Source organism: Natrix helvetica, assembly GCF_964273705.1.
Source record: "Natrix helvetica genome assembly, chromosome: 6".
Taxonomy (NCBI): Eukaryota; Metazoa; Chordata; class Lepidosauria; order Squamata; family Natricidae; genus Natrix; species Natrix helvetica.
Genome location: NC_138553.1, coordinates 34,148,176 through 34,209,123, shown reverse-complemented (window position 1 = coordinate 34,209,123; position 60,948 = coordinate 34,148,176). Strand labels below are relative to the sequence as shown.

The 60,948-nt window shown below is 40.6% G+C and overlaps 3 protein-coding genes across 3 annotated transcripts; all 3 read left to right on the top strand.

The window, feature by feature from the left end:
* Positions 1–1,872: 1,872 nt before the first annotated feature.
* LOC309394935 (pentraxin fusion protein-like) lies at positions 1,873–8,035 on the top strand (the record flags this gene model as incomplete). Its single annotated transcript, XM_081958654.1, has 4 exons — positions 1,873–2,009; positions 4,681–4,835; positions 5,526–5,573; positions 7,431–8,035. 4 exons carry the CDS (start codon positions 1,873–1,875, stop codon positions 8,033–8,035), a joined length of 945 nt encoding a protein of 314 aa, XP_081814780.1.
* Positions 8,036–9,570: 1,535 nt separating this feature from the next.
* Positions 9,571–12,038, top strand: APOLD1 (apolipoprotein L domain containing 1). Its single transcript, XM_081956809.1, has 2 exons — positions 9,571–9,666; positions 11,342–12,038. The coding sequence occupies exons 1-2, from the start codon at positions 9,664–9,666 to the stop codon at positions 12,035–12,037; spliced, it is 699 nt and encodes a 232-aa protein (XP_081812935.1). The 5' UTR covers positions 9,571–9,663; the 3' UTR covers position 12,038.
* A 6,129-nt stretch (positions 12,039–18,167) lies between these two features.
* Positions 18,168–36,492, top strand: DDX47 (DEAD-box helicase 47). The gene is made up of 12 exons (XM_081958365.1): positions 18,168–18,431; positions 28,654–28,747; positions 29,148–29,336; positions 29,860–29,931; positions 30,725–30,843; positions 31,277–31,348; positions 31,454–31,570; positions 31,687–31,833; positions 32,091–32,228; positions 33,119–33,189; positions 33,874–34,003; positions 34,459–36,492. Exons 1-12 carry the CDS (start codon positions 18,366–18,368, stop codon positions 34,597–34,599), a joined length of 1,356 nt encoding a protein of 451 aa, XP_081814491.1. The 5' UTR covers positions 18,168–18,365; the 3' UTR covers positions 34,600–36,492.
* Positions 36,493–60,948: the final 24,456 nt, after the last annotated feature.

The following is a 60,948-nucleotide window of genomic DNA, read 5'->3' as shown; positions in this document are numbered from 1 at the left end:
TAATTTATCTTTTTTTAAAATTTCTTTGGGTAATCATTCTCAAAGAAAAAAATCTCACCAGATGGACTCACTTTCACTGCCTTCTTTCTGGAGCCGTCTCTGACTTTGTCAGCCTGGGGCTGTCTGTTTACCGCCGGCTTGGAGAGCTTCCCTTGGGTCAATCAGGGACTTTGCGATGTCCCTGAGACCAGCAAGGATTTGTCTCCCTGTTCACCGTCTCTTTGGGACAGTTTAAGTCCATATGGACTGTGCAGCGGTAAAAGTATCAACGGCGGTCTCGGACTGTCGAGACCGCAAGTTGTCCCATCGCGACGTTGGCTCGAATCTCCTATTACAACATTCTTGAATAAGGAAATGTTCTCCATCACCTGGAATCCAGATAGATTACAAGAGAAAATCTCCCTTCGCCAGCAATCAGATTCCCACCCCCACCCCTTAGGTTTCAGTTTTCCTCTTTTAAACAAAAACATTATTGGAAGAAATGTCCATCTGGAAAATATGAAGAGTGCTTGGAAAGATGGTTTACTGATGAACGGGATCACATGCCTTGAAGATCTTGGGCAAAGAAAAAAGGGAGGAGATGCTGAGAGTGCCTGGATTTTATGCCTCTCTGGGCTTTTGAATTTGAGTTTGTATTCTGATTGATTGTCAGACTCCCATGGGGCCATGCAGGAGTAACTTTATAGGTTGTGTTTTGAGTCCAAGCTTGGTTGAGCCTTGCTCGGTGATGTAATCTTCCCAGGTGCCATGTGATGAGTTCTGTTGCTAGATGGGTAGAGGGCTAATCCTACTTTTCTTGGATCTTGGGTGAGGGCATTTGCTTATGAATAGACCTAGCTGTCTCTTTATCTCTTAATATGCTGTGGGCTATTGAGGAGGGTGGGGGCTATTAAGAGTGAGTCTGCTTCCTGCCAAAAAAAACCCCATGTTTCTCTATTTCTCATCCAGGGAAATATAATATTCTGCCTTTTTAATATTTCCAAGAATATTTCATTTTTCTAGGAGTGGGGTGGGTGCTAACTCCCTACAACACCAGATCCAAGTGGGTATGGCAAAATGTGGAACTGCATTACAAACTTAATCTGGAATGTCCAAGAAAGTAAAGATTTTTATTCGACTACAAGGCACAAAGCAGGAATTAGACAGGAAAGCTGAACTACAACAAACTATCTGAAGCCGAGATCTGTATTACAAAGCTCGCAGCAGCCAGTAATTTATAAACAAACGGGGTAGACTGATAATTGAAATACAAAAATCAACTTGTAACACTGAACAGGTTTTCTGTTGATGTTTTTTTTTAATTACAACTAAATTAAAAGTTCCCTTTCAGCTTTTACTTTGCTGGTTGCCTTCTAAAGTTTGCTGGCTTTAGACCTGAATCCTCAGATCCTGAACCCTACCCCTTCACTGTCACTAGGGAATGCAATGGCTGTTATACTTGAAGCTCTCCCCCCATCAAGTTAGCTGCTCAAAATTAAAAGACCCCTTAATCTACTGCAGGATCCCAGGATGGGAATGGCACAATTAGATAATTTCCACTGAGGATAAGGTACTAGTAACCTGAAAACAACAGTAGTCCTACAACTTCCATCACCCTTATTAGCCATCTAGATGATGCTAAGAGATTATTTTCTGATACATCAAATGTGTGTCTCATATTATTAGATGCTCTCGTTTGCTTTTGCATTAAATAAATGTACCATTGTCTCCATTTCCATGCCAGAGCCTAATATAGCAGTGGGAAAACTTTCATCCCAGTCTAGTACATTTGAAGAAAAAGGGCACTCAAGGAAGGCCATTGATGGATCCCTGGCAAATAGCTACATAAATGGAGACTGTACTCTGACAAAGAAGGATTTTGAACCCTGGTGGATGGTAGATTTGACTTCAGACTTTCTGGTATCTGCAGTAGTGATCACAAACAGAGGAGACTGTTGTGAGTCACGAATAAAGGGCGCTGAGATTCTGATTGGAGATTTGCCACAGAAGGGCGGCACAATGAATCCCAGGTACTGGCATGATATTATATTGTCCTTTTAAGTGGGTTTATGAGAAATAAGTCTTACTGAATCTTAAATCCGAGCACTTGTGTGAATGAGCCCAATTGAAGCTTTTTTAAGACATGCAACTCACAATAATTTAGGAAGATTTAGATTTCCTGTCCTGCGAAGTGGAGTGTTGCAGAATGTGGCATTACAACATTCTGGATAAGTAGCAATTTTAGGAGGAGAGACATGTTAGTCTATGGTGCCAAAAAAATCAGAGGGAGTTTGGTATAATCTTTTCTGACTAAATTTTTTTAAAGGACATACACTTTTGTGATCTGCAGCTTGCTTCATTGACTTAAAACTGTAATAGAGCCTGCTCATCACAATCGTAAGTTGTGACAGTTGTAAACTGGGTCACCCACGTGATCGACCCAATTTTATGACTTTTTTGTGGCAGTCGTTAAGTCATTAAGTGAACCAATATACTAGTTTTGCTGAAAACTGGTAAATGCCAGTTTTCGGCTGAACTGTCGTAAATTCAGTCACATGACACTGCAAATGGCCGTAAATGTGGCCTAGTTGTTGAGCACCCAAAATTATTCTTTTAAGTAATTTTCTTGCCCTGTCAATTGTAAGTCCAGTTTTGATATCATCTCTATCTTGTCATCTAAAATTTGTTCTATATAATTTCAATGATGACCTCTTTTGGACATAGTCATTGTTGATATTGTGGCTATTTTCTGATTCCAGTCTTCAAAATTCTTCTTTAATATATCCATTCTTAGAATGTTTTCAACATTTTTCAGGTTATAAATTGCTCCTCTAAACTTTAGCCCCATCTAGTGCCTATTTTTTGAATTCCTGAAAGTGCTTTTTTGTTTTGTAAAATCCTAAAGAGAATTTATTTCCAGTGATCAGCTGTTAGTTCTTTATAATTAATTCCAAAATCTTATTATAAAAGTTTCAACATTTCAATTTTATTTGCTCTCTTAGCCTATTCATAACTTTCTAAAATCAAAATCTTATTTAGCTTTTTGCTGCTTATATTAGATTATTTAGATTCTTAAACTTATCATTAAAATTTTCTTTCATTCAGGATTGAAGGCAGACTCAAACGGAATTTTCAGATTGGTCAATCCAAGGATCTTTAATAGTTTAGAAGTAGTTAATGAGCAATTTCTCAAAGTGATTAGAAAGTGCGGTTTGTGAATTTAGTATTTTTTAAAAGTGCAAACAAGATAATCTCATCATCTCCTGGCACTCACGCCAGTGGAAAACAGCTGTCCTTTGATCTCCTTATGAGGAGCAGACTTCCTCACTTGTCCCAATCTCCCATCCTCTCCTTTGGTGGGAAGTTCCAGGGAACCATTTTATTAACTGGTTTCTTGGTCTTTGCTACAGCTGCCCATCTTCAGTTTGCCATACCTCTCCTGGAAATCCCAATTAAATTTTCCTTCTGATGCTTGACATGAAGCTACATCTACTTGACACCACTGTGTAATCCCAAGATAGCACTTTTCAGGTATTTAGCAGTCATCCAGATGTTCTATAGCCACGTCTATAGCCATAGTTCCAGCTAGGCATGGTCGTTTTCAAAATACTGTATTTCATTACTGATTATTTTCATCTCTTTTTGTCAGTTAGTTCTATAGCAATTGAAGAGGCTCAGTTTTTACTATGGTTTTTTTTGGACTCAAGCCCTTTTTCTTACTTCATTTTGTCTTTATTTTTGGAAAACTTGAAGTTTTTCCTAAACTCACCCTTTGGTTAGTTGTTGCATTTTGATTGAAAGAAGTTCCAAAGTTTTAATTTTGAGTATTATTTTAATTTTTAATTACTAAACATTATGTTGAGTTGAACATTAATAAACTGCAATTGTTTTTGGAGAGGTTAAATATTTTGAAGCTGGGTTAAATAATAAATAGGTACTAATCAATGTTTGGTCAGTGCACCAATGTATCTAAAACTTACCCTGCGGTAAGATGGATAGCCAATGAATTTAATAAATAAATAAATACAATTTCATCTTGTGAATTAGTGCATCTGCAATAAAATGTAACTAATTTACAAGTCAATGGAAAGATTGCCAATCTATACCATCATAGTTTATTCTACTTGCTCCAGAAGCAAATTAAATTGCACAGTATAGTTTTAGGTAAAGGTTCCCCTCCCACATATGTGCTAGTCGTTCCCAACTCTAGGGGATGGTGCTCATTTCTGTTTCAAAGCCGAAGAGCCAGCGCTGTCCGAAGATGTCTCCGTGGTCATGTGGTCAGCATGACTAAACGCCAAATGCGCATGGAACACTGTTACCTTCCCACCAAGGGGATCCCTATTTTTCTATTTGCATTTTTACATGCTTTCAAACTGCTAGGTTGCCAGAAGCTGGGGCAAGTAACGGGAGCTCACTCCGTTACGCAGTGCTAGGGATTCGAACTGCCGACCTTTCTGATCGACTAACTCAGCATCTTAGCCACTGAGCCACTGTGTCTAGTCTTGTATAGTTTTACAAGGACCAATATTGGAAGAACAGAGATTACTAGCAGATCTAGTTCCCCATCTGTTCTGAGAATCTTGTGAAAATCATGGCTTGTCTTAGCATGAATGTTGATAGTGCTCATACGTAAAACTCAGGGACTCAGATTCATATTGTGCCAGTCTGCAGTTTAATAATAATCTGGCCCCTTGACAGGTGTGCTACAATCAACAGCATGGAACGTGGGGAAACAATGTCATTTAACTGTGCAGGCATGCAAGGACAGTATGTGACTATCACAATCCCCGGGAGATACGAATACCTAACAATCTGTGAAGTGCAGGTGCTTGCACATCCATGGCTTCAAATAGGTAAGTAGAAACTGTGTGAATATTATGTGCACAGTAGTGAACAGAGGATGTATGAGTTATGTAATGTTCTGTGTTTACTGTATTTCATCATAATGGGGATGTTTGCTTTACATCAGACATCTAATGTAAGAAAAATATAGACTAAAATGCACATACCTTTAACTGACAGCATTGATGGTTGCCTGTTTTGTTGCGATAAGAAAAATGCATTCTTGTATTTATGGGGTAATCAGTAGAATAGCAAAATAATCAGACAAAGAGAAAGATGATTTACTGTTTCACAACATCTTTCACTTCATGGAAAAGGAGGTAAAAGTTACACAATTAATAAATATTCAGGTAGTAGGGGCTGCATTGCAACAGTGGGGGTTTATTGGTCTGAAGGTGTAACCCTTAGCTATCCTGAAGCTGGGCTATAAAAATTTACCAGTCAAATGGCTAATTAGAGAAGAATGTTCTTTATTTTTTTTAAAAAAATTATGATTGGAAAAGGGGACTTTTAGGAGACAAACTGCCTGCATTGTTTATTTTAAGAGATAGAGATTGATTGATTGATTGATTTTCATGAGGGTGGGGTAAGGCACCTTTTTCCATATCTACATCCTCTTTCATTTCCCAGTAGGTCAGAGTAGTGATACTGTCAAATCTTATTCTTGAATATTAGAAATTCAGACATTTCATTTCTTACAGTTCATGATGGAGGAAGGAGTCCTGTTCGAGACAGTGAAACTGACTCAGGTATGTGAGAAGTCATCATACATTTGCCCAGATGTATCCACGCGTACAATTCGCCTGTCAGAGGATCTCTGACAGGTCACTAGGGCATGTGGGTGAATTCCGGAGTCATCGGGAGAGGGTAGTAACTGAACGTCACTGATTTGCTTTGTCCTGACTGATGTTTGGCAGGAAAGACACAAAACAAGTATCGGATCAAGAAGGTGACAATATGCTACTACTGTTCCTGTTGTTTTTTGTCTCAGGGCCTTTCAGATTAATTCATTGAAAGTGAAATAACAGAGGAAGGGGACAGGGATAGAGGCAGAAATAAATAATGAATCATTTTATACACACATATGTATATATGTTGGAACACCCTAATAATAAAAGTTATTTAGGGGATACAAAAGGGGAATAAAGATACAAAAAAAGCAATAGAAGATATATATTAGTTATTTGATTTATATTTCACCCCAATCAGAAAATACTGTTAGCAAAAATGCAATACACCATCCATGGCAAAAGGCTAAAAACAATCAAATCATATCCCACTGTTACTTACACTCCCTGATGACATCAACCCAACCCTCCATGGCTCTCCAAAGTAACTTTGTTTTTAACAACTTAAAGAAAGTCTGTAGAGGAAGGAGGGATTGCATTTCTGAGGAAGGCTATTCCAAAGTGTCAGCAAACTCCTACTGAAAGTGCCTCTATGAATTCTTCCCTACCTCTATCTTTTAAAAACGTGTGGAATCACAAGGCGGTTCTGAGATGTTCAATTTGAGTATGTTCAAGTGGGCCAAAATTGGGTAGAAAAGATTGTACTGTCATCATTTGGACACCACACCATATAGGTTAAAAAGAAATCCCAGCACTTTAATTAATTAATCCCAGCACTTGGAGTTAATAGAAACCAATGTAGGGTTTCATAAGGAATTAGGTACGTAGGTGGATTCCTACCCTTCAGCCCGGTTCGGCCGAGTAAGTAGTAACTCTACCGCCCACGCATCCGAACCGGTTCAATTGGTGGTGCCTACAGTGCTGCCATCTTGTTTTTTGCTTCTGCACAGAAGCAATTTTTTAAACTACTGCGCATGTGCATGTAGCGCACACCAAACGCCCGCGCCCGAAGCGTATCCCCGAGCAAACTGGCAGTAAAAGAATCCGGAACCCACCCCTGGTATGTATGTAATGAAAAATATATAAACTGTTAAAAAAAAACCAACGTAAGATAACGGATGCAGTGTGCTCATGTTAGTGAATGTCCATCAGCAACTGGGCTGATGTATTCTGGACCAACTCTGAGACCACACTTCTAAGCAGGTTTAAAAGGCAACCTCATGTACTGCATGCAATAGAGTAGTCCAAATCAGAGATGATAAGGAAGAGAGTCACTGCCACAATAGTCTGTCACTCCAGGTATGGCTGCAATTGGTATACAAACTGAAGTTAGGCCAGACCTCCTTGGCCAGACTTTCACCTGCCCATCTAGCAATAGCTGTTACTCTAGAAAGAAACCTCTTCCTTCAAGATAGTACCACTCCATGAAGAAGAACACTTGAGACATTGAAGAACTTTAATGGACAAATAGTAGCTCTATCTTGCTTTGGTAGAATTTCTGCTTTTTATATCCCATCCATAGCCTTACAGTCTACAGACGTTGTGTCTTGATATTGACAGCATCTCCTGTTTACCCCAGAGTAATAATGTACAGATAGGTATCAGTCTATTGTTGTTAACCATACCTATATAATATATAATGGTTTTCATATAGGCTAATTACTGTAGTATGCAAGATATAGCTCTGTGATAACACATAAATAAAAACACTGATTTAGTGTGCTTCTTGAAAGGTGATGATAATGTTCTCTCTTCTAGGTCTACAAGGCAGAGTTCTGAGTTTCCCCAAGGAATCAAAAGGCAGTTTTGTGATCATATCCCCAATGCAGCCTTTGAATTTGATGGAATTCACACTCTGTATGAGGATTGCAGTAGAATATTTAGATGAACACAACATAATTCTCTTCTCCTACCATTCTCAAAGTGATGAATTGAGCATCTTGCGTGAAGCAATGGGCCTCTTTGGTTTACACATGGGGGGTAGGAGTGTGAGGTTTGCCCTTCCTGATCTCAGCCCTTTGGGGAGCCACATCTGTGTCACCTGGGAGTCGGTATTTGGCCTTACAGCCTTTTGGATGAATGGAAAAAGTAGTATCCGAAAGGTGTATAATATGGGACACATTCTGCAAGCAGGTGGCACAGCAATGCTTGGCCAGGATCAAGGGGCACAAAATATGTCTGATCAGAAAAAGGCACATTTTGTAGGAGAAATAACAGATCTCTACATGTGGGATTATGTACTAAAATCACATGACATACAGAAAGTTTTCCAGGCCCATGAGTTTCCCAGCGGAAACATCTTTGACTGGAAAATATTGTCATATAAAATTAGAGGTAATGTGATGGTATTGCCTAAGGGCTAATAATTCTGTGTGTACATATAAATAAGTATGGAAGTACAATCCTACTTCATTGGGCAGCAAGTAAATAAGCAATGATTGGTATGATATCTAAGATGTTGAAACATAACTAGTGAACATTTTCTTCTTAGTTTGTAACTGTTTCTGTTAAAATGCCTTGTATTAACCCATGAAAACATAATAAATAAAATTGTCTTATGAACAACAAGTTTGGAAAAGTGTATTTTTCTTTCTCATTTCATATGGCCAACTAAAATATCAAAAGACATGTCTGGTGTTTGGAGGCTGGCAGAGTTTAAGGAAAAATGCAAATGGCTATAAATGTGGTCCAGTTGCTAGGTGCCTGAAGTGCAATCACAGGACTGCGGGAAGGGGGGAATCGGTCATTAGAATCTTTTTGTGGGGAGGGGTCTGTCATAACTTCAAACAATTGCTAAGTGACTGATCATAAGTCAAGGACTATCTGTACTTGATGATCATCCAATCTGCAGATCTTCCTTCTGTCTCCCAAATACCATTATACCCCTTCTTGGTTTTCAAAAAACTGAAAAGTTGGGTATCATCCACAAACTTAGCCAGCTCACTGTCTATCCTTAAGCCTAGGTCCATTCTGAACATTAACAAGCAGTGGCCCCAACACAGATCTATTTCTTACTTTCCTCCACTAAAAGTTGCTCATTCATTCTTGGAGTTTCCTTTTCTGGGTTTTAGCTAGAGACAGTTTGGTGTAGTGCTTAAGGCATCAGGTGAGAAACCGGGGGACCCTGAATTCTAGTCCCATCTTGAACACAAAGCCAACTGGGTGATCTTTGGACCACTTTCTCTCAGCCCTAGGAAGGAGGCAATGGCAAACTACTTCTGAAAAATCTCACCAAGAAAATTCAGAGACATGTCCAGGCAGTCTCCAAGAATGTTTTAGATAGTTAACAATAAGTGGATGAATCCTCTTCTCTATGACCACTAAATCTGCCCCTTTGATGAGGAAAGTTGTCTAAGGCTTTTTGAAAATTTTCAAGAGTGGATACAATAGGTGCCTATATGCATTTTTGAAAGCTGGATAACTCTGGATCTGGTGTATCCCAGTCAATCAAAAGCAGCTTTCCCGTGACACGTTTTTCTCATTTACAAAAGAAACAGAAATCAAGTAATCTGGAATATTGGATGAGATCATCCTCTATTTTCTGAAAAGATTCTGCCAGCTCAGTCACCTGCCTGGAAGGCACAGAATCCCATAAAATGAAAGAATGATGTCACCAGTTATTTCAAGAAGAGGAAGGGTAGAGTCCTCCCCTTGGGAAATGACCACATTTGATTAGAGTCAGGAACAGTAGTGTGTATGTTTGTAAGTGTGTGTAGATGTATTTTAGAAAAAGTGAACACACAGTTTAAAGATGGTTTCCTGAATCTAACAGTAGCGGCACTTGTCTCCATGGCCAGTGTTCAGTGTCATATCCTTCTGAAGTCTCCAGGGGAAGGATGGTGTGTAGGGGTGCCAGGAAATGACAGATTTCTGGTCTGATGCAAAGCAATCCCACTGGAGCAAAGGAGGGGGGGTTGTGGAAAGTATAAATAAAGCTGTTCCCAAAACAGCTTGAGAATTCTTCATGAGAATACCAGTCTGAGAGAAAACGATGGTAGGTGGAATTAATACTTTTTCAATCTTTGACAACTTTTTGAACATTTTATTGAAGATACTTTTATCCTTGCTTTTCTATTAAATAATTTACTTTACCTAAAAAGAATGCTAACTAAACTACTTACCGTAAGTCAGTGATTCTTCTCCTTTTGTGGTTTCTGGTCAGTGTTGATGCCTGGTGATTGCCTGAACTAATTCTTGCGGTTTTCTTGGCTAGATTTTTGGAAGTGGTTTGCCATTTCTTTCTTCCTAGGGTTGAGAAAAGTGAATGACTCAAGATCACCCTGCTAGCTTTATGCCTAAGACAGGACTTGAATTCACAATTCTCCAGTTTTTAGCCTTGTGCCTTAACCACTACTAAATTGGCTCTCATTATTATTCCACTTCATTTTAAATTGTCATTCAAAGGTATCCAGAAAATATTCTACAATGTAATGATGTCTTGGGCTGCAGTTTATGCTCTTGGACTTGGAAGGGAAGGGAAAAAAGGTTTTTTTATATTAAGAAAATGTTATGTTTTACTGGTGAAATATAGAAAACTACAACCCTAGTTTTAAAAAGATAGTGATTATATAGTGAATGTGATAAAAACAAAAAAATATATATAACAGATTATGGTAAAAATTAATTCAGGCTTATCATTAAATCTAACTGACATGGAGACATACTACATCATCTTCTCAGTTTTAAACAGAAACTTTTCAAAATGAAACTTGTATCCTGAAATCATTTCTTAAAATTAGGAGTGTAGACATCTTTCCAATCACCTAAATGTATCATTTTGCTGTGTCCCCAAGCTTGAAAAAGCCAAAGCTTTTTATGAAATGACCAATTCCATATTTTTGGAATGTAATTCAACATCACATTAAGACCCTTATATATCACATATCTTTCTTTGAACTTGTGCTGGACCCCATATCACTTTAGTTTAGTTCTTAGCCTAGGAAGGAGACAGTTTTAAGTCCTAGTTACATTAGTGTTAAAATATATTCCCCTCTCCTTTATTCCAATATTATCCAAGGGCAACCTCAAAGTCATCATAAAAGTTTAATCTTCTTCATTATCTTTTGAGATGTGAGGTGAATGGCAGAGACTGAAAGACAGGTAAATAAAGATAGCATAGAGATTGATACTGGGGCTAGCAAATTTGATTCCTGTATATTTTTCTGCTGAGCCAAAGATGGGTGAAGTATGGGGAAAAAATCATATAGTATGTCCATGAGAAAGCTGAAGTCCAAAATAGATCATGTTTATTTTCACTTAGGGATATATGCCTCTCTTACTGGTGATTTGCAAGGGAGTGCAGTAGTTTTATAGCTCTCAGACGATGCTACAAAAGATAGTCCATGAAAATTTTCACGGGAAAGCTTGCCAAAATTTTAGGGATTAGTTTCAGAGGGCGATATCAGAAAGAGCAAAAAGTCTTGGAGCAATGAAGAGTTAAGGGGCCAGGGCTTAAATCTCACATTAAAATAGGATGTGGTTTTATAGAATGGGTAAAAAGCAAATTGCCAAATTGCTGCCCTGTAGATATATTAGAATGGCAGCTCTCAGAATTCCTGGGCAGGGCAAACTTTGTTTAGGATTTCAGATGCACCTGTATGTCTCTTGGTCAAAGTATGAGATTGCCTTTCTTAGTGACCTTCTTTTATTTTCTCTTCTCTTCCATGAAGATTATGGAGTATGGTGTCTTCTCCTTCAGCTTCGATCCTACATGTCGTTTCTACAACACACTGCTTGACCAGCAAAGCCAGCTATGCAACCATATCAAGAAACTCCAAAAGATATTACAGAGACTCAGCAAACTGAACAGATGTTCTCTCATTGCACATCTAACGGGAAATTCTTTAAGTGCAGCAGGAGCAATTATGGCCATAGTGGGGCTGTCTTTGAGCCCTGCAACTCTAGGAGCCTCTCTCTTGGCTTCTGGGGTGGGTTTAGGAGTGGCGGCTGCAGGAGGGGCCGTTTCCATTACTTCAGACCTTTCTTTAGTGTTCTGCAACTCCAAGGAGGTGAAAAGAGTAAAAAAGATTGCACTAGCCTGTCACAATCAGATGAAGGAAACAATGAATTGCTTGGAGTTCCTGCACCGCAGTTGGAATCCCACCGACCCTTTCTTATTGCAGACTGAAAAAGATGCTTCTATGGCCCTTTATAATTCCACCTGCTTCCTGGTGTTCTGTGGTCCTCAGGGCTTTCTGGTGCCTGAGCACACAGAAGAGATGACAAAAGTGAGCCATATCCTACTTAAGGCCAAAATCCAGAAACTGGCCGAAAACCTAGAAGCCTGTGCAAGACACATGGATCACATCTGCAAGCTTTTAGAAAGCAGGAAAGCATGTTCCCGGAGGACAAAAGGATTAGTATAATGACATGGGATGACTGGTCAGAATGACTCTGCAATAACACCAAGTCTTCTTGAAAAAATGAAACCTGGGCATAAAAATGCTGAATACCGGTACTGTAATTTAAAATTAGGATTTTACGTACCCAGGAATTTTCTCTATGCATTTCCTAGGATTTGCAATTATCTGCACCCTTCTATTTTGCTTTTTGCTTTGGTTTTGCTGATCGTAACATGCAGAAATCATGGTTGTATCAGTTTTGTAGTCTGTACTTTCAGCACATTTCAAGGGAAGTTGTTTGTCACGAAGCACCATACTTGGGTTTTCTGGGCAGGAAAAGTTTTCCAAATGTCTGATTGTAAGATAGCACAGTAAGCTGAACTTTCCTTAACACATGAAATTTCAATTAGTGTTTCACAATAGGAGGAAAATATAGGCGGGAATAATTTTCAAAGCTCTGACAGTAATTGTATTTGAATGCTCAAAGGGTCATGATGGAATATGCCAGCATAGACAAAAATATTTGGCAAGTCCAAAACCTGTTGAAGTGTGAGAATCAGACAGATAAGCAAAGCCTAAATATTTCTGAACTTTTCCTTACGATGTTCTCATAGCACATGGAAATTTGCCCTATAAGTAGGGTTAGAACTGAATCATTTCTTTACTTTCGTTTCTAGAATTTACAATCTTTGTCTCATTTGTCTCTCATGTACTCTTTTCACACATATGCCAGAATATCATGTAATTTTATATTTATTTATATGGGCCAATATTATTGAACTCTTTGTTTAAAAGAATAAGAACATTGTCAACACAAGATAAAATAAGATATTCTTCACTGTGTCTGAGGCAACATTTTTAAATTACTTGAAGTCATTTTCTTTGCCAATATTTTCATTCAAAAGACATGATAAAGAAGCCAAATAAAAACTAGGTTGCAAACCAAGATTCCCCCCCACAACATTCTATTAGAATTTCATTTGAAGAATTATTTTTAAGAAATCATCTCCTATGTATTTCAGAAACATTTTACTAGAATGTGCAAAAATGTTTTAAGAAAAGCCTTTGCAGATTGAATCTTTTGATAAAAACTGTTGTGTGTTCACTAACTTCACTGTAAAAATTAGATGCTCCTCTTCACTTAATTGATTAATCATCAGTTTTATATCTTCAAAATATTGTTGAATAGAAGGCTAGGAAGAAAAAAAACCCTAAACCAAAGATGGTGGGAAGCTTTCCTCAAAGACTTTTTCACAATGGAAAAGACAGTTAGCCAAGGATTTTTCTTTCTTTTTCTTTTTTCCATTTCTTTCACAAAGGATAAGGCATACTGGGATCAAAAGATAACAGAAGAGTTGAGTTGTTGCTTTGTAATTGGATACTGTAAACTTCCACTATCTTATTATGTTTGAAATTAATTTAACATACAAGAACCTGTAAGATTCAGCAGTTTTGATGGAAAAACTAAGAATTAATTGGGAATGATTTTTGCACGTTAGAGAACTTCTTCTTCACACATCTATACATATTCATGAAAATAATTTTGTATTAATAGAGTTCCCAAATCTAGACACCAGATAGGGTCATCTTAAGATCTGCAGCCCAAATCTGGTAGTAGTACAACCTCTACCCCCCATATGCAAGTGGATGTCAGTTCTGTAAACTTTTTCATGTGCCATTTGAAATTATTGCCAGGGATGTGATAAATTTGGAACCAGACTCCCTAAAAGAGAAAGGATGAGAAAAAAAGAAAAAGAGAAAAAAAGGCAAAAATAACCATACATGCCTATCAGAAGAATGAGAAAATGTTTCGAGGTATACATGTAAGCTTAATTCTCAACCAGATGTTGTGTTTTGAGCTATTCCATTTTACAGAGCAGGTCTAGGTTTTATGCAATTGAATGATTTATCCTGTCTCTACAAATAAGAACAAGAGCTCACAACATGACAAAGCTGTCCTGAAATGCCTGCTTTCTTTAACCAGTGATTTTATTTTCGTATTGGGGAGCATTCAGTCATATGTGTCCAGCTTGGGCTTATCTGTAGTGAGAACGAAACCATCAGGCTGTCAAATTCAAAGATGATGTAATGTTTCCCATTTCTTTTTGTATGAGTAAGGAGTATCTTGGGAGATCTCAAGTTCCTTAAGTGATGGCAATGAAGGAATTTAAATGGAAGAGAGCCAAAGGATGTCAGTGTAAGGTATATTTTGTGGAGACATTATAGCAAATCTGGCATATTCTTTGTCGGTCTCTGTTTGTGGGAAAGGAAAATGTGCCCATTATTATCTCTGGGTTATTTAAGTCATTTATAAAATCAGGAAACATATTCTACAAAATCCTAATGCAGTGTAAAAATCAGAACAAGTATGAAATTATTTTGTTATCTGTTACTTATATTATTTCTTCCCAATTCTTAAAAAATCTATTTCAGAAAAAGCAACTTCCATAAACATCTCAATGGATTCAGGATATTTGGAAAAATAAATACGATAGCTGGTATTATTTTCTTCATCTTCAAATATACAAATTCAGCAGAAATTATCAGTGGGGTAAAGTTCCATGATCACAATAATAAGATCCTAGTTCTTTTAATCTAAGCTCTCTTCTGCTCTTCTATACAACTTCTGAGAACACTTATTATAAACTTAAAACCAAGTGTGACCTTTTGTCCAAATGCTTCATATTATGATTTATTCAAATAACTTACCAAGTGAGATCCCAAACAATGGTCTATCTGCAATTTATGCAAGTAATATTTTGCCACATACTAAACAGGTGCTTCTGCTACTGATACAGTACTGTAGTTGAAATTCAGATCAAGAACACTGTGATCTGTGAGCTCCTGGGGCTAATGGATGTGAGTTGCAAAATTCAGCATGGCTACTAGAGAAAAGCAGAGAGCTAATGCTTTCTGCACTTCTTTACTGCTGTCTAGATTCTTGAAGTCCAGATCTCATAGCCCTAGGATTTCCAGATGACTACTAACCAAGCAGCCTGTTTTGCATTTGTTAAACAAAATGCTGTACTGGTCACCTCATTTAATTTTCAGCAGCCACATGTTATGTTAGTGGAGTAATCTTTGAGGGAGGGAGATGATTGCGATGGAATGCAGCCAATAGTGGCGCTAGTTTCACTAGAAACTTTCACCATTAATGAATGCTGAGAATGACTAGAATAGAGTGAATGTATTTATTTCCCTTCTGCCCTTTGTATTTTCAAACCCCTAAAGAAGTAAGAATGCTACTGAACAAGCAAACATGAACCAAAAGCCTGAGAAGGGAAACATGTATCACTGATCTAGAAACCTAACAAAGATACAGTATATTTCTGATGCCACACTGCATATAGGACATTTAAACGCTGTTCCTATGGATTGTTGACATACATAAGAGATTCCAAAGTTATACAAAGGGCAGATAATATGACAAGCAGTTTACACTGCCATGTAGAAATACCTAAAACAGGTCTAATGCAAATATCTTGGAGACCTAATCGAGCATAAGGAAGAAAAACTCAAAGGAAAGGTAGTCGTTGTATATTTTTGAAGTATTGTATGTGAAAAAAGAAACTGACCAAGAATGAACAAAGAAATCAGAAAGATTGTGTAAGTAGAAAGATTCATTAAGAAAAATGGAAAATAAAGGGGAAAAAACCCTGCAGATAAGGCTGCCAGGTGGCTATAAGGGTCTCCTTTTTGAATAATGATAATACATGAATGGTTGGTGGATGTTTAGTCACTGTATATGTTACCACTTCAATTTTTGATTTTTTGTTTGCAAATATTGTTATCTGGCAAGTGTTGAGGAAAGGTGGCAAAAATAAATCTTTCATATTTATAACTGATAAATTGGTGACAATATTATTTGTAAAAATACAGCAACTGTGAAGCTTGGACTTTAAGAAGGTTACACACAATAAGTTTGTTTGGATTTCTTAACACATTTCCTGCTCTTATACAAGAAGAGGATATGGTACTGTGAGATACCAGCAACTGATGATGCAGGTACGTCATAGTTGTTCAGTGGTCACGCCCTTAACTAGGATGGGTTCTCCCCTCCCCCCACCATTAACTGGGAAAGTATTCATGCTATGGATACACTTCCTGATATGTTTTAGCCTACGTGACCTCCCTGCACAGCCTATTTCCTGGTCACATGAGAGAGATGAATTTGGGAGTAGAGAGAACTGTTGCATATATAATACATGAAAGTATGACTTCTAAATGAATAAAACCCAGTGTATAAGTAATGCTGCTAATCTCTGTTTGTAGGATAGGCACTTAAAAAGTGCTACACAGTCTCTACTTAGATAATAAAGAACAAAAATAAGAGGCTAAAATCACAGATGTGTTTTTTTCAGAGCATTTAGAGCAGGGGTGTCCAAACTTGGGAACTTTAAGACTTGTGGACTTCTGGGAGTTGAAGTCCACAAGTCTTAAAGTTCCCAAGTTTGGACACCCCTGATTTAGAGTAAAGGAGGCATGTAAATAAGGCAGTTAAAACGAGAAACATTTGTAAAAGTTACATTCGGATCTATGACAACTTGTGATCAGTAGGTCTATCGGTTTTATAAATCCTTGGCAAATTACACGTGCATTGTAAGTATACACAATAAACACACACATTAGAATAAAAGTGCTTTGTTCTGAAAGCTGTGTTTATAGCCTTTTAATAAAGCTTGCATGAAAGCTATCCAGGTGTCCTTGGGTCAATCACTCTCTCTAAGCCCAACTCACCTCATAGGATTGCTGTTGTGGGCAAAAAAGGAGGGGCATAATAGTATTAGGTATGTTCACTACCTTGAGTTACTTATAAACATTTATAAAGGCAAGAAACAAACTAATAAAATGGGAGTTATTTTGGTGTAGTGGCAAAGATAGTGGACTAGAAACCAGGAAACTATGAATTTTAATTCTCTGACAAGCATAAAAGGTGACCAGATCATATATTTGTAACATTTCTACTTTATACGCCAGTCAAGGAACTACCAATTCAGACAAACAATAAAGAACAGATTAATCAAGGAAACACTAAGAATGCTCCCACCACAAGGTGAGCCATTTGTATAAACAGAGAGCAAACCCTACTCCCTTCTAGCACAGATGTTACCTAGTTAGGTAATGAAAACAATCAAGCTGAGAGCACCTATGAGCCTACATGTCTGCCTTATGCACAGCAGCCAGAAATACCCTTCTCTTTTGACTTGGGATAAAAAGTTTACTGCTCCTAAGTATTGGGATAAGTCCCAATAAATCCACATTGATAATTCAGAATAACTATATTTAGAATTCACTCCCTTAGCAGTTTTTATCTTAAACTAACAGAATGTATATCAGGGCTTAGAAAAAGTTTCTGAAATCTCAAACAGTTGTTCATTTTGGGGAAATAAATACAATACCATTTTATAATTTTCTACATCTGTTCTGGAAACTTCAAGACAATTTAAACACTGCAGAAGCTTCCTTTACATGTATATAATTTCTAAAAATCATCAAAGTTTTCAGCTCAGAAGTTAGCTAGCAGTTTTGTTTCACTTCAGTTGACCAGACCTAATAAAGGGCTTTATTTAAAAGTTTGCTTCTCTGGATTTAGCTTTAGGATGCATTTACTTTTTCTTTTTTACTGTATTTTAAGACTCCATACCTTCCCCAAGATCTCTTGGCAGCGGTCTTTGGGATCAGTAGTGGTCTGTATTGTAACACTCAAGAGCTTCCCCTAGGACAGGGGTGTCCAAACTTGGGAACTTTAAGACTTGTGGACTTCAACTCCCAGAATTCCCCAGCCAGCCATGCTGGCTGGGGAATTCTGGGAGTTGAAGTCCACAAGTCTTAAAGTTCCCAAGTTTGGACACCCCTGCCCTAGGAGGTTTGGGCAAGGGGAAAGATATAATAAGAATTAGGCGCCTCTTTTTCTCTATCGAGAACCCCGACTCGGCTCCAGCGCAGCAGTAAAACTTTCGATGGACAGGAGACTTAAACAACGTTCTTTCCAAAGATGGGCAGCTCTCCTGTTTTACGGCAAGCCTAGAATTCTTACGTTCAGCAAAACTTGAATTTCCCCATAGATTTATGTGAGATTTTATTGCTGCGCTGGAGGCGAGTCGGGAAGAGACGCATGAACGTCAGAGACTAATCCAATAAGCCTTTCAACGGTTAGGTTGAAACGGCTCAATGTTTTATCTGCAAAGAGAATACATCCGTCTTTCCGGAACTGGGAGGCTTTGAGATGCTGATGCTGATGTCTTCCTCTCCCTCGCTCTCTATACGGGAGTGGGAGGGGCAAATGTGAGCATTTGGACTCCCAGTCCCAAGATGCTTCGCGCTCCCTTTGAGGTTAAAGGTGAAGAAGAACATGGCGACGAGCGTGGAGCACGGGGAAGAGACGGGAGAGATCGCCGCGGAAACGTTCAAACACCTGGTGAGTGGGGTTTCTCTTATTAACTTTACTATTTACCGTCTCTTCATCTCTCTCCCTCTTCTAGTGCCTGATGTTTCTTCTGTTTGCTTCTCCTTCATTTTAACTTTCTGTGAATGACTTGCTATCTAGTTTTCTAGTAGTCTGTTTTGCTGTTTTGTTTCCCCCCCCTATTTTTTCCCCTTAGCCTTCAAAGAAACAAACTCTATTATGGCAACACGCACACACGCACACAAAATCTCACAGCACCGCACCAGATCCATAAAAGCAGGGGTCTACCACACTAGGTGGGATCCAAGGTGCAGATTATGCAGAGAAGCCTCAGAGATAGTCCACCAATACACAGAGGCAGAGTGTGAGATGCAAGCAGGAGTAGCATATACCGAAAGGGCACCACCAGGCAGCTGGTGTTGTGTACAGGAACATCTGCACAATATATGGGCTAGAATAGAATTCTTTATTGGCCAAGTGTGATTGGACACATGAGGAATTTGTCTTTGCATGTTCTCAGTGTACATAAAAAGACAAGATACATTCATCCAAAATCATAAGGTACAGCGCTTAGTGATAGCCATAGGGTACAAATAAGTAATCAAATCATACTAGGAAACAATATAAATCGTAAAGATACAAGCAACAAAGTGACAGTCCTGCAGTCATAAGTGGGAGGAGATGAGTGATAGGAATGATGAGAAAACTAATAGTAATAGTAATGCAGCCTTAGTGACTGGTTTGACAGTGATGAGGGAATTATTTCTTTAGCAGAGTGATGGTGTTTGGGAGAAAACTGTTCTTGTGTCTAGTTGTCTTGGTGTGCAATGCTCTAGTCTATAGCATCGTTTTGAGGGTAGGAGTTGAAACAATCTATATCCAGGAACATCCCAAGTTCAGATATGAGATCACACAAGAAGGTGGTGGAGAAAAAGAGAGCTAAGATCCTGTGAGACTTCCGGATTCTGATGGTCAGGCAGGTACTAGCCAATCAACAAGACATCATGGTAGTAGACAAAGACAAGAAGATAGTTGTAATGATAAATGTAGTGGTACAAGTGACAGCAACATTAGGAAGAAGGCTTATGAGAAGCTGGAGTAGTTCCAAGGCCGGAAGGTGGAACTAGAGAGGATATGTAAAGTAAAGGCCAAAGTGATGCCAGTGGTGGTAGGAGCACTCGAGGCTGTGACTTCTAAGTCAGGACAGTGGTTACAACTGATCCCAGGAACAATATCATTGCTTTCTGTCCAAAACAGTGCAATGTTAGGAACAGCTAAGATACTATATGGAATGTTCAGACTTCCAGGCCTCTGGTAAAGAACCTGAGATTGAGGAAGATATACCACTCCTAGGGGTGAGAAGGGATTTTTACATGCCACCCTAATCATCTAACTCTGGGCCATATACAGAAATAAAAAGACAGGTCTTAGGGTAGGGCACAGCCTCATTTAATTTTTGTCTCCCGATCTTGGAGACTTAAGGACTTTGATTTTTTAAAATGTTCTTTAAACTTTTACAAAAGCTAGATATGGTGATTGTATAGGTGCCCATATTGACTTATGGAATAGAGAAACAAAACTAGTCATCCATATAGAATCGTGATGGCGAACCTATGGCACGCGTGCCACAAGTGGCACACGGAGCCATTTGTCAGGGCACGCGAGGCGCTGCCCTGTCAGCTGGCCAGCGCGCATGCGCGCGCTGGCCAGCTGAGTTCACTTTTTTAAAAGCTATTTTTCGCCTTCCCCAGGCTCCAAAGGCTTTATAGGAGCCTGGGGAGGGCAAAAAGAGCCCCCCCCGCCCCCCCGGAGGCTTCAGGGACCGTCCCTGAAGCCTTCGGAACGCTTAAAATGACCTCCGAGGTTGCTCGGAGGGTGGTTTTAAGTGCTCCGAAGGCTTCAGGGACCGTCCGAGGCTTCCCTGATGCCTTCGGAGCGCTTAAAACGACCCTCCGAGCAACCCGGAAGTCACTTCCGGTTTGCTCGGAGGGTGGTTTTAAGCGCTCCAAAGGCTTCAGGGAAGCCTCCGTACAGTCCCTGGAGCCTGGGGAGAGCAAAAAAAATGTAAAAATGGGGAGGGGGCGTTGTGTGCGCATGCGCACTGGGGGGGGGCGCGCGTTGCATTATGGGTGCGGCACGCCTGCACTCGACCCCCCCCCGCGCTCCCCCCACTTGTGGCACGTGAGCCAAAAAAGGTTCGCCATCACTGATATAGAATCATCATTAATTGACCTCTGACGCTATAGAACTCAGGTGTTTTCCTCTTTAACTTAAGTGCTCTAGTTGTAAACTAAATTAGAAGACACTACTATGCAGGGATATGATTCCATTTCAAAGCTGACTTGATAAGCTTTACTGAATGCATGAGACATGATCAAGACATATTATCATTTGCTCCAGAAATAACCTTATAAGAGCAAAATAGTTAAGAGAACGATGGTTATGCAGTTGCAGATGTCCTGAGAGAATTGGTAACATCTCTTTTTAGTCTGATTGTTCTGGTTTGGAAATAAATTCAGTCATAGTAGACTTGCTGGGATAGATAAAAGAATTAGAAGTGTTGATCTTTTGACTGCTTTTAATACCATTAATCATGGTATCTTACTGGAATTCCTTTTTGAGTTAAGGATTGTTTTGAGTTAAGGATTGTTATACTATTGTTAGTTGTAGGGATAGGCTTAGACTAATAAGTAGGTTGCTGTTCTCCTAGACCAGTGATGGCGAACCTTTTTTTCCCTCAGGTGCCAAAAGCATGCCCGCACGTGCCCACACCCATAATTTAATTACCCCCTGCGCTGTGCCCCCTGTGCATGATCACATTACCCCCCGCTGCCCCGGCCTCCCCCACCCCCGGAGGCCCTCCAGAGGCCAGAAACGACCCTTTACCTGACTTCTGGTGAGCCCGGTAGACCCGTTTTTCGCCCTCCCCAGGCTCCAGAGCTTTTCCTGGAGCCTGGGGAAGGTAAAAATGGGTTCCCCCCACTGGAGGCTGAAAACGCCCTCCCAGAGCCTCCATGCAAGCCCTGTACTTACCTGGCATTGCATGGAAACTCCTGGTAAGGAAGGGCAGCGTGAGTGGGGCAGCTGAAAATTAGCTGGCCAGCGCACACATGGGCACTGGAGTCGAGCTAGGGCAATGGCTCGCATGCCTGCTGATATGGCTCCGCGTGCCACCTGTGGCACGCATACCATAGGTTCGCCATCACTTTCCTAGACCCTGACAGTTGTCCTGTAGAGTGGCAGAGAGTGCTTTACTAGTACTTTCAAACACCTAGATCAGGGGTCCCCAAACTTGGCAACTTTAAGACTTGTGGACTTCAAATCCCAGAATTCTCTGGCTGGAGAATTTTGGGAGTTGACGTCCACAAGTCTTAAAGTTGCCAGGTTTGAAGCCCTCTGATCTAGATAAAGGCTGCCACCAATATTCTGGTGGTACTGAAGTCTGCTTCCTCATTACATTTCAGTTAGATGTGGCTGTGCACTAAACTGGTGTCTCTTTGTGAACCACATTAGAGATGTTGTGGAATGCATCAGGATGAGAAAGGGGAAAGGAAGTGGGCCAAAACAGAATGTGGAAAATCTAAAGTAAACATTTTTTTCTGTTGCGATCCTAAATCTAATCCCTACTACTGCCATTCTGAATTTTAGAACTCTTTAGAACCATTTAACCACTGAGTCCAATCTCCTGAATACTGCAGGAATCCAAATTAAATAATCTAAGATGGCTTTTTAATTTCTGTTTTAATACATACTGTGAAGATAAGTTACTGCTCCTCCAGGTAATTGGCTCCAGTGTCAAAATGTACTTGGTGTTAAGTCCCCCCCCTGAGATTCAGTTGGAATCTAACCTGAGTCCCTTGTTTCATATGGTCCATTTTGGAACAAAAGAGTCTATGTCACGTTCTTTTCAAGTACAGTATTTGAAAATTACTACCACAATTTCCCTCAGTATTCTCTCCTCAAGACTACGCTTCTCTCCTCATAATCCTGAGTTTTAACTTCCTTGTTTGAATATCTCTAAACCAGTGGTGGGCAACCTTTTTTTTCAACTGAGCCAAATCTTGCCAAAACCACGATTGAAATTTATTTTGAGAGCCACATTTTTAAAACCGAAAATACATAGGATGGTACACTGTTTTTAGTTTCAATAAGTTCTTATTGAGAATATTCTGCATGCAAGTATCCACATAGGTCGGGAGGATACAAATAACACAACTAATAAAACAAAAACTTTAGAACGATATTATTTATCGATAACGTTAAATTCCGTAAAATTTGCCTTACAATGTAGAGAAAATTACATCCTGACAATGACTGACAAAGTCACAACCACTAATGTGAACATTGGCCTTGCATTTCCTTGGATAGTTTGAGTAAGTCAGGTTTGTATGTTGTTGTTTTTAATTTCATCTCTCTCTCCCACTTTCTTTTTTTCTTTTTCTTTCTCTCTCTCTCTCTCTCTGGCTCTTTGTCTCTCTCTGTCTCCCTCCCTCTCTGTCTCCCTCTGTCATTTTCTCTGGGTGTCTATCTGTCTCTCTCTCCTCCTTCCCCCATCTCTGTCACTCTGTGTGTGTGTGTGTCTGTCTGTCTCTCACTCACTCTGTGTGTGTGTGTGTCTGTCTCTGTCTCTCCCTCTGTCTCTCTCCCCTCCCTTCCTCTCTCTCTGTCACTCTGTGTATGTGGGTGTGTCTGTCTCTCACTCATTCACTTAATCACTCACTCTGTGTGTCTCTCTCTCTCTGTCTGTCTATCTTTCTCTCCCTCCCTCCCCCTCTGTGTGTGTGTGTGTGTGTGTGTGTGTGTGTGTCTGTCAGTCTCTCTCTGATTCCCTCCCTCACTCCCTCTCTCTGTTTCTCTGTCTGTCTGTCTGTCTGTCTCACTCACACACACACACACACACACACACACACACACACACTGTGGTCACCTTGTTGAGTGTTCCAATCACATTTGAAACACTCAACAACTGGCCTGCATTTATGGTATTTAGAATGCTGCAAAATACCATAAATGCAGGCCAGTTGTTGAGTGTTTCAAATGTGATTGGAACACTCAACATGGTGACCACAGTGTGTGTGTGTGTGTGTGTGAGTGAGACAGACAGACAGAGAGAGAGAGGAACAGAGAGAGGGAGTGAGAGAGGGAATCAGAGAGAGACTGACAGAGTCTGACAGAATCAGAGAGGTACTTTTAACTACCTGGCAGCGGCGTTTTGCCTTGGGGGGCTCCTCAGAACATCCCAAGACTTCGGAGGGAAGCTTACAGCAAAGCCCCTTTCCCAACTGGCCCTTCCTCCCTCGGAACGCTTCGGAGGAAAGCTTCTGCAAAAGCCCGGGCGAGTGACAACAAGTTCCCGCCGTTACGAAGTCTCGGAGGCTGTAATTTTCTGAGCTGTGCGCGCGCGTCTGTTTTCCACGTCGTGGAGCAGCAGCGAGGCTCTGCGAGGCGAGCGATGATTGCGGAGGCCGTCAACAGTCCCTCCTTGCGTTCCTCGTCTTCCCGGATGGCATCCGGAGTCATTGCCAGCCACGCAGAACCTTGCTGCTGCTCCACGCCGTGGAAAACAGGCGCGCGCGCACAGCTCAGAAAATTACAGCCTCGGAGACTTCGTAACGGCGGGGACTTGTTGTCACTCGCCCGGGCTTTTGCAGAAGCTTCCCTCCGAAGCCCGAGAGGAGGGAGGGGAGCGGGCGCCCGGCACACAGAAGAGCTGCATTAAAGGGTGTAAAGAGCCGCATGTGGCTCGTGAGCCGCAGCTTGCCGACCACTGCTCTAAACCTATTCTGTTTTATGAATACTTCAAAATTAGTCTCCAGAACTGGATTTATATTACTATTCAAGATGGGGTTTGGCCAAGGCAGAATACAGTCGAATGGTTATTCCCCACACATTAAAACTATGGCTTTATTGTATCTGCCTTTTTTGTAACCACATAATTCTGTTGGCTGATGTTCAATTTGTAAACTGATATTCCAAGACCAAGTATTCTCACTAAGAATCATAGTATCATGTATCACAACTATCACCAAGATTTCCCATCTTATTCTTGTGCCTGTGATCTTTGTTTCCTTCGAGAACGTTGCATTTCTTTTGTAAAATTTCATTCTCTTACTCTCTGCCAATATCTGTATTTTATCAAAATTGTATGCATTCTATTTCTGTCTTCCAGAGTATTAGCTATCCCATCCAATTTTGTGTAACTGGATCTATTAAACATTGTCTCTTCTTCATCCAAGTCATTAATGCAAATATTGACAGCTAGAGATTTTGAGACTGAATCTTATTGGTAGTCCAACCTTGTGTCCAGTTTGATGAGGAATCATTAATGGGAATGTTCTGTCTATAATTTTCAAAGACAGATATGTACTGATTTAATTGACATGCCATCTAACACTTAACTAGCTTGTAAGCTTGTTAATCAGCATGTCATGGCATACTTCGTCAAATGCTTTGTTGTAGTCAAGATTCATTATGTCTGCAATATTCCTACAATTTATTAAGGTTGATATAAAGACAGGCTGGCAAGTTTTCTTCTTTCCAAATCAATGCTAATAAATTACTCCATTATCTTAAAGGTGATTATAAATTGACCCTTTTATGATCTGCTCTAGATTCTTAGAAAATAATGTTACATTGATTCTAGTTTATGCCCATTTTTGAATATACTTACAGTCTTTGCTTACAGTCAACTAGCATTTTCCTGTCAACTAACATTGCATTTTTTACTTTAAATTTAGTCAAATATTTCTTGATCATGTATTTGTCTCAACCTTCAAAGTTATGTCATAATTTCCTGGCAAAACACAATACTTTGGAGATGACTAACCCAAAATTAAAGATTTTGAATAGCTCTGACTTTACTTTGTTATTTGTTAGTAATTTAATGTCTTCATTGAACAGCTGGTATTCTGATTCTTTTTCCTTTTATTTTGAATGTATCTATCTAAGACGTTTCTATTTTTCTTACTTAACTCTCCTTCTGAGAGTTAGTTTTCCTGACATGAGCTATATAATTCCAAATTACTTTTCTATATTCTTCTTTTGTGACCTGGACTTGATCCTTTTCCAATTTTCTAGATGTGCTTTTGTCTTTAGATATTTTCTAAATTTGTGTAATGACATTGGTTTCTGATGTTCTCCATTTTTCCTCCTCACAACTGTTTGCAAGTGTGTTTCCTTCTTTAAGAATTCACACTCATCTTGAAGTACCTTTTACCAGTTCTGTAAATAGACTGAAGGCAGAGGAGCAATTAATTTGGATTTTGGCAGGAGTAGATTTTTATTTTTTTTACAGATAGTTAAATGCACTATTTCTACTGCACATGTATCTTTTGAACAAATTCAGTTGCGATTTCCAGTCATGGAAGGCCACACTCCAGATCCTACTTGCCTTTCTGTACTAAGAATTTAAACGTTATTTATTTTTGTTATTTATTTCATATAGCCATAGCAATAGCACTTAGACTTATATACCGCTTCACAGTGCTTTACAGCCCTCTTTAAGTGGTTTACAGGGTTAGCATATTGCCCCCAACAATCTGGGTACTCATTTTACCAACCTCGGAAGGATGGAAGGCTGAGTCAACCTTGAGCCTGGTGAGATTCGATCTGCCAAATTGCATTAATTTATAGACACTAAAAGTTACAAACTATGCTATAACCTTTTTGATTTTTCAATGAGGGGTTTAAGATCCCATTTCATTAATATTGTCTCATTTTACATTACATCCAAGAATTCAGTTTAAACCTTCCTAATCAACCTGCATTTCAACCTCTGGGCCTTGTTGAGTAGGATCAGGTGACTAAGGGTTTTAGCACCTGCCCCCCTCCTTTCTGAAGACAGACCAGTGTAAAAGAGAAACATAATCACGGTATTTTAAGTAAAATAAAAGATGTAAAAGTGTTTACTTTTTAAAAAACGGATGCAGTGCTTGAGACAGATCACAAGATGGCAATACTTTGCTACATTTAATGTGTCTGGGCAAGATCTTAGAAGAGAGTCTGCTACTAGACCTTATATTTTAGTTCACAAGAAAAAAAATACAGAGAAATATACCTTCTAGATCCAGCCTGACAGGAAAAAATAGCTGATGATGGATGAACAGAATTTTCTCTTTTTCCCAGAAAACATAACCCCAAGATAAAAAGGCTTAACTAGCACCCTAGAGAGAGAGAGAGAAAGATAAAAAATAACACTCTTTTTCTCTGGGCTTGTTTACCAGTTCCCAGGAGACAAATAGATTCCTGATGCACAAGTCTCTTTTTGCCTTCATGGATTTTTTTGAGCTTCTGTCAGATTCCCACCTTCATCAGAGGAACATTTTTAGGTTTCTCCTTTTTCCAGTGCCAGTACTCCATTTCTCCCTTGTTCTCAAAGAATTGAAAGTATTTTTTCATTTGCTGAGAAAGAGGGGCTGGGAGAATTCTGATTCTGTATGAGATGGAAAACATGACTTTGACACTTGTCGATTTAGCTCTGTCTGACATGAGGACTGGAGTCTGGAAGATGTGACTATAATCTGGCTTTGGAGCAATCCCTTTTTGCAGTGTGTGGTTTTCTTCAGAATCTGATTCATCTACAAGGGCCTGAAAATATTTCTGAGTTCCATTGGGCCAAAGTAGTTTTACATTCTGGTTGTTATTCTTGTCCTGTGGGCTTGCTTCTTTTTTCCCCTCAACCATTTTTGTTATGGTTTTTTTTTTTTTTTGGAACTGATAAATCCTTGTGGTTTCTCATCTCGGAAGTGTGGCCATTTGTTCCTCTATCTCTTTGACATTTCTTCAATAGAGCTATTAAGCTCCCCTCGAGGTGGGCAGAAAACTTGTAGAGAGTGGTTCCCAGAGATAGGAATTTATTTTCTATGAGATTGCACTTCATCAGAAAGAATAAATATAGAAAAAGGTAAGGGTTCCCCTCACACATATGTGCTAGTCGTTCCTGACTCTAGGGGGCGCTGCTCATCTCCGTTTCAAAGCCGAAGAATCAACGGTGACCAAAGATGTCTCCATGGTCATGTGCCTGACATGACTAAACACCAAAGACGCATGGAATGCTGCTACCTTCCCACCAAGGGTGGTTCCTATTTTTCTACTTGTATTTTTACTTGCTTTCGAACTGCTGTGTTGGCAGAAGTTGGGATAAGTAACCGGAGCTCACTCTGTTATGCAGCGCTAGGGATTCAAACTGGCAAATTGCCAACCTTTCTGATTGACAAGCTCAACATCTTAGTCACTGAGTCACAGCGTCCCTCTTAATAAAATAAATATATAGTTTAGGGTATCGTTAAATCATTGCTGACACTGGAGGATCAAGTAGTTATGGCAGCTTTGGTTGGTATACCAACCACACATTTTTCTCAAGAGGGATATCTTAGCAATTCAATAATTTATTATCTAATACTTAAATAATATTTTATGATTATTAAACATAGTAGTGTGTTTAAAAATAATTACATAAGCTGCCAGCAAGCTTCTAAAACCAAAGTTTTACTTATGATCTTCTACTGAGTAGGATGGGATTGTCTTTGTAATTTCACCCTTGATCAGTTTCTTTCTTTGTTGGAGGAGGTCCTCCTGCATCTGCCTAGAACTGCAAAATGCAATTATGCTTGCCTGTTGATGAGCTTTCTCTGTGATAAAGACTTTACTCTCCTGGAATATTTTCTCTCCTGAAATTCATGAGCCACTGTGGCTCAGTGGTTAGAATGCAGTATGGCAGGCTTCTTTTGCTGAGTGCCAGCTGCCTGTAATTTGGCAGTTCGAATCTCACTAGGCTCAAGGTTGACTCAGCCTTCCATTCTTCCGAGGTAGGTAAAATGAGGACCCAGATTGTTGGGGGCACTGTGCTGACTCTATAAACCTCTTAGAGAGCACTGTGAAACGGTATAGAAGTCTTAAGTATTATTGCTATAAGATGTTACTTACATTAGAAAGCTGTTGAAGATCTATATCTTTATCCAAGCCTTCTCTGTATGAAGATTCGATAAATCATTTTTCCTTTCATTTATTACTATATGTTTTGCTTTATTTTATATTATATTTTGCATTGTACAAATCTGCTTTCAGATGCTTTTGTAAACATACATTAATAAAAATATAATTGTTCTTGTTTTAAAATTTCCAGTTTTCTGGAAATGGAGAGAGAGAGAGAAAAATGCTAGAGTTTGTATTCAGATCTGTGGCCTCTTGCTTATCGTAGATGTGCTTCTTCCTTCTTTTTTCTTTGAAATAACAGGGAGTGACAGATGTACTGTGTGAAGCATGCAGCCAGTTAGGATGGAAGACACCAACAAAGATCCAAATAGAAGCTGTTCCACTTGCACTCCAAGGTGAGTATGATTCTGGGACCTGCAATTTAAGGAAAAGGAACAAAGTCTGCAATACTGATAGATTTAATGTGTTATTCAGAACAATGTAATGAATGGGTCTGCATTTCCAACTCTGTGAACTAGGCTAAACAACAAGACATCTTTTATTTATTTATGGGACCTTTCCACATACCTCCATTGTTTAGTCTAACCCTAGATTAATGATAAATATAGTTTTTAAAGATTGTTAGCTGTTTGGGAGAAGAGCCAAATGCTTCACTAAGGGAAAAGAGAACCATCTTACTTCTGGTGCTCTCTTGTACATTTGCTCAACTAAAATTTTGGTTCTGTCAATCTATTGTTACTCCCCCCCCCCCCCCCCCATTGGCATTGAATGTGACTCTTCTTTTTTTCCTCATAGGTCGGGACATCATTGGCTTAGCCGAGACAGGATCTGGAAAAACGGGGGCCTTTGCTTTGCCCATCCTTCAGGCATTATTAGAAACTCCCCAGCGCTTCTTTGCTCTGGTACTTACACCCACCCGGGAGTTAGCCTTTCAGATCTCTGAACAGTTTGAGGCTCTTGGATCTTCCATTGGTGTCCAGAGTAGTAAGTACCCTGTTTTCCCAAAAATAAGACCTCCGTGGATAATAAGCCCTTCCCGAAAATATTGCAACACAGCAGCAACCATGAGGTGACCACTCTTGCTGCCTCCTGCACCTCAAAAATAATAAGATCTCCCTGAAAATAAGGCCAAGTGCTTATTTCGGGGGGAGGGGGTGTCAAAAGAAAATAAGACCCTGTCTTATTTTCGGGGGCTTCCAATGAATATAAAACATTGTGAAATTGAAGAGAATAAGTAGGTAAGTAAGCATCTTTACTAAATACACAGATTCATCTAGTTCTAAACTTTCTTTATCATATACATAAAATTTGCAACTATTGTTCCCGTTTACACACAAATCTCTCACAAATGTCTGTCTAACGTTCACTGCAAGTTATTTGGTTTTTCAGATGACAATATAGCAAATACATTACTTACAGAGACAAACTGTTGGGGTAGGGGTTGAATAGTGTTGTGATTGACTTGCTGAGGTGGTCATTATTTAATGGTTCCTTTCCTTTCCCTAAGCTGTCATTGTTGGAGGAATTGACATGATGTCCCAATCTTTGGCCCTAGCCAAGAAGCCCCATGTAATTATCGGTAAGGATCTACTCTACAATTTGATCTTTTGAAAACGGTGAGATACTAAATAAGGGTTAGGAGATACAATTGACTATCTGATGCACTCCCCATCTCTTGCCTTGCCACCTTAATGATCCTTGAGTCCAATTAACTAATTACTGGTTTTGTATTTTAAAACAATAACAATTGAGAAAACTTATCTGACACAGTGACTTATAATGTCCTTTTGGGTGCTGTGTTTGTTTGAATCTCTTAAATTTTAATTTCTCTAATTCATTATCTTTCGTTTTGACAAATTTCCTATGGACAATAGTAACTGATATATGCTGTGTGGATAGCATTTTCTCATCAAATTTAGCTTTAGAATGAATAGATTAGCCATCTTGCATCTACTCTTTCCTAGAGAGGAATTCATTGAAACCTATTAAGAGCAAGTCCTTGGGTTGCTGAGATTCAATAAGCCCATGTAATTTCAGGTCTATTTCGGACCTCAGCATATGCTTTGCAAACTTTTTGGCAGAGGGAAGCGATGGTCCTATTTTGCCTGTTAACCAAAAGAGCCACAGCAGACTAGAAACCGGGAGACAGCGAGTTCTAGTCTTCCATAATTAGCTATGAAAGGTAATGAGTAAACTTGCACCAGTCACTCTCTCTCAGCCCAACCAATCTTACAAAGTTGTTGTGAGGAAATAGGAGGAGGAAGCTATACTCTATATGTTCACCGCCTTGAGTTATTTGTAACAAATAATAAAGGTGAGATATGAATAAATGAATAAATAAATAAAGAACCCTTATAATACTCTTTTCTCAGCTACGCCCGGTCGTCTTATTGATCATCTTGAGAATACAAAGGGTTTCAATCTTAGAGCTCTGAAATTCCTAGTTATGGATGAAGCTGACCGGATCCTCAATATGGATTTTGAAACAGAGGTGAGGTGTGCCCATCTCTGCCATTTTAGAATGGTTTGTTGTATTGTTAAGCTGGTATTTTTCAGAAATATGGTTCCAAAATAACACATACATTCATGGGACAGGTCAGGCTTTCCTTCCTGATATTGAATGTATATCCTGTTTTCTCTTGGTCACTTAGAAGTAGCTGCTTGGGAAGTAGATTCATTAAGTTCCTTTAATATGGATATGACCCTCCCCAGTGCATCCTTGCTAAAATGAGCCCACATAAATTTGAACTGTTCCCATTAGAACCTTTTAGTTGCTAAACTCATCATTCCTTGCTGAAGAGTAGTGCAATGTCTTGGCTTAAATTCAAAGTTCTTGCTCTGTGGCTTCCATCAAGCGTACCTGGTATAGGTCTCCATGCATGCCCATTGACCAGTGTTCTATTCGTTTGCATTTCTCTTTACAGGTAGATAAGATCCTGAAAGTAATTCCCAGAGACAGGAAGACATTTCTGTTTTCTGCTACGATGACTAAAAAGGTATGAGGCAGCTTGACACTTTGCCTTTGCTTAGGATAGTGAGACAGAATTAGGAGATAGAGGAACAGTGGAATTATTGTCTGCAAATTTAATTTTAATTCTCAGGTGCAAAAACTCCAGCGTGCAGCCCTCAAAGACCCTGTGAAATGTGCAGTGTCATCAAAATATCAGACAGTTGAAAAACTTCAGCAATACTATATTTTTATTCCTTCCAAGTTCAAGGTAATTTGTTTTCCCTTTTTGTTTCGGACTTCCTTTACTGCTTGGCATCTTTTTAAACTTGCTCCCCTTTGCCTTTCGTATTTCCTGATTTAAGTCCTTTTTTCTGATGCTCTTAGGATAGTTATCTTGTGTACATTCTGAATGAACTTGCTGGCAACTCATTCATGATATTCTGCAGCACATGCAACAATACTCAGAGGACGGCACTCTTGCTTCGAAATTTGGGCTTTACTGCTATTCCCCTCCATGGACAGATGAGCCAGGTACAGGCTAATATGCTTGCAAGAAAATGTCTAGATTACTATATGAAGTAACAAATGTGTAATAAGAGCAAATCAGTATGTCTGCATCCTCAAATTTGTTTTCCTTTCAATAATTTTTTGCCCAATGGGATTGTGTGTGACACATTCAAACATTGTGATTAATAAATAATGCTTTCATCCCTTCCTTTTTGCCATGCGAAATGAAGTGAAAAAAAAAACCCATAAGTGAATGCTAATGTGCGCTTTTGTCCTTCTAGAATAAACGACTAGGATCACTGAACAAGTTCAAGGCTAAAGCACGGTCCATCTTGTTGGCTACTGATGTTGCAAGTAGAGGCCTTGACATCCCTCATGTTGATGTAGTGATAAACTTTGACATTCCTACCCATTCTAAGGTGAGTTGAAAAAGCTGTTAGCTGACATACGACTGACTCTGCTGCCTAGAATGTGCAAAAACGTCATTACAGATTTTGAAACTGAATTTGCCTATTTATTAAGAACTTTTTGTGAAGGCTTGTTGTGTGAAGTTTAGGAGACGTGGACCACACAGCAAGGCTTTTCTGTTGTGACCCCCAGAATATTGCTCTCACCAAGTTCTGTCGCTCTTTCTGTCTTAACATTTTGTAAGGTCATTGGAACAAGTCGGTTCTGCTGTGCCTTTAATTCTAATTGATTGATTAGCAACATTTGTCTTGGAGGTGGATTTCATATTGTTTTTCTTGTTTCTTTCCTTTATACACTGCTCAGAGTTTGTGAATTGGGGGAAATTACAAAAAAATCTATTAAAAAAACCTAGAAGAAATGGGCAACTCTTGGCCCTGTGTTCTTCCATGATTTCATATAGAGTTGTGAAGCACTGAGTAATATTAAAGCTCAGAAGGCTACAGGTGTGTCAGCAAGAGCTTGAATGAAAGAGTGAGAATTATAGATAAAATGAATTAGTAGTGTAGGTTTGAGGCAGTGATGGTGAGGTGATGGGACCACCATCACCTTTATTGGTGGTAGCAGCTCCAGAATGGACCTTTCCCGTTGGAATCTCAAATGAGAGCAGGGTCACATATGACTTTACATTTTACACTGCGAATTGTGCACACTGTATTGCTTTATAAGGAATTAACTTGGTTTTCCCCTTACCAGTTTTAGAAAGCTGAGCTGGCTTCCTTTATCTGGAAAACTGTGTTTTAATAATTGACATTTATGATGCAAAGGGTTTTTGGGGGGGACATTTATTTTAGTGGTTGTCCTATGACCACCATCTTGTTCTGTTACTTTGGATTCCTTTCAGGATTACATTCATCGAGTAGGGAGAACAGCTCGAGCTGGACGATCTGGTAAATCGATCACCTTTGTGTCACAGTAAGATATTATTTTGTGCTACTCCAGCTGTACCACTATCAGAATTTATGTATTCCAATGCAGTGATTTCCAGCTAGAGTCCATGGGGAATCCACAGATATTTCAAGGGTCCCACAACTTGCAGTAAACGTGTGTGTGTGTGTGTAAAGCATCCCACCCCTTGCACAATTGGAAGGAGATTTGAGAGAAAAACACTTGAGTTGGGCTAATTCCTCCCTCCTTCCAATGCTAGATTTCCCTGCGTCCCAGGATATATAACGTAAGCATAGCTTTTCTTAACATGATTAAGCTTCTGCATTACACCTGGCCTTAATTTATGTAGACTGCCCATAAATTGATGAGTGAAGCCCCTGCAGATTTTTACTGAGGGGTAAACTCGGATGAGCAGATAGCCTGCCTAGTATTTGCAGCAGAATCCTCCAGACAGGCCATAGTTTATGATATATTATTTGCTCTGTTATATAAGAACACTGATGTCTACAATGGTTTTGACTCAGAGGCCCACTTTGGAAATGTATTGTATTTTTGCTATATAGTGGAGAAAGTTCTGTTTTGTTAAAGATCGAAAGGAAAAATTAATAAAATGAATCAATGGCATAAAAATATTGGTGAGTTTGTGTTGCTTTTAACACTCAAGTAACTGACAGGCAATTAATTGGGCTGAGATTCTTTCTCCTCTTACAGGTATGATGTGGAACTCTTCCAGCGCATTGAGCACCTGATTGGCAAAAAGCTGCCAGCCTTTCCCACTCAAGAGGAAGAGGTCATGATGTTGACTGAGCGTGTGGCTGAAGCCCAGAGATTTGCTCGCATGGTAGGCTGCTTTAATGCTTGCTCTGGGTTTGTTTTATGCAGAAAATGTAGCTGTTTCACCCATGATTGTGAGAATAATATTAGCATTTATACAGCCACAGGAGTATATTGCTTTGGCAGTCAGATTCCAGACAAGGCTTCAAGAGCTGAGAGATTCTTTTATTCTTGCATGAAGAATTGTATTGTATGCCTTCACTATTCTGGTTCTTTTTTCCTTTCCAACATTAAAAACATCAACTCAGGAGCAATTCTAAGGGGTCTTTTGCTTTTGCTACCCTACCAACCTTTTCCTAATTAACTTCTATTAAATAACATGCCCAAAATGCTACCTAGGGGAGTATCTGAATGCAAAATCACATGCCAACAAGAATGGTTGTTTAATATTTTCAGCAGCTGTTTATCTTCTTCATTGTCTCAGTGATTGATTTCCTTAGAGGTCTCCTGTTTCCTTTGCAGGAATTGAGGCAACAAGGGGAAAAGAAGAAACGCTCTCGAGACGAGACAAATGATGATGATGACGATGATGCAGAAGGAGCGTTGGGAGTCAGGAAGAAAGTTACTGGTGGGAAAAAAAAGAAATGGAAAGTTCAGAAATAAATACCATGAGACTTCATTTTTCTATATTTTTATGCAGTTTGGAATCCTAGAATCATCAGTCCAACATCATTATCAGAATGACTTTCAATGACTCATGAAGAACATCTCAGCAAATTTAGCAGTCCACCCTCATGGATATAATCTAGAAATGATTTTCCTTGCAAACCGGGAACATCTCTTAACATTGGAAGAGTCTTATTAGTCTCTAACAGCAGTTGGGATTCCTCTGAAGAAAGCAGAAGAGAACAGATTCCATGGATTCTTTATGGACAGTGGAATTGGGAATATGGCAGAAGCTTTTCAGTCTGCTGCCACCCAAGTTGCAGTCAATTATTTTTGCAGCCCATATTTATTTAATAAGATAATTTGCAAAAACATGGGGTGGAGTGGGGAAAAAAAAGTAATGTATTCTAATGTTCAGTATGCATCAGCAAATAGCAGACTAATAAGATCCTTGAATATTAAAGTGAAGGACTTGATACGGAGGAGAAGAATTAAAAAAAATCTCTGCTAAAATTTGTGTTTGCTTATTTATATAATTGTGCTATGGCTGCAACTTCTCAGTTTCCTTCCTCAGTTTATCTGACATTTAGCCATATTAATTTGTCTTAGTCTCTTATGAATGCATCTGTGGACTCTGCAGTTTAGTAAAACTTTACTATAAAGGCCTGTCTGGTGGTTTTTCTATTGTGGGTCATTCCTGAGGCAATTCTGCTTGACAGCCAACACTAAGAGGCGCTCTTTTTTCACATCAGGTCTGTGCCAGTGAATTGTCTGATTGATTGCTCATAAAACAAAAATCCAAAGCCATGCCCAGGAATTCGAACGAGAGAGCACTGTTGCAAGTTTGTCATCGTTTTCTGTCTTACAGCTTCCACTGTTGGCTCATTTCTTGTGGGTGACTATTAAGAAGGAAACTTCACCCAAGCAGATCAGATACCTGATGGATGAGTTGGAATTTGAAGACATTCTTTTTAATTCCCCTGTTGACCACATAGTTTCAGCTCTTAGAACTGTGTTTTACCTGTGTTGTAGAGCAACCCAACGGGACAATCCAAAGATACAATGAACAACCAAAGCCAGGACTACAGTAACAGTTAGAACTTTATAAAACAGAAGGAGCAACAGATGTCCATAGGGGAGCTTTCATCCCAATCAGTCATGATAGATAGTGGCAGGAGGCACTTTGTCCTGACATGTTTATCAGCTGGCTTCTTTAACATCCAGGCTATTTATTTATTAAATTTGCCTCCCACCTTGCTACAAGATTTACAGTTCCAGGCTCCCCTTTCCATCTGGTTCAGGAAATGATGAAAATCATTATAAGGTTGGCATTTGCATATTCATATTGAGAAAAACTGGGTGGGAATGGGAGGCACTATACTTCCTGCTCCCAAGCTGCATGACATAAAATCCAATTGAAGGGAAAGGGAAGCTAGTTATGTGATCAAGGAGAGCTAAGAGTTAATTACATTGATAGCAGGAATGGAAAGACTATTTAAGTTGAAAAGGGGAGGCAAAGGGTTCTGAGTCTGACAGCCAGAAGGCAGCTGGACTTCCTTGGAAAAACAGCAGGAAGAGACTAGTACTAATAAAAAATATTCTGGCTCTGGTCAGCCTTGCAGAATAGTTTTCACAACATTCTGATATTTTCATTTACAATGCATTTTTGAGCCAGGACATTTTATAATAAGATTTTGAAATTTATTTTTTTACATTTTTGTTGCTATCATAAAGCTTATGAGAGAGGGAGAGGCCTGTATATAGCAAGGAATTTTATAAGTACCGTACATATGCCATTGCCTAATGGGCGCTACATTTTCAATGGCTAGGAATAAACAGCCATTCATAACTATAGAAGAAAATGGTCACAATAAAGCAAAATTTGCAGTAGAGGTGGCTTCTTATTTTATATGTGGGCTTGGTAGAGGCTGAGAGGACCCGTTATATGGACTCAGTGTGTGACTTTTTAAACTCGGGGATTATTAGAATTTAATCATAATTTGTATGGCAGACAAGGTCCTGGAGTAAAATGCAATATGGGCTTCGGTTCCGTTAGGCATGCGGTGGCTGAGGATGGCGCAGACGCTGAACAGGGAAGCATCGCAGGTCAGCACCAATGGCAGGGTCTGGCTGTATTGTACCAGAAAGGAGTCCGCCGACAGGAGTCGTTTTACCGTGGCAAATGCAGCAGCCTTGGCTCTGCCCCAGGACCAGTTCGCGTTCTTAGCCAGGAGACGGTGTAAGGCAGTGATGGCGAACCTATGGCACGCGTGCTACAAGTGGCATGCGGAGCCATTTGTCAGGGCACATGAGGTGCTGCCCTGTCAGCTGGCCAGCACGCATGCTCAGAGTTGGGTTGCTCAGAGGGTCGTTTTAAGTTTTCCGAAGGCTTCAGGGACTGTCTGGAAGCTTCCCTGATGCCTTCGGAGCACTTAAAACCACCCTCCGAGCAAACCAGAAGTGGCTTCCGGGTTGCTCGGATGGTCGTTTTGAGTGCTCCGAAGGACTCAGGGACCGTCCGGAGGCTTCCCTGACCCCTTCGGAGCACTTAAAACCACCCTCCGAGCAAACCAGAAGTGGCTTCCGGGTTGCTCGGATGGTCGTTTTGAGTGCTCCAAAGGCTTCAGGGACCGTCCGGAGGCGCGAGCCAAAAAAGGTTCGCCATCGCTGGTGTAAGGGCTCAGCAATGGTGGCTTTCTGTTTAAGAAAGATGCTGCAGAAATTAAGGAGCCCAAGGAACGCCTGCAGCTCGGTTTGATTGCGATGTGTGGGGGCGTCCTGAATTGCTTTAATTTTTTGTGTGGTCGGGTGAATCCCAGAGCCATTGATTAGGTACCCTAAGAATTCAACCCTTGGCATGTTAATTCAGCATTTCTCTTTTTTGAGACGGAGGCCTTTGTCTCTATTTCGAGCCAAAACTCTTTGTACACGTTTGAAAAGTTGCGCCTCATTTTCAGCCGATACCAAGATTTTGAAATAGGGGACGACTGCTGGAATCCCCTGCAAAAGCCACTCCATGACGCTTTGGAACAGTCCAGGGGCGATACTAACGCCGAATTGCAGGCGGTGACATTTGAATGCATTCCTGTGTATCACAATGGTTTGGGCCTCCGCCGTAGCGTCACCTACAGGCAATTGTTGGTATGCCTGCTCCATGTCCAATTTTGCGAAAAAAATTCGGGGCCTAATGAATGAAGGAGGTGCAGGGTAGGCGCTTTGTTGTAGCGCTTTATTTATTGTGCACTTGTAGTCCGCACCGATGTGGACAGACCCGTCAGATTTGACAGGTGTCACTATAGGGGTCTCCCAGCGTGCGTGATCGAACGGCTCTAGGATTTCCTGGCCTACGAGCTTGTCGATTTCCCTGTCAATTTTGAGGCAGAGAGCAAAAGGTACTCTCCTGGGTTTTAGAATAGAATAGAATAGAATAGAATAGAATAGAATAGAATATTTATTTCTAAGCCGCACCCTCTCCCGAAGGACTCGGGGCGGCGTACAATAAAACAAATAAAATACAAAGTACAATACAATACAATACAAATCTGGACAGGACATACATATAACAAGGACGTATATAAGACGTATACAAGGAGGAGGTAGGCTGATAGCTAAAAAACAATTAAACAATTAACAATTAAAACAATTAAAAAGTCACAATATTTGAAAACCCCAATAAATAAATTCAATTGAATTACATTAATAAAAAACCCGTCAGGAGCGATATAGTTGGATCATGGTTGAGCCAGGCCAGCTACTTGGAATAGGTGGGTCTTGAGCTTAACTCTGAAGGAACGGAGGTCAGACGTAGTCCTAATATCCGGAGGGAGGTCATTCCACAGGGCTGGGCCTTATTGGGGCTATGTTGGGGTCCAAACTAAAGGAAATTGGAGTCCCCACATACCCAGAACGGTGCCAAAGACGTCCTCGAACTCCTTAAAGATGGCTTCAGCTCTGTTGTCTTTCAAGGCATTGATACCGGTCATTTCTAGGCCCAGGGCTTGGAACCAATCTTGCCCTAAGAGGCTCTGCAGGTTGCCACTGACCACTGTCACTGGGAGTTTCCCGCTGAACTGCTTGAACTTCACCTGGAAGATGCCTTGGCCCACAATGGGGACCCGGTTTCCCTGGTAAGCTCGTAGGTGGATGTCAGGGGTGTGAAGATGCTGCTTCTTTAGGCTAGGGATAGCTGCTTTAGGGTAGACCACGGCATGATGTCAGTGATGACCCAGTGTCGATCTCCATCTCACATGGAGAGTCCTCGATGAGGACTGTGACCTTCAGCTTTTTTGGCCGCCTGGTGCAGACTTGGCTGATTGACGTATGGTAGATGACTCTATTGTTGCCCTCTGAGCTCCGTGGTGCCTATTGCCAGTCACCTTGGTTGGGCCTCTGTTGGCGGTTTGGTGTGCTTCTAGGCTGCCAAGTAATGGCAGGGAATTTGCTCTGGCACACCTTAGTGATGTGCCCCTTTCGCTCGCAGCGCTGGCAGGTTGCGTTGCGGAAATGGCAAGCCGATGGCATGGTCTCCTCCGCAGCTAGCACAAGGCGGGAGGCACAGTTTGAATTTGCGTGCCAGCTGGGTGCGGCTACTGCGCATGCGGCAGCTGTCATTTTCCTCGCCTTCTGAACTCTCAGGCTCTGCAGCCTCATGATGTACTGTGTATTCTTTCGCGTGTCTTGTGGAGCGCTTTGGCACTGCAGAGTTTCAGTAGATTTGATGGCTGATTTGGATGCCCTGGCTTCGTCCAAGGCGATCTGCAGAGTGAGATTAGATTTAGCGAGTAACCTCCTCTGTAGGTTAATGTCATGCATGATGCAAATTATGCGGTCCAGAATCAGCTCGTCCAGGTCTCGGAATTCGCAGTATGCTGCGGCCTTGCGGAGTGCCGCAATGTACTTGCTAATCAACTCACCCTCTTTCTGGTCCCTGATGTTAAACTCATGCCGGGGAACGTGCTTGGATGGCTTGGGGGCATAGTGGGTCCTCAGCGTCTGCTGGAGCATGAACCAGGCGACTGATTGTAGCGGTGTCAGCTCAGAGAGGTCTTTCGCCGTCTCAAACACTTCCCGGCCACAATATCCGAGGAACATGTTCTTCTTGCGGCCTTCAGAACGGCCCATGAGGTCATTTGCCTCGAGGAAACAGTCAAACCGTAGTATGTACAAGTCCCAGTGCTCGGTGACTGGGTCATACAGAGTCAGTGGGGCGGACATGGCCATTTTGTGTTCTGAGGGCGTTTTTTGTTTCCCGCTCAAAAATGGCTGCTTGAAGCCGTGCTGAGCTCCGGGCTGGATGTACTTGCTGGATTGCTACGCTCTTTAGGTTCGCCTAGTTGCCTTCCAATCCCATCCTCATCGCCAGTGTTAGATTGGGTAATGGATAGGCACACACAGGTTTAACGGTAACAACAGCTCTTTATTAAGTACAACAAGTGAGAACAATCCAGGGAAGATTGAGTCTGACAGCAGCCTTTTTATAGGGAGCTGTCAGACCCTTCGACCAATAGGATTAAACCTCTGTTCCCACCAGAACAGAGGAACTTGGTGGAAACCACTGCAGTTAGAACAAGTATCTAACGAACTTTGAAAATATTGCCATTTTAAGTGCATTTTGATAAGAACGATACATAAGGAAGAAAACCATTTCTTTTTATATGACTGGTGTACTTTGACTCTGAGTTGAATGGATTTATTTCTTCCTTTCCTTCTTCTTGTCTTATATTTAAATGTGTCCTCCTAGACTATTTTGATATGCAACTAACTACAGATTAAACACTTGAAAGCCACGTTACACCCACATTCTTAATAGTGGCCCCACCTGTTAAAAGTATGTGTGTGTTTTTGGCTAAAAATATGTTCTCCTACTTCCAGTTTCTGTGTGCTAAGAAATTGCTTCTCTCTTGTGTACAAGTCACAGGACAGCCAACACATTTAAATAGAGCCTTAAAAAGACTTCTAACAGACTAATTAATACAATTAGTATTAATTGTATTAATGGGTCCAAAAAGGATCACCTTAATACCTGCATATAGATTTTTGATTTGAGAATTCCCATTAGCAAATGTTGAAAGAAAAAAGGATTCTATAGAGAAAATAATTTAGGAGTTGATGCTGAAATAGCTATATGTCAATACACAATAGATAAAGGTAAAGGTTTCCCCTGTCCAGTCATGTCCCAACTTTAAGGAGCAGTGCTCATCTTTTTCTTAGCTGAGGAAGCCACCATTGTCCAAAGATACTTCTGTGGTCATGTGGCCAGCATGACTATATGCTGAGGCGCACGGAACGCTGTTACAGAAGTGGAACATATTCATCTATTCATATTTGCATGCTTTTCGACTGCTAGGTGGGTAGAAGCTGTGGCAGGTGACAGAAGCTCACCCTGTCACCCAGATTGCTCAGGTTTTGAACTTGGGCTGTCAACATTCCAGCTGGCAAGCTTAATTGCTCTTAATTGCTGAGCCATCGCACCCCTCACACTATATAGATCAGGGGTCTCCACCCTTGGCATCTTTAAGACTTGTGGACTTCGACTTCCAGAATTCCTCAGCCAGCAAAGCTGGCTGAGGAATTCTGGGAGTCGAAGTCCACAAGTCTTAAAGTTGCCAAGGGTGGAGACCCCTGCTATAGATGGCATGTTTATAAATTGATAGGCTGCATCAACAGAGGGATAGAATCAAGATCACGTGAAGTGTTAATACCACTTTATAATGCCTTGGTAAGGCCACACTTGGAATACTGCATTCAGTTCTGGTCGCCACGATGTAAAAAAGATGTGGAGACTCTAGAAAGAGTGCAGAGAAGAGCAACAAAGATGATTAGGGGACTGGAGGGTAAAACATATGAAGAACGGTTGGAGGAACTGGGTATGTTTAGCTTAAGAGAAAGAAGGACTAGGGGAGACATGATAGCATTGTTCCAATATCTCAGAGGTTGCCACAAAGAAGAGGGAGTCAAACTATTCTCCAAAGCACCTGAGGGTAGAACAAGAAGCAATGGGTGGAAACTAATCAAGGAGAGAAGCAACTTAGAACTGGGGAGAAATTTCCTGACAGTGAGAACAATTAATCAGTGGAACAGCTTGCCTCCAGAAGTTGTGAATGCCCCAACACTGGAAGTCTTTAAGAAGATGTTGGATAGCTATTTGTCTGAAATGGTATAGGGTTTCCTGCCTAGGCAGGGGGTTGGACTAGAAGACCTACAAGGTCCCTTCCAACTCTACTATTGTATTGTATTGTATTGTATTGTATATTGCATTTCTGCTCGGGAACTATGGCCTTTGATGAAGAAGAAAAGAAAAACTAACAGCTGTTTTTTACATGACTTGGAAAGTTTTACAGAACATATTGAAATTTAACTTTAAGCTTTTTCCCCCCCGTTGAAGCATTTTCAAACAACGCTTTGAATGTGTTGAAGGCATTTTAACGTGTGTTTAGAACAGACAAAAGAAAACTTGAAGGGTGCTTTATGTACTTGCTCCATTGAGAAGGACAAAGGAAAGACGAAAGAAGTGACAAGTTAGACTATTAATGAATATTGAAGTGGGACTGAATTGCCCAATTTATGATTGACATCCTATCTGAAAGAATTCCCTTCCGAACAAGCAGATATACAGTTTTGTAATAAAATCCCATTGATTGCAATAGGGTTTAGCATTTTCCCAGTATTTAGTGTGCTTTTTTATTTCCTTGGGGTATCACCGCAACAGCTAGCTCTCTGGATGACCTGGTGGGTGTGCTTTGTAGCTTGAATGAACAATGTAATGAAATACATCAGGACAGGACAGTTTCTTATGAGTTAGAGAGATACTCTAAGCAATTTTCTTTGACATCTAAACATCCTTTGACTTGCTTGCTCTCCAGTGGCAAAACCGGGCAATCGGGTCCTTCAGAAGACAGTACATTGCGTTCCAATTTACATCAAAATATGGAATAATAGAGGTGGAAAGGGTGTTGTGGTCCATGAGTCCAAACGGAGCTATCCAGAGACATGGATGCCTGGCCTTTGCATGAGTGTGTCCTCTGAATGAAGCACATCATCTTTCCAGGCAATTGGTTCTGCAGACAAGCTCTGCTCACTCTTAAGGGATTTTTCTCCTAATAACATTTTTGTATAATACTTTTACTAAAGTCATTTTGCTTTTGTCATCCTTCCTCTCCGTCCCACTTCTTCATATGTTTTAACCAGTGCATCTGTGGGATTTGTGTATGTGTCAAAAAAAGTTAAGATGGCACACAGTGGTGGGTTTCAATTTATTTTACTACCAGTTCGCTCGCGCGCACTCGCGTGATGCTTCTGCACATGTGCAGAAGCATCCAGGTGGGTGGGTGGAGCTTCCCGCCACTGCCACTACCGGTTCCAGGGCGAACCGACAGAAATTCACCTCTGATGGCACAACTACATGATGAAAGCCCCGTCTCTTTAAAAAAAAAAATCCTCCAGTGCCCCTTTTCTTGAGGTTTAGCGTGTAATTCGAAAAGTTATATCTTTTTCCCTTCTGATATTTGTACTCTTTCTTCTGGCATGGGAAGAATGAAACGAAAATATGTTAAATGAATACATGCTGTCCGAGGACACCTGTGCAGTTATAATGTCATGTGGAGGATAGCTACCTGAGTGTGGTCTAGTCAGGTTAGAAAGTGGAAGGCTGTAAGTTCAAGTCCTGTCTTGGCCGTGAAAGCCAACTGGGTGACCTTGAGCCAACCCACTTCACAGGGTGGTAGTTGTGGGGAAAATAAGAGAAGGAAGATGTGTTGGATAAGTTTGCAAACCTTGAGTTATTTGTAAAACTAATGAAGGCAAGATAGATAGATAGTTGGATGGATAGACAGACAGACAATGGAGTTGATCTCCCACCAACGACCAGATTTGCTTTCAAGCCCAGCTTCTCTGGTGGTAAAGAACCATTTGAAACTCGGTAGAATCTGGAATAGTTTATTAACTCTGTGAGGGAGATGGGTGGTTAAAAAATTTGATATATAAATAAACGAATAAATAAAACTTATTTGATTTGACCTTTTTCTCCTCAGTGTAGGATTTAATTCATGCCTGAACTGACTCAGATTTGGATGATACATCGGCTTTCCGTTCCGTGTCTCAGTCATGTAATAAATGAGGGGTGTGAATGTTTATCTGGACTGAGAACTGTGTTTGGCATGCAAGTGGTGTGCCAGGATTGCACTTCAAAAAAAAAAATAACGAGGAGAGGCAGGACAAAAGTTAGAACTGATTTGATGGGATTCAAAATTCAATGAATTGATTGACATTAAACAATTATACTTTGAAGTCTCTTCAGGCTATAGCCAACACTTCTTGTGGTCCTTGGTGGCCTTGGCAACTCAGATGTCCTTCTCTCGTAGCTGAGAGTGCAAAGGCCATATCTCATGCCAGTGGTGAATGGCAAAAAGAAAGGTCAGGAGAGGTTTTAGAGAAGAGCGATTTCGGGTGATTTCGAATATTGCCTCTTCTGTTTATGCCAGTATCATGGGAACATTCTTAGCATTCCACCTATTTAGCTGAACAACTATGCTTGCAATGAACTCTTTTTCTTACTCAGAATTATTTATTTATTTATTCAAAATCTATAGCTGCCCATCTCGGCCAAGAGACTCTGGGAGGCTTACAATTCTAAAACTATAAAACAATCAAAACTATTACAAACAGTAAGGTAAACTTAAGGTTCCCCTTACACATATGTGCTAGTTGTTCCCAACTCTAGGGGGCGGTGCTCATCTCCATTTCAAAGCTGAAGAGCCAGTGCTGTCCGAAGATGTCTCCGTGGTCGTGTGACTGGCATGAGTAAACACAAAGGAACACAGAACACTTGTTACCTTCCAACCAAAGGTGGTTCCTATTTTTTCTATTTGCATTTTTTCATGCTTTTGAACTGCTAGGTTGGCAGAAGCTTGGACAAGTAACGGGAGCTCACTCTGTTACGCGGCACTAGGGATTCGAACCACCAAACTGCCAAACTTCCTAATCGACAAGCTCAGCGACTTAAGCCACTGGGCCACCGCATCCCTTAAAAACAATTAAAATATCCAAAAGACAAATTCATAGAGTAGCTAAGATAATGACCAATTAATAGTAAAGCCAAGTCACCCTTAGCACATTCAAAGCCACAGATCCAAACACACAGCAAAGTTTTAGAAGCCTTATGAAAGGAGATCATTCCAATCTCCAAGGGGAGAATATTCCACAAAGTAGACTTTACAGCAGAGAAAGCCTATATTCTAGTTCCCGCCAGATAACAGGCTTTGGCTGATTGGACTTGCAACATGCCCAATCAGCTGGATCGATTTGGACAGGTAGAGAATCTTGGAAAAAGATGGCTCCTGAGGTAACCCGATCCAAAGCCGTGTAGAGCTTTAAAAGAGATAACCAGGACCTTGAATTGTAATGTGAGCATACCAGTAGCAAATGCACTCATATGATAGTGTGCTACATGTGATGTGTATTTACTATCTGCACCACCCTGTACTGCATCAGCTAAAGTTTTCAGATGCTCTTCACAGTCAGCACCATGTATAATATGTTGCAGTAATCCAGGGGTGTCCAAACTTGGGAACTTTAAGACTTGTGGACTTCAACTCGTAGAATTCCCCAGCCAGCCATGCTGGCTGGGGAATTCTGGGAGTTGAAGTCCACAAGTCTTAAAGTTCCCAAGTTTGGACACCCCTGCAGTAATCTAAGGGAGAGGTTACAAGATGTGAATTGTGGTGAGCAGGGCTTCCTGGTCCTAAAACACAGCTGGTGTACCACTCAAAAGACTCTCCTAGACACAGCAGCCACCTGCACTTTGAGCAGGAGCAGTGACCTCCAATGCATACCAAGTCTGTCTGAGACAATGCCACCCCTTCCAGTATTTATCTTTATAGGGTCCAAATACCTGTAGCACTCAGTCTTGCTCGGAGTGAGATGGAGCCCCATTTTCCCCCACCCAGACTTAAACCACTTCCAGACACTGGGATAGGAGATTTATGGCATCTCTCAAAGGGCCTAGACTAGAGATACAAAATTAGGTATTATCCATATATTGGTGATATCTCACTTCAAGCCAACAGATCACTTCATTGGCCTCAAGTACATGCTAAGTAGAAGAGGAGAGAGGACCAAGCCTTGAGGCATCCCACAAAATAGGCATTGCAGCAATGGTGAAATTCAATTTTTTTTTACTACCGGTTCTGTAGGCGTGACTTGGTGGGCGTGGCAGGGGAAGGATACTGCAAAATTTCCATTCCCGCCCCACTCTGGGGCCAGCCAGAAGTGGTATTTGCCAGTTCTCCAAATTACTCAAAATTTCCGCTACCAGTTCTCCAGAACCTGTCAGAATCTGCTGAATTTCACCCCTGCATTGCAGGATGTATCTCCCACTCCCCCCCCATCAACACCAACTGGCCCTGAACCCAGAGGAAAGAGGAAAACCACATAACGTTTCTTCCCTTATGTACTTTCAGAGCCATATTAATGGAATAACATGATTGATAGTAGAGGTCAAGAGGAGCCAGGATGAATGTACTAGCTTCATCCTGTTCCTGCCAGGAGTCATCCATGAGTGTACTCAATGATTTCTCAATCCCAAACCTTGGCCTGAACCCCAACTGAAAAGGGTCTGATATGATATGATAATCTGGCTCATTCAAGGTCCTCTTAAATTGCCATGCAATCACTCGCTCCACAACCTTCCCTAAAAATGGAATATGGGAAACTGGACAAAAGCTATCTAATCTAGTTGGGTTGAGTGGTAGTCCTATGAAGAGGAGGTATACTACTGCCTCTGTAAGAGCCAATAGGATCACTCCTTCTTTCAAAGAAGAGTTAACTAACATCCAGAACAAATCATATGTTCCCTTGCACACAGCCACGATAAACCAGGAAGTGTACAACTCTAATATATACTTGGCCAAACTAGAAGGTGTGAGGGCCCTGTCCACTTCCTCAGGTTCCATGAGCTGAGACTCTTCCCCGATCACCTTCCAAGCCATAGCCCCCATCACATCCATCAATTTTTCTGTGTCAATTATCCCTGGCTTTTCAAACATGTTCACTAATTACTTTTGCTAAATGCCATATGTGCATGGCCTGCTGATATGATTTTTCTTTTTTTTAAAAGGGTGTGTAATTAATTTTCAGATCTTTTCTGCCTTTGTTCCTAACTCCAAATGGTCAATTTGATTATACCAGCAATTGTTGGAAGAAACGTCCATCTGGATTCAGTTCCAAGCGGGGAAAAAGACACTGGAAGCAATAGTGGCTGTTTGGAAAGATGGTTTTAATGGTGGGCAGGAGCATGTGGTTTGAAGTCCTGGGCAAAAAAGCACATGGAGTGGAGAGAGGGATATATTTATACACTCTCTTGGGCACTGCCTTAGAGTTTCCTGTTCCTGTACAAGAAATGTATCCCATTGGTTGTCAGACTCCAGGGGGAGGGGTCTTAGCTAACTTTGTAGGCTGTCAGTGTCCCAGGTGCCATGGGGTAAAATGACTAGAGGGCTAATCCTCTCGTGTCCTGAGGGCCATGTCTTAATCCCATCACCCTGGAGCTGAAGGAGGGGGGGGGGAGGCAGGGAGCTGCAGGAAGCTGCTTTGTCTTTAAAGCACGTTTCTCCTTTTCTCATCCAGGGAAATATATTTTGCTTTTTAAAATATTTCCTAAAATATCTCATTCTTGATGAGATGCTGTATTGAGATGTATTGAGATGAGATGCCGTATTGATGCCGCTTTATAATGCCTTGGTGAGGCCACACTTGGAATTCTGCATTCAATTCTGGTCTCCACGATGTAAAAAAGATGTGGAGACTCTAGAAAGAGTGCAGAGAAGAGCAACAAAGATGATTAGGGGACTGGAGACTAAAACATATGAAGAACGGTTGCAGGACCTGGGTATGTTTAGCTTAAGAGAAAGAAGGACTAGGGGAGACATGATAGCATTGTTCCAATATCTCAGGGGTTGCCACAAAGAAGAGGGAGTCAAACTATTCTCCAAGGCACCTGAGGGTAGAACAAGAAGCAATGGGTGGAAACTAATCAAGGAGAGAAGCAACTTAAAACTGAGGAGAAATTTCCTCACAGTTAGAACAATTAATCCGTGGAACAGCTTGCCTCCAGAAGTTGTGAATGCCCCAACACTGGAAGTCTTTAAGAAGATGTTGGATAGCCATTTGTCTGAAATGGTATAGGGTTTCCTGCCTAGGCAGGGGGTTGGACTAGAAGACCTCCAAGGTACCTTCCAACTCTACTATTGTATTGTAATGTATTCTAGGAGAGGGGTGGGTGCTAATTTCCTTCACAGGTAATCCACTTGATCAAACCAGATGGTTTTGCTTCAGTGATCTCAACAAGGCCTGATAAGTTTTTAAAATAACCAGGCTGACCTGTCTGGCTATGATTGGTGTATGAATAGAAGGCAATTTCCAGAAATATTCTGCTTGGAGGGCAAAGTAGGCATACTTAATTTTGGTCCCCAAGTCCTGAAAAACCTCATGACCCTATTTTTTAAGATTATCTGATTGGATAATTTAATCAGATTTAATCATGGAAAGGGGAATTAATGGGAAAGGGAGGGAAGTATGAACAAAGGGCTATTCCCCCCCCCCCCAAAGATCAGTTTCAGAAGACGCCAGATACAGCCCTCTTAAGATTCCATTTCATTGCAAACTGGCTGTTAGCCTTTTGACCTGGTAGCAGAACTTTAGTGGGAAGAAACGGCATCATTTTGCCAAGATTTCTAGGGCATTCTTTATCTGCAGAGCTATGTAACCTCTGATAAAGATCCCTTGGTTTCTCTGAAACTGTTCTTGCATTCCACTTGATGCTGTTTCAAGTGTTGTTGGCAGAATATTCCTGAAGCGGTGCCTTGAGAAGGCCCCAGAGATGGATTCAAGCCTGTGCCATATTTATTAGCTTGTCAGCTGCTGCATAATAGGATTTGCTGTTGTGTTAGTGTCATTATTATTTATCCGGACAATGTTTTTGTTAGAGTTGGTTTTAAAGTTAAAACAAGTCCCCATCTCTGTTCCTCAAAGGTAAGAAAGCACCAAAACTGGAAGATGAAGAGTATATAAAAAATTACCAATTCCCCGGCAAGATTGGCTAAAATGTTTAGCAACATATCCCCAAAATGTTGGAGATGTAAACAATCACCAGGCACATACTACCACATGTGGTGGAGCTGTAAAAAAGCAAGGAGATTTTTGTTACAAATCCAGGTGTGGCTAGAAAAAATGGTTGGACAACATATAGAATTCAAGCCAGAATTATTTCTATTAAGTATTATAACAAAGGTATAGCAAAGGGTCAGTATACCTAATACTTCACATCCTAACAGCAGTGAGAATGGTGTATGCATAGCAATGGAAAAGTGAAAATACCTCTTTAGAAAAGGAGTTAAGAAAGAAATTGACAAAAAAAAACCAGTTTTCTGTCATAAGGGGTCATAAGCCCTTTTGAGTAGAATGTCTGAAGCATTTCCTTCTAACTAGTGACAGGAGGGAGGGAGGGAGAGAGAGAATAACTATATGTATGTATGTATGTATTTATTTATTTATAAGAGAGATAATTGATCTCTGATTGATACACTTTGAAAGTTGCTGCAGAACTCTTCAGGAACTTTGCTGCAAACAACTGTTATGACACTCCTTCTGCAAACTGTTCTTTGTATAGCACAAGCCTATGTAAACCACACAGCATTTCCAAGTGCATTTAAAGGAGCCTGAATATTTGTTAATAAAACAAACCTTAAGATAACCCTGTCTATATTGATCTTAGCACATAGCCTCAGTTATTTTATTTTTATTTAAAGTAATAGCAAAACAGTGGGGACCATAAAGCTTCATATTACAGCTATAATGTGCAATTACAACAATTCTGAAAATGGTGCGAAGTAAAAGCTTATAAGGGCATGATTTGTTAGCCTCCATTATATTTGAAGTTCATGTCATCTTTATACAACTAATCAATATACTTATTAAGATGCTCCTGAGAGACACATCTGACAAGATCTTGATTGCTGTGGGTGCTTTTTTTTCTACAGGCTCCATTTCATAAAAGCAGAAAGTGTCTTAAGTGTATTAAGATAAATCTGCATGGCAACCAAAACTGTTTTTCTACTCTTCTGCTTCCAGCTACTCCTAAAAACAATTTTAACCATTTTCTAAAATGATTGAACTTCAGCCACCAGGAGTCCTGATTGAACATGATGATTTTATGACTGCCTGTCCATCCATTCTTAACTTATGGGCTACAGAGAACCAGGCAGCAGCCTGGATCTGGCCCTCAGACCATTATTTGCTCACTCCCTGATCTAAATGATTATTTGTTACTGCATAATTTATTACGGAATCCATAACTGACTGAATTCATGTAAAAGAAAATCACAAACTACGGTTTACAACTACATTTCTTCAACTTGCTAAGCCACAAACAAGACCTTCTTTATTTTGCATATTATTTGAACCCAGTTAAAAACCAATTAGGTTTTTTTGTTCAGATGAAAGATGGGAAGAGTGAGATGGGAAACAAATTGCAAGCTTAATTCTGATGTTTGGAAAAATGTTCTGCAATTGGAAAGTTTAAAAAGTCTCTATGCAGCATCTTCTCTGTGGAGTTGTAGCAAACAGTTGATCAATGAGTTAATTCTGCAGCTTGGATAAATTTTCTTTAGTAGGTTGTTGACATTGTGGTGGAATATACACACTGACGTACTTAGATACATTGTGGTGTACACGATGCTACTGCTATGTGAACAGTTTCTATGTAAAAGGGTTGCGTTGACTTACATGTTGTGTCATCATTGTGCAATCTAGTTCAGGTTGAAGGAAGAACCTTGCTACCTTTCTCTAGACCACTGTCTATTCTGGAAAAGTGGGATATGCATATTTTAATTAGTCATTAAGCATCCATGCGTGATAAATGCTTCATTTTTTTCCTGAATATTTTTCCTACAATCTATAATACCAAATGCCATCCACTGAACTGACCAGCAAGGGAACCTCATCACAAAGCTGAACAAAATGACTCCCTTTGGCAACATAAGCTGGAATTTGAGAAATACTAGTTAGAAGCTGGAAAGAAATCTCCATTTCCAAGAAAGTTGCCCTCTGCCCCTCTACTAATGTTCTGGACTCAATGTTTAATAGAAGATAGAATTTCATTGCTTGAAAACAGCTTTTGAGAAACATTTAACTGCCAATTCACTTAGCTTTTATATGTCAAATCTTTGATTGATTGACTCCCTGAAATTATATATATGCCTTCTACTCAACACATGACTCTGGGCGGCTAACAATCAATTTAAAAAAGTAGCCATAAATAAGCAAAAGCACATTAAAAACAGACAATATGCATGGAGCAAGTCAGAAACAATCATGGCATCAAGCCAGGCTCACCCAACAGCTTGGCCCCACACTTCAGAGGAAGAGCAGACATTCAGTATCTTGTGAAAGGTGAGGGGGGTTCAGGCCATCTGAATCTGAGTGGGTAGGGTGTTTTGAAGGGCAGGTGCTGTTACAAAGAAATAAGGCTAACTGTACCTATTAGATAACACTGTGTAACAGCGTAGTGCCCACTCTTATTTTGGGATGAATGGAAATAATCGGAAGCAGGTGGTCCTGTAAATAATACTGTCATGAAGGATTTTAAGGGTGACAACCAGTACTTTGAACCCCGCCAGAAACCCACTAGGAATCACTGCAGTTTACAAAGTTAATTGCAGGTCAACTTTTAGTTAAACGGGTGTGCCAAGGCTCTCCTATAGTTATGTATGTGTGCTTTTGCATTCTGGACTAATTGTAGTTTCTGAGTGGTCTTCAAGGGCAGACATGTGTCAAGCAGGAGTGGATTACGGCAGCCACTACTGCAAGTTTGCTTATGGTTGCCCAGCGCGCACATGCATGCTTAATGCATGCTGCACGTGCATGCACAGTACTATAAAAATACTTCTGCGTATGCACAGAAGCCAAAAACAAAATGGCACCACCAAGGCACCGCCGGGAGAACCAGTTCAGGGGGGTGTTAGGCCTGGGTCGCGGCCGGTTCCAATAGCCCAGGCCGCCAAGCCACTACTGGTTCGGCTGAACTGGTCCAAATCAGTAGGAACCCACCACTGGTGTCAAGCACATTGCAATAATCCATATGGGACATAACCAAATAATGAATGACCATGAGTAAAGACTATGGACAAGCAAGAGCAACAGCACTAACAATGGCACTTAGACTTAGATACCACTCCATCGTGCCTTAAAAGGCTCTCCCGCCAGTTTACAGTGCCAGCATATTGCCCCCAATAATCTGTGTCCTCATTTTAGTAACCTCGGATTGGTGGAAAACAAGGTCAACCTTGAGCCTCATCAGGATGGAATTCGAGACTGTGGGCAGAGTTTGCCTGCAATACTTCATTCTAATCACTGTGCCACCAGAGTCTTGAAGGCCTCTGATAGCTTTGTCTGGAGAGTCCTACTTCACTCAGAATCAAAGGTGATACGTTATCAGATCTAAAAGCTCCCAGGATTCACAGCCACTTGATCTTGCTTAGGTTGAACCTGAGCCTCGTTCCTCTCTATCCAGATTCTCACGGCCTCCAGATACTAAGAAACAACCTACATGACAGTGATGCTTGGTTGGCCCAAAGACAAATAGTTCTTTGCCTGGAAGCAACAAAATGCCTTAGGAAAATCCTGATCAGGCATGCAATTTGACAGTCAGCCATGGAAGAATGATGTCAAAAATAGGCTCAGGTGTGTCTTCTGCAAATTGCAAATGAAGTTCCGTCTTTGCTATTCCAGTTTGGTTCTTGTCTAATATTACTTATGTTCTGAATTGGGTTCCCACTCTCCTATTAGAAGTTGACTAGGAGTATTTGACACATCAAGAAAAATACCGGTTTTGCAATATTTTCTGGGAGGCGATTTTGTTGATGAATGATTTAAACTAGATTAGCAACTCCAAAAAGGACACCTTTTCACCTCCCTAAACTCTTGAAATGCCTGACATCTTGAACTGTTCAGTGTCATGCATCTTCAGGAACTCATAGTTTCTAGCTCCGCCACTTGTCAAAAGAAGCATAGCAATTAGAGGTTAGAGATTTCTGACAGTGATCATAAATCACTGTCTGCCAGTCATTTCTCATCAGTTTTAATGAATGTGCAACAGGCCTCCAGCTGATGTTAATCGCTGCAACTCGAGGCTGATCTAATTGTCAGGAAACTGAGAAATCCCATTGTTGGCACCTGGATGAGAAATTGTTTCCTTTCCTTAACCTTTAGGTGCTGAATTAACTCTTATGCCTTGAAGAAAAAAAGAGAGTTGGAATCACTTGTGGAATCACAAGAATTCAGTTTCAACGCTGCAGTCACAGAAAGACAAATATATCAGTATTGGTAAATTGAATATTGGTAAAAAGAGGTATACCAGGAAGGGAATAGAACCTCCAATCCAAATATTACAACTTGAGGTGTCCCTGTGCCCCGTATTAAAGTACTCATTTGTTTTCTCTTCTCCATTTGTTTTTCTTTTTTCCTCCCAACCAGCAACCTGTGCTTAGCCACTAGCCACCCTCTATCCTGCACTGGTTTCCCCTTGAGTCTGCTGGTACTTCCTATAAGTGTTAGAACAGGTTGGTTGTGTTAGGTTTCACAACTGGAGAGCAACTTCCTGGACAGAATATTGGATAGAATCAATACAGAAAACAGAAGGATTTCTTCAGGTTACAACTGAAATCATGACACTTCTGAACTTGGTTCTGAGTACACACAGTCTCCCACCCCACACACACACATAAACACATACGAATTTGATTACAAGCTTTGATGTGCTGAAAAAATAACGATGGAAAATCTGGTTGACTTGTTAAATCATGCTGAAATTTAGAATCCAATTTGGTGCATTGGAACAGATGAACTTGATTTTTTTCTTCTAATTGCCAAGGAACATTATGAACACAATTGGTGTTTCCACAAGTGTTTTCAATTTTATTTTTAGATTTGTTAAGTCTACTTCACAGTTTGATATGTCTTTTAATCTACTTTTGTTAGAAAATTGATCGGACATTAAGCTTCGGTGATTTGCCATCCGATGTCCATGAGGTGATTTCCAAGGGCTCTCACAGACAAAGAAAGTAGTTTGGGGAGAGGGAGGGGGCAGGGTAAAATCCAGCAGGTTCTGACAGGTTCTAGAGAACCGGTAGTGGAAATTTTGGGTAGTTTGGAGAACTGGCAAATGCCACCTCTGGCTGGCCCCAGAGTGGGGTGGGAATGGAGATTTTGCAGTATCCCTCGCTTGTCATGCCCACCAAGCCACGCCCACAGAATCGGTAATAAAAAACGTATTGCCCATCCTGAATTAGGATTTGAATAGGGATGTTTGGATCCTAACAAAGGAGAAGATTTCTTGATAGAGAAATATTATCCTGATAGAAAATGGGATTTACTGTTGAAAACAAGAAATCTAAAATCCTCCTTAAAAACTGAAAGCTCTGGTGGAAATGGAGAATTTGTTTCATTTTAAGACATAATTTGTACAGTGTTGGGGGCAGTTCTACAGGAAACCCGATTAAATGTTTCACTTTGATTTACAACTCAGCCAGCACTTTAGCCATGCTGAGTAGATACACACTTTGCTCTGCTTCCCCCCCCCCCATACACCACACACAGACACATTCACATGCAGTTTTGATAACCCAGAAGGCATGAGGTGCTGCTATATAGGAAATCAGCCCTATCTTCATTTCTGACCTCCTTCCAACATGCTACTTGTGTTGAGTTGGCCAGAGACAGTAAATACAGTATGCTGTTCTTTGACACATGGGAGCAAGTTGTCAGTTATATATTTATTAATTTCCTTTAACCAAATAGCAATGCTACTTTCAAGTCAAGAGCAGCAGCAATCTATTGGCCGATTGTGTTAGTGCTTTAATTTTTATAAGTAAGTATAAATCATTTAAAAATCCATGTAGGGTTGTAATCAGTAGGGGCATGAAAGCACTGAGATGGAGAAAGATTTCCTGAAGGGTCAATCCCTAGTGTATCGTAATATTCTTGTAGTTTCTGACCACCAATGTTCCTATATTTATGAAGTTAGAATTGACAAAATTATCTAACTGCCAAGGAAGATCCTGATTTTTTAAATAGGAACCTGTAGATGAAGTTATATTGAAACACTAAGAGAACATATCCCATATTTTTTACTTTTGATTAAAGTTTTCATCTGGAACTATTGGAATTACGGGTCTTCCCCAAAGTGCTCAGAGGTTGCAACAGATAAGTGCAGAGCAAACAAAGTTATCTCTTGTTGCCTTCCCAGGGTGTCCATATGACTGTATTCTATTCCAGAAGTTATCTGCTAATCTAAGCAGAGATAAAATAATCTAATCTTATCATAGAAGACGGTGAATACTATACCATCCACCTTTCTGTAAAGGAGGTACCGATAAAACAGCACTTGGCTAACTGCAGGAGCAAACTAGGCACAGGAGAGAGCTAGAGCTCAATAGAAAAAAAAAACATGTTTTAAATACATACCTAGCATGCAATCCATTCATTCCTGGCATCTCCAAGTAGAAACAGAAAACATTCTTCCTGGCATTGTGTCACTTCTTGACAACTACTTTCACTTAAAGGACCAATAATTGACTTGCTTTAAGGCAGTGCTTCTCAATTATTTTCTGTCATGCCCCCCCTAGGAAGAAGAAAACATTTCGCCCCCCCCCCCCGTGCGACTGTAAATAGTATCATTTGTCTATAAAATTGTTATAAGTACACCTCTGCATAACATAGCACACCGGTCTTTCCTCGTCTCCCACCGTAGTCACATGCTTTCTTTCCTCTTTCCCTCTTACTTGTCTATCCTTCCTTCCACCCTCCCTTCCTCCTTCCCTTCCTTCCTGCCTCCCTTCCAGTTCCCTCCTTCCTCTTTCCCCCTGCCTGCCTGCCTTCTTTCCCTCCTGCTTATCTATGCTTTCTTCCTTCCTTGCACCTCCCTCCCTTCTGCCTGCCTGCCTTCTTTCCTCTTTCCCTATCCTCCTATCCTTCCTTTCTCCCTCCCTCCTTCCCTGCCTCCCTTCCAGTTCCCTCCTTCCTCTTTCCTCCTGCCTGCCTGCCTTCTTTCCCTCCTGCTTATCTATGCTTCCTTCCTTCCTTGCACCTCCCTCCCTTCTGCCTGCCTGCCTTCTTTCCTCTTTCCCTATCCTCCTATCCTTCCTTTCTCCCTCCCTCCTTCCCTGCCTCCCTTCCAGTTCCCTCCTTCCTCTTTCCTCCTGCCTGCCTGCCTTCTTTCCCTCCTGCTTATCTATGCTTTCTTCCTTCCTTGCACCTCCCTCCCTTCTGCCTGCCTGCCTTCTTTCCTCTTTCCCTATCCTCCTATCCTTCCTTTCTCCCTCCCTCCTTCCCTGCCTCCCTTCCAGTTCCATTCTTCCCTCCTTCCTTCTGCCTCCTTCCTGCCTGCTTGCCTTCTTTCCTCTTTCCCTCCGGCGTGTCTGCTTTTCTTTCCTTCCTTCCACCTCCCTTCTGCCCTTCTTCCCTCCCTCCCTGCCAGCAGCTCCTCCAGCATCCCAGCTGGAAGCAGCAGCACAACAGTCGCCGTTACCAGGGGCGAAGGGGTGGCGGTGGCAAGATCGGGCGACCGCCGCCCCTTTGTCCCTTCCCCAACAGTGGCTGTTGCGGTGGAGCTTCCAGATGGAATGCTAGCGGTGGAGCTGCTGGCGGGGAGGCGAGCTACACGGTGGCGAAGACGGGCGGTCCCATGCTTCCCTCCCTCCCACCCCCGCCCGAGCAGGCTTCTTGCACAGCTCCAGCCCGGGGCTCCAATGAAAATCCACAGTCCGAAGTGCTGCCACTTCCAGGCGGCATATATTATGCCTCGCCCACGCCTTCGCCGCCGTTGCACCCAGATGGAAAGGGAGCCTTCGCGCCCCCCTTTACGGAGCCTCGCGCCCCCCCAGGGGGGCGCGCCCCACTATTTGAGAACCGCTGCTTTAAGGCATGTATCTATAACTGTCCCTATCTCTAGTGATGTCAAAAGTAGAAAAAGTCTTGTTCCTGTAGCTTGCCTGTTATATTTGGTTGCTCTTCCTCTTTCAGACTCCAGCATTGGACGTGATCTGTAAGTAGTAAATAAAGAGGAGAAATATCTTGAAAGGTCAAAATGGCAAGTGGAGGTGATGTGTGCTTTGCATACATGGAGCAGACACATAGAAAGAAAAAGATAATTTAACCCACTACTTTTAATTAAATCTTTATTTCAATAGAATACTTCCCCTCCCCAACATTTAATTTTTAAAAAATGCAACCAAATTCAAAGAGAAAAAAATCTAAAGTATATCTGCAGTTTCCAAAGAAAAAGAACATTAGATTTTACTGTTTTCCTACTAATTATGGCTTTTTTTCTTGTCATAATTAAGTGGCATATAGATTAAGTATATTTACATAGATATATTATATGTCACCCATCCTCCCCCTATTCTTAAAACGTTTTAATACCTAGCTCGAATTGTAACCCCAACCTTATATTATGAGGCAATTGGTTATATTTTCAGTTGGAGATGGACAGCAGTTAAGTTTATTTTTTTATGTTTCTCAGAGCAGAAGAAACATCTACTGTATGTAGTACTTCAGAAGTTTGGACATTCTGTTGGAACAAATCCCCAACACAATTATTAAAGAACTGTACATGTGTCTACCACCGAAATATCTTGTCCTGTACTCTCTTAGAATTGTTTGTGTAGATATAGAGACTAGATATAACTTTGCTATTTCTGGGTGGTTGATGGTTACCCACCCGTGCATTATCCCATGGGTCAGCAGATTGTTTGGCCAAGCCCTACAATAGCACAACCAGATTATTTTTCTGGCTCATTCCTTCTTAATTAAAAAAAAGTTAAGTGCAAAGAAAACCTAGCCCTGCCTGAAGAAGGTGAGGACTGAATCTGGGGCCTTCTGCAGGGAACCCATGTAGTGTACAATAAATGTAAATTGGTGGGAATATTCTGTTGCTCACTCAGAATGTGTACATAAGAAAATTTTCACTTCCTTGGGACATGAGGAGAAAATTTGCTTAAGATTTGCTTAACTACCTCAAGAAATTGGAAGTAAAGTAGTTGAAGATTTCAACACTGAGGTTTGTCAGCTCTTTAAGAAAGACCAGGTCAAGAAACAGACACGGTTGGGATTCTACGTATGTTCCTTATTGTAACAGGGTCTTAAAATGTTTTAATCTTTACCAATGACAATCAAGGCAGAGTTATTTACACTTTCCTTTTTCTTAGGACTGAATAATCTTTTCTCATTGCTCTTTCCTTAATGGATCACTTATTACTTTCTCTATCACCAAAGTCATTTTTAACTTCCTATATATCATTTGAGGACTATCCTACATGGCCGTTGTGACACCGCAAAAGAGATACGCATAAGATGACGATGTGCATAAGTTAAGGCATCTTGACATTAGTGATGAGGAAGATGAGTTAAATCCTCTCTGGACTGATTTGCTGATGGCTTTTATAATGTTGGTGGCTATGTTGTGTTCCTTCACTTCTCAAAGGGATTCCTAAGTAAAATGAACTGGTCCAATGTACTTTGGACCTTAGTTACACATCACAAAAATATATGAGCAAAGGAGACAGATGAAATTGAGAGGAAAGAGGAGGATAGAATGAGATGGAACAGGAAAGTAGATAATGAGTTGCAGGAAATTCTGGAGTTATATGGGAAGTTATATGGGAATAATAGGCTTCAAGAACTGAGGAAAAAGATGAAATAAGAATCGTAGAATAATCCATAAGCAGTAGAAAAAGAAGTTTCTGTTAACTTTTCAAATTTTGAGGGTTTTTTTAAAAAAAAATATTTTATAGTAATTGGAAACTCGAAGGCAAGAAAAAGAGCCCAAAATGTGCAGAAAAGAGCAAAACATGTCAAAGAATGTGGAGGTTATATTGTACGATTAATGGTTGATGGAAAGAGGTATGTCTAGATTATTGAAGACTTGGGATATAACCATCTTCCAGTATTTGAAGGTTTGTCACAGAAAAGAGGGAATTGACTTATTCTCCAAAGCATCAAAATGGAGGACAAGTAATAATGTGTGAAAGCTTGTTAACAAGAGATCCAATCTGGAAGTAAGGAGAAATTTTCTGACAGTGAGAACAACTAATAAATGGAATAGCCTACCTCCCAGGTTTGTGGGTGCTCCATTATTGGAAGTTTTCAAAAGTAGACTAGACATTCATTTAACTGGGATGATATAAGGTCTCCTGACTAGAAGACCTCTGAAGATCCTTCCAGCCCTATGATTCTATGTTCTAAAAATAGAAGGGGACATGGAGAATTTGCCCTTGGTTTATATGGCCATCCTTCACCTTAAGATTTAATGATTCATTTGGTGTTTGTTTGCTGAAAGGAGTGGTGCCTCAGTGTAAACATGTGTTAAAGAAGCAGTGACGGGAATATCAAAAGATTTGCAAGTTCCTGTCAACTAGGGGAAGGGTGAAAGAAACTGATACATCTAGTTGCTTAGAGAACACAAGCATTTGTAAGATTTTCTGAAATATAAATTTGGTTTTCTTCCCCCCCCCCACTAAATTCCTACTAAAATAAATAAAAAGGGTGTTTCCTTAATGTCATTAAGGCATACTTTATAAATAACTTAGCAGCAGAAATGAAAGAGGCATATTTGGTCTCCAGCCAATTGGCCCCAAACCCTTACTTTAGTTGAATGCATTCCAAAGGGATGAACAGAGTCACTCCCCATGTAGGTTGAAACTAGCTTTGCGCAACTTATGCTTCACCAAGCTGTGTGCAAGTGGCAGTAACAGCCTGTTCCCTTCCCTCTGTTCAGGAAGAGGAGTCGTGAGCCCTTCGGGGACCCCCTTCTGTGATTGCTGAGCTGTGCTTTCTTTGGAAATTCATCGAATAAAGTCTCTTTTCTCTCTTATTCTCACCTCTCAACTTACATCATTGCAAGATTGATGTGCACATTTATTTCTTAATGATTCAAGACGTGTCATTATTCTGGACTATATTAGTTGCTATTCTCAGTAAGTAAGTGAATGAATTCAGTCCGATAATTTGAGACACCTCATAAATATGCACATATTCATCACACTATTAACTTTTGGTAAACAAAGAAATGCAGAGCATCTCAACTTCTTTTGCAGTGACGGCTGGCTACTGTATTCCATTTCTCTTTACATCATTTACTAAGCATTCCATCTGAATATGCTGACTTTACTTCCAATCAGCCTTAATCGTCACCTAAAATATTCTACAATTCAAAGCTATTCGTTTTATTACGTACGTACATACAAACAAACTCAAAAACACATGTAAAACACCTTCATATTTACACATTTCCCATTACCCATAAGAACTGAAATTAGGTTTGCATGCCCAGCAAAAAGCTCCAATATACTCCCCAAACTTTTCTCATGACCATGAGAAAAGTTTGGGGAGTATATTTCATCATCATAGTTGGAAGGGACCTTAGAGGTCTTCTAATCCACCCCCCTGCTCAAGCAGGAGACCCTATAACCGGGCTGTCAAACTTGTGGCCCACAGTCTGGACACAACATGTCATGTGCTGGCCACGGCCATGCCCAGTTTAGCAAAGTCCTGATATGTTATGTGATGCTGCCATGACGACATGAGTTTGACACTCCTGCCCTATACATTTTAGACCAGGGGTAGTCAACCTTTTTATAACTACCGCCCACTTTTGTATCTCTGTTAGTAGTAAAATTTTCTAACCGCCCACTGGTTCCACAGTAATGGTGATTTATAAAGTAGAGAAGTAACTTTACTTTATAAAATTTATAAAGCAGAGTTACAGCAAAGCCCTACTGCCCACCATGAAAGCTGGAACGCCCATTAGTGGGCGGTAGGGACCAGGTTGACTACCACTGTTTTAGACAGATGGTTTTCCAATCTCTTCTTAAAAGCTTCCAGGAGTGGAGAACCCATAACCCCCGAAGGCAAGCCATTCCACTGGTTGATCGTTTTCGCTGTCAGGAAATTTCTCCTTGGTTTAAGTTGCTTCTCTCCTTGGTTAGTTCATTTCATTAGTTAAATACTACTCTTTGCCATTTAGTCTTTTTTTTTTACAAATCCAAGTTGTGCCCTTCCATATGCTATGATAGACATGGGCCATAGATATTGATTTTGCTCCCCATCATGGTTTGTTCAATTACGTCTTTCATATAATACTTTTAATAATGTACAGAAAGTAAAATTAAGTTACTAGTCTTGATCATACCTGTGCCACATGCAGCATACCATGCTACCAATAAAGTCAATAATGGTTAGGTTGTTTGGGATTTTTTTGGCCACTATGCCAGAACTGCAACCTCAACCCAAACCCAGTGT

What these genes read in the sequence shown, in the direction of transcription:
- DDX47 (XM_081958365.1), top strand. Translation starts at nt 18,366, where the DNA reads ATGGCGACGAGCGTGGAGCACGGGGAAGAGACGGGAGAGATCGCCGCG. An exon ending in GAAGCCCCATGTAATTATCG is followed by an intron (nt 29,932 to 30,724) that starts GTAAGGATCTAC and finishes CTCTTTTCTCAG; the next exon opens with CTACGCCCGGTCGTCTTATT. An exon ending in ATATGGATTTTGAAACAGAG is followed by an intron (nt 30,844 to 31,276) that starts GTGAGGTGTGCC and finishes TTCTCTTTACAG; the next exon opens with GTAGATAAGATCCTGAAAGT.